Here is a 72089-nt window from a genome sequence, read left to right on the forward strand (position 1 = left end):
CACACAAGTGCATAACACCAAAGATGAACGGCACCATCTAGCTAGATAATTCTATACCAAAATATCACTTAGTGTACTATGTTCAACTGCTAGACATACATGGGTAAGTTTTAACACCAAACACCTCCGTTCATCAACTACCATTTTCAACAAAAGTAAATATCCATAGTTGTCCTAGATAAACAGCGACATCTAATATATAATAAGTACCAAAAGATCACTTAGTGTACTATGATAACTGCATTATAACCTAAGAGCTTGCATCCCTGGTCAACGGAGTACCATTATCATTGTCACTAGAAATGGTGGCACAAAGATCTCCTAAATTAATTTGTAAATTTGGATTTGCCTCGCTTAACTTTTTCAGAACCACAGCCAGCTTTGAATCTACTTCTTCCTGGACATCTTTTTTTACCTTGGCTTCAATTTCCACTTCGAGATTTTGCCTGATCTGAGATGTCAACTCCTGGATGTAAGTGTTCGTGGCAGTAGGGGTTGAAACATTGGCAGACTTGATTTTTCATCAAATAAGCCAAGACGGGCCATGTGTTTTACCATCAGTGACAAGATCATCAATGTTAGAACTACCCTCCCCTGTATTCACCGCTTTTTCAATTTTCTCCTGAAAATAACGCCATGATGAGATACTCACATTAGATACCAATTAAGTAACATGTTTTTACTGGATTGACTAATTAACAAATTAGTTACTTACAAGTCTGTAGTTCATCACAGCAGTATCAGACTTATACTCATTTTTGGGATTTCTCTTGCGAGTTTTTAAAAAAACTTCTGCATCTGATGCTTCGGGCTGCCAAATGTGATAATTTCAGCACACATTCAATTATAATTATTGAATTGAATTCCAAATAAGATAAGACATCTTTATTTAAAAATAATAAGACCATCTAGATCTGATGGGAACATATAATGACAAATAAAGGTATATAGTATGTGTACCAGTTTCTTCCGAATTTGGGCAAATGATACGGGACCAGCAGTGTGTGTGTCCGTATAGCATTTACAATTTTCCGTATTTGTCACAACCTTTTTCTACAAAAACAAGAAAGAAAAATCACGCCATTATCTCAAATAAATTCATACCATATAATGGACAAATTTATATCGTAAATTAAACAGTTGTTCATGTAGATCTGCCCAATGCACCAATAGCTGTTTTAATTCCTCCAATGGAATATCCTCTGGCCTATTTTCTAGCCTCTCCTCATCAGTCTCATATTTCTTATAATGATTCGTTTTAATGCGACTCTTGCACCCCCTCCAGGAATCACGAATTGACTCGAGACAATACTTTTTCAATTCGTCGGGAATAATGTATCGTTGCTTAAATGAACATCAAACAAAAAAAAGAATTAATATTCAGGATAGTGTACAAGAATTTTTATTTATTTAACTAAACTCTAGACTAAGTAATATAGTACCTGTACATAACTCCATAAATTAGTCTTCAAGCTTTTAGGAACACTACACCATATATGGTCTATCCCAACACCCAAAATTAGTTGTTAAAATGCAAGTTATGTTGCCATTGGGTTTTTGGCAACATTTTGTTCAAATTTGAGGGTGTTAAGAAAATAGATGAGGGCATAGAGGTTATGCCAACACGTTTTCCAATTTATGACAACACGATTTTTGATGTTGCCGTAAACCTTATGTCAACATTATTTTATCGTTAGCAACATGGTTGGTGTGTGTTGCTCTAAATCGTATGACAACATCTGTTTATAATGGTAACACCTTTTCTGTGTTGCCATATAATATATGGCAACATCATTTTTTACAATAGTGCAACAACATTTCGAGTAACATTTTATGGTTTTGCCAACATTTTTTCTGTCCATGGCAATATATTTATTATTTGCAAGATTTTGTTTGTATATATAATAATCATAACCAATCATCCATTCCGAAACCTAATTGCAAACGTTAAATATTAATATTAACTAAACCAACAAGCCATAACATAGTTAAATCCAAACTCCACAATACCAGTTCCACATAATTTTACTACAATTTACTAAAATTATGCAAATACTAAAATTCTACCAAAAAATACTATAGTTCTATCGATACTAAAATATTACCACAATACTAAAATTCCACAGATCAAATTTTATGAAGTAATGTCGTCATGGTGATCACCTACGGCTGAAGCATTCGGCACTGCAACAGTTAGCTCTACAATATTGAGCTTCAGTTCTGGAATTTTTTCTGCTAGTTTTGACATCAACAACTTGACATTATCTCGAACCTTCTTGTCCACTTTTTCTTCCATCTCTTGCGCAATTTGATCCCGAATCTTTTTAGTCAAAATAGTCACCATTTCGAAAGTAACGCGGAATTCGGATAATTTATTTTCTCATTATTTTTCCTTCAAGAAAAATGTATATGGTAGCCCCATTTCTTCAACGACCAACTGTGAAGTATGTTATACATTAGGAAAAATTAAAAGGTATATCTTATAGAAACTCTAATCTGAAATTGTAGAAATATTGATTCACCTGGTCGTTATTAATGATGGTCGTTATTAATGATGCATTGGTTGCCTAAGTCAAACGGGTGCATCACAATAGCTTGCATGATTCCTTCACAAATGATATTCCGATAATCGCCAAACATATATGCTAGTACCTTAAATATTTGGATGTTCTGTTGCCCATCAAAAGGCACCAGACAAGAGCAACCAGGAAGGATAGGTTCACGAAGATAATTTTCTTCAAATGATGTATGACATGCTAGTATTATTTAAGAGAAGAACCATGAGTTTTCTCTACCTGTAAAACAGGCATATTATGCTCTTAAGATTAAAAACTCTAATCAAATTCCACTTTGTGTATAGCGTGCAATTCGTGGATATGGCGAGGATACTGGTATTGATGCATGGGCGATACATATCAATCTGAAAATGTGAAACAGAGCAAGAATAAATCATTATAGTACCATCCACTTCCTTAAAGATACTTCACTAATATTTTTTCTTTCAGTGGCTCCTTCAAACAATCGAAGAACTTTTAGTATGTCTTCATCCTTCATGACCAAGAGAAGATAAGTCTCTTGTATATCCCTATTTAACAATAAAATTAAGTAAAATTTCAAGTTAATTATTAGAAAAAAAACAAAGAAAGGTTTGCTTGTGTGAAAATGAAGATATTAGTAATTACCTAAGCTCTTTGTTCATTAAATTCTTGTAGACCTTAAAAATAAGATATTCAGTCTGTTGCTTATCGTCAAAATTACCATTGTTAAGTGCACTACAAATTGTGTGTAACCTTGTGCAGAGAAGAAGCATATTAGAAAATATACTCTCAGAGTACAGTTGTATACGTACATGATGATAGTGGGAGCATTAGAGCATGATATCTTGTTTAGCATATTCATACACAATTAACACATCAATTTTAGCATATAAACTATTAACCCCATTCATATGTCAAGTAAAATTATGGAAGACACTTAAACTGAGACCTCTTTTTCTTCAGTTCTCCTAGGAAAGTCTCAAGTCGCCTATGATAATTTGTATAACCACAGATCAGAGTAGAACCTCTTGTCGCCATTTCATGTTCCTCTGCAGCCTAGAAAGAACAAATGGAAAATATCAGTGTGCAATGTTAAATATATTAGACATTCGATCAGATAATAATTGTAAAATTAGAAACTATTAAGCATACCTTTGCAGACGCCTTACCTAGTGAAGGATGTAAATTCAAATCCAAGTAATCATTTCTGGAGAATATAAGTAGCTTTCTAAACTTTTGAGGGGTTGCGTCCACTTCTCTATCAGCTCCTGTACCACGTGATACGTGGTAATCTCCTATCAAATACAGGCCCACATATAACAAACATATACGCAAAATCGCGCTCTAGCAAACTAGACAGATTCACCTAAACGGACTACAACCATAAGAAACACACACACAAATATTCAAAGCATCTGTTATAAATGAAAAATATTTAAAACATCTGTTATAATAAAAAATATTCAATATAATTATAGGATTATTTTACAATTCATTCAAGGAACATCAACATCAAAGTTCTGCAATAAGAGCAACCTTGTGAAAGAATTATTTGCAATTGAAACAAGAACAGAATCAAGCTATTAAGTGTCTTGGACATGTGACAAATGAACTAAAGGAAAATGATTTGCTTGTATCTACACTAACAAAATACAAACTCATAACACAGTTCTAAATAATCATAGGATGAGTTAATTAGTTAGCAACCCTAGCCCTTCTTCATCGATTTCTAGCATATAATCTAACATTTAACTTCCCGCAAAAATATACATCGAGAAAAGTTACTCACTGTTTGAATTAACAGCACCATTAGCAACACACGAACATATGATGCATTTGTACGGAAAATCTTGAATAAAACCTACTCACGGGCACTTAATCAAACAGATGGTGTGCAAACACGTATACGTGGTATCGTGAACATCGAATGATCTAACACTATTTATATTAGAACCCCCAAATTATGAATTTACAATTAGGGTTTTCAAACCCCCAAATTAACAAAATTAATTTAGAGAAATACCATATAATGTTATAGTCGGACCAAATTCAAGCTACGAGAAGAAAGTTACTGAGCTCCAAGACAAGAGCTAAAACACCGAGATAAGCTTCTTGTATTTAAATGTCGGACCCTTTCCTTGTATAAGCAGCGATATAAGCTCCGAGACAAGCTTCGAGAGATGAAAGAGTGAGATGAGAGAGATGAAAGGAATGAAAGAATGAGATGGGAGAGATGTGAAATGCGAGAGATGCGAGACAGATAGTGAGAGATGCGAGACAGATAGAGAGAGAGCGAGAGTGAGCCGAGAGAAAGAATTGGTTTTAGTTTTAATTTTATTGTTATGTTTTATCTGTGGGAGTGATGGGATGGGCGGTTGCTTAATTTATTTTTAAAAAATTCAGAGTTAAAAAGGCGTGTTGTTTCCCTCCTATTAATTTTAACACATCTCTAAGGTAACATCGCACAAAATGTTGGCATTGAGGGTTTGTTTTAGTTATGACAACATTTATCTTATTAATGGCAACAGGGAAAATGTGATGTTGGCATACACCTGCTTCAATCAAATTTTAAGCATCTAAGGCAACATTTTAGGTGGCAACATCAGTTTGTAATGTTAAGATAGACCAAATATGGTGTAGTGGAACTTGAGAGAGAGAGAGAGAGAGAGAGAGAGAGAGTAACAAATGCATACATACAAAATTAACAAATCTAGGAAGATATATACATACACAGGCAGAGAGAGAGAGAGTAACAAATCAAAATTAACAAATAAAGCAAGATATACACATACACAAGCATATACATATACACATACAAGATACAAAATCGAGTAAGATTGTACCTTAAATCAAAGATGAAGATTCAATTCAGCCCTAATTGAAGAACCCTAATTAGCTCTAACCCTCCCTTCGCTTTGAGTTTGAACAACCCTATTTGAAGAACCCTAATTGAAGATTCCCTTTCTCAACTTTCCCTTTGCAGCCTTCGAACAGCGCGGTAGTGATAGCCTTCGAACAGCGCGGTAGTTCACCTCTTACAAACTCTAGTTTTCAGCTCCACTTTGAGAAATGAGGGTCAGTGAGGTAGCTTCTTGGACTTGGAGCCACAATTTTTCAGACAGCGCGGGCATGTTAAAAACGAAAATTGTTAAAACTTGTCTTTTGTTTAACTAAAAATACGATATATGAATATATATAAGTTTTGTGAAAAAATAAACAACCACATCAGTGGTGTAGTGGTTGGAACCATTCACTCATATGTTGGAGGTCATGGATTCGACTCCCATGGCCTTCTAACATTTAAGAAAGTTTTTACATGTGCCTTATGGATGACTCATATGCCACATCAGCAGTAGTGGGTCCCCTATGGGTGACTCATATGCCACATTAGCAATAGTGAGTCCCCTATGGGTGACTCATATACCCCACATCAGTAGTAGTGGGTCCCATATGGGTGACTCATATGCCACATGAGCAGTAGTGGGACACCCATGTGGGACCCGCATATATAAAAAATACATTTCAAATAATTTGTATTTAAATATAATTTTTTTTGCTTATACAACTTTTTGGCAACAGTTTATTCATACCAATACTAACATAATTAAAAATCGTTGTAACATGCTCGATAAATAGATAGCTACGACAATAGCATCTACGGCAACGTTAGGGAAAATTGTTGCGGAAGGCTAGTTATGGTGCAGTGAAATTATTGAAAAAATTAATCTATTCGAATTGTGTGAGGTATAATTTTTGTTCTTCAGTTAGGGGCGAACAGAATTATATGTCTAAAAAACTGTTCGTCCCGTCTAGGGTTGAAATTCTATTTAGAAATTTTCAACCCTAATCTGATTTAGACCGATTAGTTTTTAAAAGTGAAAAAACCTGTTATTTTTGATAATTTTCTGTTTTTAGTTTCCAAAGGGAGCCAATTGTGTACACCCAGGTATTAATTAAATTATTAATAAAAAGTTTAGAAAAATTGTGAGTTTGCCGCGAAAGATAATAATTCTATAGTTTTGAGAAGGAAAAACAGTCTTCTTCTTCTCAAGCATGAAGCCATGAAGAAGCTAAAACAAGCTCTTTCAAACCCCCGAAAGCCCCAATTTTCACCACAACCCCACCTCACAACACACTTTTGCAACTCCATTATCAACCGTCACTCTTCCAAAGGGGCTCATGCATCTGTTCTTCACGCATACATCTCCCTGTTTCAACCCAACAATATATCTCCAGATGCCTATACATATCCAAGCCTACTCAAATCTTGCACGTTTTTCAACCTTTTTCCACATGGGGTTTTGTTTCATCAGCAGATTATAGTTAATGGCTTCTCCTCAGATGCTTATGTTGCCTCTTCTTTGATCAATTTCTATGCTAAGTTTGGGTACACGAATTATGCACGCTATATGTTTGATGGAATGTCTAACAAAAATGTGGTTCCGTGGACGGCTATGATTGGGTGTTACTCGAGAATTGGGGATGTGGGTACTGCATTTTCGATGTATAAGAGGATGGTTTGGGAGGGAGTTAGGCCTAGTTCGGTTACTATGTTGGCATTGTTGTCGGGTGTTTGTGAGGATGTTTTAAGTGTGGAGTGTTTGTGTGGTTGTGTTGTGAAGTTGGGGTTTGATTGTCATGTGGCTGTGGTGAATTCGATGGTGAGTTTGTTTGGGAAATATGGAAGAGTTGAGGATGCAAGAAAGTTGTTTGAGTCGATGGGTGGGAAAGATATTGTTTCGTGGAATTCTTTAGTTTCAGGTTATGCCTTGACCGGGAATGTCAGGGAAGTTATGTTTCTTATTAATAGAATGAGGTTTGAAGGCTTGGAACCTGATCATCAGACTTTTGGGGCATTGGTGTCTGCTACGGTAAGGCAGAATAATGTTAATACGGGAAAGTTGGTGCATGCTCATATTTTAAGTTCTGATTTTCAGTTAGATCTACCAGTTAAAACATTGCTTATTTCTATGTACTTAAAATTTGGGAATCATGATTATGCGTATACTATATTTAAACAAACATTAGACAAGGATACTATGCTGTGGACAACTATGATCTCCGGTCTTGTACAGAATGATTTTGCAGATAGGGCAGTTGTTTTGTTTCGAGAAATGTTGAGTTCTGGAGTGATGCCATCTTCTGTTACGGTAGCTTGTGCTCTTGCAGCTTGTGCTCATATAGGTGCCCTTGATTTGGGAACCTCAATTCATGGTTACATGGTAAGGCAACATATGTCTGTTGAAGTTGCTACCCAGAACTCCCTTGTGACAATGTATTCGAAGTGTGGTCATCTGGAGCGAAGTTGTAAAGTTTTTGATATGATGGACAAAAAGGATATTGTCTCCTGGAATGCTATTGTTTCTGCGCATGCACAGAATGGAGACTTATGTAAAGGTATGTGTTTATTAAAAGAAATGAGGTTAGCCTCTGAAATCCCGGACTCAATAACTGTTGTCTCACTTCTCCAAGCTTGTGCGTCCATTGGGGCATACCATCAGGGAAAATGGATTCATAGCTTTATCATTCGAAATGCCATTGAATCATGCATCTTGGTTGATACAACTTTAGTTGATATGTACTCCAAGTGTGGTAACTTAGAAAGTGCAAAAAGGTGTTTTGACCGAATGTTAAAGCATGATGCGGTTTCCTGGAGCACCATCATTTCTGGATATGGTAGTAATGGTAAAGGAGAAACAGCATTGGAGCTGTATGCGGAGTTCCTCAGAACAGGCCTAAGACCGAACCATGTAATTTTCTTATCTATTCTCTCTGCCTGTAGTCACAGTGGGCTCGTTGATTACGGTATAAGGTTGTTCCACACAATGACAAAGGATTTCCAGCTCGAACCAAAAGTAGAGCACTGTGCTTGCATTGTTGATCTCCTCTGTAGAGCACGTAGGGTTGAAGATGCCCATGACTTTTACAAGAAAATGTTTGCAGAACCAGTAGTTGATGTCTTAGGGATTCTGCTTGATGCTTGTCGTAGCAATGGCAAGGCAGAACTTGGTGAAACTATTGCTGAAGAGATATTAATGTTGCAGCCTGGTGATGCTGGAAAGTATATGCAACTGGCACACAACTATGCCTCCACAGCTAGATGGGACGATGTTGGCAAGGCTTTGATTCAGATGAGATCTCAAGGCCTGAAAAAACTTCCGGGCTGGAGTTTTTTTGAATCTCAAGGGACCATCACAACATTTTTCACTGATCACAGTTCACATCCACAGTATGAAGAAATTGTAGCAATTTTAATGTTTTTGAGCAAAGAAATTAGGAAGCCAGACATTATGACCCCCGAGAAGGAAAAAATAGATGGAGATTACAGAAATTTTGAAAACACTAGCTTCCTCATGCAAGAACTACTGCATGTGGAGTCTTGAAAACAATGTTATAGGTGTTTGCTTCAATGCAGTGATGAGTGGAGATGCAAAAATGGCTCTGGTTGTTGATACAGCTAATTGGCAACTACTGTATTGCCAGGAGGTCAACAAAATGCAGACACTAGAAGATATAGGAAGATGCAGCACTTGGTAATTGCAGCATTGCCCACAAAATGAAGATTTTTTGGATTCAACCAACAGTTATCAAGGACAGGGGAAAAAAGTATTTTCCTGTGTTAAATTCAATCTGGTAAACACTAGGTAAAGCTGACACTTGAAGGTAGATTTGGACTAAATCTGATGAAGCTAGCTTTGATTGCAAATTTACTAAGAAGGCTTTAAGTTTCGGTTGAGGGTAACTTTGCTTAGCTAAACAATTGTACTGGTTTGCAAAAGTTCTCAAACATTTCCTCTTACCAACCGTAGCAGTACAAAGAAATCTGCAAGGCTACAGGGTGTAAGGGTCTCAGATGCACCAAGTGAACCCCGTTAGCCTATTGTGTTACCTTTCAAGACCATTAAGATTATGAGCTGACCCTTACCCATTTAGAAGTTTATAGGGTTGCAGAATATGTAAGTAACCAAAAAGTAAGCATATACATGAAATGCACTAACAAAATGCAGAAAACACATATATCCATTTCCAACATGATTCCTGAGCCGACCTGATATAATATCTAAAGGACAACTTTTAACATTACACCCACAGTTAAAAGATACAAGTTCTATCCAAAGAAACATCGAAAAGATGATACATGGGGGAATGTAATGCAGCATCCAACACAAGTCGACTACAGAAAATCTGGTATGCATCTCCTAAAACGTAATAAATTAACAACTCAATAGTACCGGAACATCAGCTCCGAGCCCCCCCCCCCCCCCCCCCCCCCCCACCCCCCCAACTATCTCCACCTCTTTTCACAAACAAGGATTTTGCACCACAAGAAGAACAAAATTGCATGAATATCTTTTACTTCTCTCCAAGTCAACATTCTTTACATCTGACAATCCTACAAGAGATTTGCCTTCTTCATAAACCTGATTGTCCTGCAATAAGTGGGCCATATTGATTCAATGAAGTCCAAGTATTTTTCCACTAACCAGTTACTGAAGTCTTTCTTCAATTTTTCAGTAATATCTTTAAAATTCAAATTCTGGGTACCCAACATTTCACTCAGGGCTTCCTTAGGCTTCCCACGGGAAGTAAATCTACGTGCCACTGCATAGTAGGTAGGCACATCATTAATTATCTTCAGAGTTTTCTTAAAGGCAAACACATAGAGTGCACATATAGCCCGGAACATATTAACATAGACAGCAACTATTATAGGACCAATAACCCACAAAGGGGTCAACTCCTTCGATACTGCAGCTCCATGAACTACATTGATTCCCAGGAACAAAGGCACACTGCGACAAGAACAGATAACATGTCTAAGTATCAGTAAAATTATCCCGATAGTTCTATAATTATTAGAGGATGAAACCAAAATGCCAAATGTGTCCAAGTGCACATAATGATAAATGATACTACTATGCAACTTTAAACAAACGATATAAGAAGCCGCAGAAAAAAATGAGTTCCCAAATATATTTTAGCTCTAAAAAATACCATGGTTACAAGTTGTAAAATGACTAAACAATGGATCTACTAATACAATGTTTTATTCATTTACAAACTTTGGATCTAATATACTCATCTGATAAAATAAACTCTCGTCACTAAAAAAAATCATTAGAATGATTGATTTGAAAATACAATAAAATAGTATGATACAGAATGAAAATGTCAAGCAGATAAATAATAAGAATGATGAGAGTAGCAAACACGAAGACAAAGATCACGCAACATCACACAATAAAATAGTATTATACAGAATGAATATACTGCAAGCAGATAAATAATAAGAATGACGAGATTAGCGAACAATGAGGAGGGAGAGAGGGGAGGGGAGAGGGGGGGAGGAAAGGGGCCGGAGAGGGAGAGGGAGAGGGAGGGAGGAGAGAGAGAGAGAGAGAGAGAGAGGGAGGGAGGGAGAGGGAGGGAGAGGGAGAGGAGAGAGGGAGGGAGGGAGGGAATAAGAATGACAAGAGTAGCGAACAATATGGAGGGAGAGAGGAAGAGGGTGGAGGGGAGAGAGAGGGGGAGGGGGAGAGAGAGAGAGATTGAACTCATACTTACAATATCAGTAAGGGCATCTTTATCATTGCATCCAGACCCCAGAAGGAGTACCAAACAGCTTTTAGAATCTCACTCCTTCCATTATTTTGCATCTTGTCTTCACTTTCTTTCTTTTCCTCAGATGCTGGTTTCTCTATAGCTTCATCTACCACTTGATTTGGAGAGGGTGTTCTCAACAACGTCAACCAATTTCTAAACAAACTTTGTATCGCTTGTGATCCTTCTGTGGTCTTTGCAGAACTTGACGGGACTGGAACATCCTGCGAGAGTTCAGTTAGTGTTTCTTCACTTCCCTGCTGCACATAAGAAAGCTTGACAGAGTTCTTCTGATACTTTGAACCAAATGAACCACTGGAGTCCTCACTTTGCCCTGTGCCTTTAAAGCAAGTGATTTTCAATTCCTTTGCCTGTCCTGGGAAAAAAGGAGGTCCTACACTGAAAAGAAAATTGCTTTGAGCATAATTGTGGAAACACGCCGCAGCCTGAATTATAGACACACATATATACAAATGTATATACCCACTCACCTAGTGCTCTCACTCAACAGCACAAGGATGGTTCTCAAGAATATTCGACAATATTAGGATAATGCATCAAATATGGACATAGATTGTTAATGTATATAGTATACTATTATATAGTATCAAAGAAAGTAACTTTAGAGCTAGCTAGAATACAAATGTATCATAATTTCACATCTGACATAACTTTAAAGGTGCCGAGCTGCCAAAAGCAGAGTAATAAAGAATAGAACAAAATCGGAGATCAGAGTTGAAGAGATGAAGAGAGAAATTCTGACCAAATTGTGAATGATTGAAGGCATGAACCTTTATTGACAATCAAATACTTAAACCTGAAAATATTTTCTTTGTGAAGAAACCCAAATTGAAGATGTCGAAGTTAAAGAGATTTACCAATCATGAGACTAAGTTGCCAAAGCAAGGAACATCAAGTGATCAAACTTCAAAGTATTTTTCTTAATAAGCTTATACAAATAACAACTTGACAGCCAAGACTAAAATATTAAGTCAAAATTGGTCAAAATGCTTTGCTTCTTATAAGCACAATTTCGTGCGCTTCTTTAGTGCTTCATTAAAGGAGCTCCATTTTTTCCAAATTGTAGCAAAATATATGCTGAAAGCCGCTTTGGCCTTAGGCATGCATTCGATAAGTTTGTGTATGAGAGTGTAACAGGGGATGACTGCGATTTTAGTACATCGTGAAAAGCATGATAGTGAGTACGTGTGCGCACATATGTTAACATTGATACCGATAAAATGATGTTACCTGAGCATCATACAAAGATAGTAACACAGTATAAATGTATATCATTCAGATCATTTATGATAATATGTGTCTCTAATAGGCATTTAAGTTGTTATTTATAGATGCTTACTCCCTAGAACATGAATATAGGGAAGCAAACAAATTGGAACTTACCGAAGTAAGTTTGCAAAAATTTCTAGATTGAAGCAAAAACAAAATTTACTTTCTAAATAATATATATTTGTCTGGAAGCAAGCAGCCATGTAGAGCATAAAGATTAACAATTTATAGTGGTCTAGTTGTGAAGATCATCCAACAATTTGACAGTTTACCTTGAATATTAATTACTGTGTGCATGGACCAAGCAAGGTGCAAGGGTTGCCATTCATTTCAAACTCCCCATATTTAAGGAAAAAAAAAGTCTTTATTCCTTCACCTGTGCAATCAGCAGCCCTTAACAGACCAAATTACTAAAAATATTTTTATTAACCTAAAAGGCTGTGTTTTGTCAGAACTTCATTGCTCCTATCTATAATTAGGAGTTGTACGCACCTAGTACTAGCAACACTTGTCGCTTCTTTCTTATAGACTCTAACTTTATCATGTGAAAAAGTAATCCACAAAAACTAGAGGGGAAACGGCAACTTTCAACGAAGCAGGTATTTTCCTGCTCTACACTGCTCATCATTCGATACCATGGGCTGCTATGACTTCACCTGTGCAATCAGCAGCCCTTAACAGACCAAATTACTAAAAATATTTTTATTAACCTAAAAGGCTGTGTTTTGTCAGAACTTCATTGCTCCTATCTATAATTAGGAGTTGTACGCACCTAGTACTAGCAACACTTGTCGCTTCTTTCTTATAGACTCTAACATTATCATGTGAAAAAGTAATCCAAAAAAACTAGAGGGGAAATGGCAACTTTCAACGAAGCAGGTATTTTCCTGCTCTACACTGTTCATCATTCGATACCATGGGCTGCTATGACTTCTTACAACTTAAAATCTTTGAAGATGCCCAGAGTGCGAATTTGGTAGGTTTCCAACAATCTAATCGTCTTGATATTTATTTATCTTGGTAGGACCGACTAATTTATTCCCTCCTACTCCTCCAAACATTCTCACCGTACATTACATGAAGTACAAATGATAACAAATAACATCCAACAATATATAAACCACCATTAATCACAAAAAGGGTGACGTTGGAGAAACTTCTTACCGCAGAAAAGGTATGTACTTGCATTGCAAGGATATAAAGTTATCCCTTCCCCGAACCACCGACACGATCCTTCCTATTTGTCTTGATTCACAAATTTTGTTCCTTTGTATAAACTGTGTATGAAATGTTGCACAAGAACCCTGATTGCGAAGGGGAAAAAGAAGCAGCAAAACTCAATCAATTACTTGAGCTTCGCAAATACAATATCACAACAATGAACAGGAATTCTCATTCTAGAGATACAGTTTCAATACGATAAACACCTATGCATACATAAGAGGGTGAAGGGGTCGGTTGACATATCAACAGCTCAACGAAGATTAAAAAACGAATATACAGACTTAAAACGAACATACAAGACATACATAAAGGGAGGGGAAGCTCTATATATCAGCAACCTGACAAATAAAGCAGATAAATTCTAATTACCTGCATCTGATGGGTCACCAAAGCTGCCATTATATCGCAACCTCAAACACCCAGTAGTCCACTTTGCAGCATTCTAAATTACACCCCCTATCCAAAAACAAATCACACCCAAAAATTAAAATTCAATTGCAAGTCATAAACACCCAACATCCAAAAAATCACAACATACATACAAATTCACAAACAAAAACTCCCCTAGCCTAGTGTGTGCACATATATATACACCAATATAAAAAATGGGTACTCACATATCATGTATATAAAGCTTACCCAGATCAAAATTTCTTGATTCTTAGCTTATTTTACCTTGTCCCAAACAAATTCACATATAAAATACATAAAACTATACAAAGAAAAATAAACAAAAATGGAGAAAAGGGAAAGGGGTATTCGAGAACAAGGAGAAAAGAGGTCACCGGAAAAATAGAAAGCGCCACCGTGGTGTAAACTCTTTTGCCGACTTTATCTATATATCTATCTATCTGTTTGTTTTAGAGAAAATGAAATAAGATGATTGTATGTATTGTATTTGTATGTATATTTTTTTCCTTGTACAGAAAGGAAAATAAAAGGGGGATTTGGATAGGAAGGGGGAGTTTTGTGTGTGTGCGCGGTAAATTTTAGGGTTTTTGGAATTTACAGTAAACTTGGTCTGTGAAAATTTACTTTGGGTGGGCAATTTCTGAGATGTTCATGTCATTCTTCAATTCTTCATGTACAATATTAAGGCTTCTTTCTCATTAGGCAGGGGCCAGTAGAGGTGGTCATTCGGGCGGGTCGGGGCGGTTCGGGCCGGTTCAAGCGGTTTCCGAACCGTCACCGAGGGAACTGTAACCGGCACGTCTAGACTGACGGTCCGGTTCGTGCCAGGTCGGCCTAAAGAAATTGGAAACCGTAACCGTGGAATACGGTTCACACGGTTTCGCCGGTTCAGACAGTTCGGCGGGCTCAGGGGGTAGCGGGCAGGCGGTTCAGTGACCGCGGTTCAATCGCATCATGACCAGCTTGGCACTTGGCAGACTACAACTTAAGATTCGCAGCGTGTGTGTTTTTTTTTTAAAGTTTATTTTGTTTTAGAGTAACATGTTTAAATTTTAATAATTTTTAAATTTTAAAAATTTTATAATAAAGTTTTATATGATATTAGTTTTGAAAATTATTTTCGTTAGTATTATTATGTAACTAATTATTAATAAATTGTAAACTAATAAATAATTTTTATATTGAAAAAAGATTTACAAATTAAAAACACGCATTAATTATATTCTAATTCAAAATCAAATTAAAACAAAATGAGATTAAATCTGAAAAATAAAACGGAAAAGAACAGCTAGATTTAAAATTTTAACGAAATAAAATTAACTAACTTTAAAATCTTAAACGAAATAAAATTAAGTAAATCGTTTTTTAAACAAAATCAATTCGAACTAAAAAATTTAACTAAACTAAATACAAAATCAAAACTATACAAGTTAAACTATAAACTTTCAAGCACAGGCGCATAGCAGGTGGCAGGCATTGCAAGCTTTCAAATCGCGGTTCCACGGTTCAAACCGCGGTTCCATGGTTCGCGGTTCAACCCACAGTTCAGCGGTTCCAACCGGACCGGTTCCGCGGGTTCCAGCGGTTTCGAGCCGATTACGGTTCGGTTCTTCAATTCTAAACCCGTATTCGGCACGTACTCAGTATCGGTTCATGCGGTTTTTGAACCGGCCTGTGTTTATACAGTTTCGGGCGGTTAAAAACACGGTTCAGGGTGTGCCGGTTCAGTCGGTTCGGCCCGTTTGGCCACCTCTAGGGGCCAGGGCAGGGCAACAACTCCACTTTCGGTCGAATTCAATTAAATCCAAATTCGACGCTAGTATTAAAACTAAATCTAAGAAATTCAGTTGAGATTTTTTTTAAAAAAATATTTATAAAATTCGAGAATATTTAACTTGTATTTCGAAAATGTATCTGTTGGGATTTATGGGTGATCGATAGCAGTCAACTTAACTTGATATTATTAGTTATTTTTTTTTTTGACAAATGCAAGAAGATTTCGTTAACTTGAATATAATCTCTAGCCGGGACAAACCCCCAACTGTCGATACAATCAGGTGGTAAAACAAATAACATACTAAAATCAATTAGATGATTTGTTTCCTGATCGTTTAACACAATGAATTTAAAAATTCTTGAAGCTAAAAACGAAATCAAAGACATCCCAAGTTATCCAAATTGCAACAACATCTCTGGAAATAGTAACATCACAATTGACCATATCACATAAAAACCATTGCTAACCCGATTTTCAGAAACACCAATCGCATAAATTGAGATTGGAGAAGCGGCACTACAGCTATCTACATGTCAGACACCATCTATAAACCTGCCGAAGGCCCCCTAACTATCTACATGCCGGATACCAGCTATAGACATGCCGAAAGTGTAAACCAATGATGGATGAACAATCTTTGATCGTGAAAGGTGAGCTCTTGCAATAATCACCACCGTCTCAGCTTCGATACAATTTTTGCAGATCACCAAAAATATCAATAAACTCGTTCTCAACAGATCCAATACGAAATAAACGCAACTAAACAAAAATATAACAAAACACTTCAAAAGGAGAGACAAAACACACACTCCAAAAGGAGAGACACACAAACACCCAAAAAATTGGGTTTTATTGAAAGAAAATTATCGAGAGCAAAAGATAATGAAGGAGTTGGGGCTTTCCACCGGAGAAAACCAGTGGAAGCCCCTCGATTTACTTGAAAATGGACAACCCTAGTAGATGAGTGGAGAGGAGGAGGCGGTTTCTTTAGGTTAAATGTAGTGTCTTTTTTGCAGCCTTTGATATTACTAATTAGTTTATTCTAAGTAGAACATACTGTCACAGTAAAGAGAAGTCATTGTCAACTGTTTGACAGGTAAAATTACAGAAGCCAACGAGTTGTAGGTCAAGACAGATAGTTTACATCTGACAGCAACAATGACAGAAGCTCTAAAGACAACAAGTTCATTTTGCATGACAACAAAGCTTGGATTCCTGACAGAAATATTGATAAGTGTGCAGTTTATCTTAATATTGTCTCTGTATTTTAGTTATCTTGTATTTAATTGGATTTTTATTTAATAAATATTAATGTTTTATTGCAGGATGTAAGGAATACTAATTAGATATGGATTGGAGTTTAAATAGAAAGAATTGGAGTTTAATTCGAATAAAATTCGAGTTTTGAAGCTAGCTGCGCAGCATTCACTGTTTGGACCATATCTGGAATTCTAGAAATCCAAATATGGCGGTTGAAGAGCCCACGCGAATCTTAGATCAAGGCCTTTAATTCAGAGGTGGACTTGCATTTTTATCCCAGTCTAATCAGCTCAGAATCAGAGTCAAAAAGTCAACAGCGAATTTCCTCTTTTGGGAATTCTATTTAGATTCGGAAATCTCCTTGTATTTTCATTAATTCATTAAAAATACTTTTAATATAGATATTAGGATTTAGTATTCAGACCTAATTAGAGAGACACAGTTCAATATAGAGAAGGGAGGCACAAGCGTAGAGAGAAAGAAGAAGCGAGACGGAAGAGATTTCAGCCATTGAAGACATTCAGTGGATTTGTTTCTTCATCTCTTTGTTTAGAATTCTCTCCTTAACTCTTGTTATCATGAACATGTGTTTCTTATTCTTGGTTGATTTTGAGATTTTGAGTATGAACAAATTTTATAAAGCTGGGATTTTTATGGAACCCTAGCATGAGGAGTTTGGTGTTTTGTTAAGAATTTTGTATGCAATTTTGCGGTTTACTCATTCAAGTGTTTTTCATGTTAATACTTGCTATTGCCTGATCAACTCTAGTAGGTTATCGAGTTAATCATAATACTGAGAGGGTTATTATCAATTGACACAAGACTTGAGTGGTGCATGATTATATCTTTTGATTATAATCTTAGTTGCGGTATAGATATATATTGTGACCATGCATGCATAGCTTTGGGAATTGATGCTTAATTGGAATCCGAATATTAAATTGGCATAGACATATGTTAGTTTATTTTTAGGAATTATACCATAGTGATTTCGAGAGAAGCCTATGATCATTGAATTCTGGCTAGTAAATTGTGATTTGCTGCAATATTTCGCGACTCTTTTACCGATATTCTTGTGTTAGGGGGAAGTAATTATCCTGACTTATCTTCTCATATTTGAAACCCCTTAAGCTCTTTAGTATAATTTTAGTTGGTTAATTTAGTTTTAGTATAAAAACCATCACCAATTTATTGTGTGTTCGATAACTAGACTGTTAGATTTTATTTGTGATTGATACGTTTAAATAGTCCTTGAGGAACGATATCTGGTATTTATTACTATATTACTTGTTTGCGATTGTGTACACTTGCAATTAGTATTTTACGCAACAATTTTTGGCGCCGTAGCCGGGGACTATTTTAGTTATTAATTGTGAATTTGATATTCTTACAGTTTGATTTTTTTTACTTCTGTTCTAACGGGAATAATTTTTTGTGTTCATCAGGTCTCTTTGTGCATGAGCGAAAAACACCCAGTGATATTTGGCTTTTATCCTGAAATTGAGAGAACATTCAATAGAAGAAGAAAAGCGCAACGCAAGATCAAGCAAACACAAGTAGCTCTGGGTGACAACGTTAATGATGGAGACATTCCTCTTGTTCCGACGGGTGCATTTATTGTGGATGATAAAGATCGTGCTATTCGGCAATATGCGGCACCCCGTTTCGAAGAATTAAATTCGGGGTCATAAGACCCAATATTCAAGCAACACAGTTTGAGTTGAAGCCGGTCATGTTCCAAATGCTTCAGACTATTGGTCAATCCAGTGGGATGCCTACCGAGGATCCTCACCTTCATCTTCGTCTATTCATGGAGATCAGTGATTCTTTCAAATTTCAAGGAGTAACTGAAAATGCTTTGCGCTTGAAATTATTCCCTTATTCTGTGCGAGACAGAGCTAGAACTGGCTAAATTCTTTACCGACAGGATCAGTCACAACATGGAATGATTTGACAGAAAAGTTCTTGAGCAAGTATTTTCCTCCCAATATGAATGCAAAGCTCCGGAATGAGATCAATTCTTTTCAACAGCAGGATGATGAATCTTTGTATGATGCATGGGAGAGATTCAAAGAATTACTCAGAAAGTGTCCTCATCATGGTATTCTTCATTGTATTCAGATGAAGACTTTTTATAATGGTCTCAATGCTGAAATCCAACTTGCATCCGAATGACCTTCAATAACCGAAGGAAATCCAGTATATGTCAAACCATAATCCATGGTTCCTTTCAAGTACTTGAATACTCGGTTTAAGGCTTGCCAATGATGTGAACTTGGTTTGCTAGTGTACCTACTAAGCTTTCCAACAGCATAGGCAATATCTGGCCTAGTGCTTATCATGGCATACATAAGACTACCAATAGCCCTTGAGTATTCAAGTTGAGATACTGAAACACCTTTATTTGGTAGGTAAAATGTAAGGTTCTCTTGTGAAGGTGATTTAGTATCTGAATGTGGTGATCTAAGGTCGACTCCAATCAAGATAATTTTTTCCCAAATCAATAAACAAATGATGTGAAAATCCATGAAGTTGCACCTAAAGAGGTATATAAACATAAACATATTACTAATTGATTACAAAATATTTATATATATATATATATATATATATATATATATATATTATAATATATAATATAATCGGGTCGGGGATCGGGCCGACAATCGGGGAAAATCGGGCCACGGGTCGGGGATCGGGCCGGGGGAATGGTGTCGATTCCTCAGCTCATTAGCTAGTTGCCCAACCTGATTCTCTAAGTTTCTTAAGGATGTCGCTTGACTTTGGACCAGAGCTTCAGTCTGAGATCTACTAGCTTCAATCTTGATGATGTACTCCTTCAACATATTTTCAAGTGAATTAGACTGAGGTGCTTGTTGAGAAAATCCGGGTGGATAATTGGACTTTACGTTGCTATTTGAAGTTCCAGAATTTGCCCCTTGATTGCTCTAAGAAAAATTAGGATGTTGCCTCCATGACTGATTGTAAGTATATGAGTAAGGGCCACCCTTATTTTGATTTCCCATGTAAAAGACAGATTTTGGATTTGAAGGACAACTATCATAAGTATGAGCCTCACCGCAAAATACACAATAAACATTCTTGGTTTGATTAATCTGTGAATTGAGAGATTGCTCGTTCGATTGATTACCGCCCATGCTCAGATTCTTGAGCATATGCTCCATAGATGCTAGTTGAGCCTTCATCGAAGTTATAGAATCCACATCATAGATTCCAGCTACCTTTTTCCCTGTTTGAGCTCTAGAAGATGACCATTGATAGTTTTTTGGTTGCAATTGTCTCAAGAATTTCATAAGCCTGATTATAGGACTTAGAGAGAAGAGCCTCATTTGCTGATGCATCCACCACAATCTTTGTTTGGGATTGACCTATTGCAAAAAAACTACTCTCATACTAAAAAAATCAGTAAACAAATAAATCATCATTTTCCAGGAACTTATAACCCAAAGAAAGCATAAAATAAAATTAACATGTCATCATCGGTGATAAATTATCCTCGGATAAAATGCAAAGGAGACGTGCTCAAGGGCTGTGTTTTAATTGTAATGAAAAATTTGTTGTATGGCATACATGTCGTGGATCAAAACCACAACTAATGCTACTCAACTCCTTCACTAATCGAGGATGGCCCTGGAAGCAGCAAATGTGAGGAGTTTAAGCATCGATCTTGAGGACAAGAATCAAGTGAAGGGGGGCATTCATAGACCGTTAGATGACAGTTATTATTTTTATTAGTAACTAATATTAATTAGTGTTAGAGTTATTATCTATAGTTAATTATAATAGTAATTGTGCTAGATTTAGTGGGGTTGCAAGTGTAGTAGTGGTTAAAGGGAGTTAGTTTCCGGTAGTTTTCAGCTATGCCTATATAAAGCAATCCATATTGTAGGTAGGAGCAAGGGAGAAAAATTATTGTTTAAACTTGTGGTTCATTCACACCCCAAGAGAATACTTATCCTCGCGACCTATCACTTAGATTAAAAATTATATCTGTTGAAGATTGAAGATTGTAACTATAACACCCAAGCCCGCAACCGAATGCATACCGGACCCTACAACCCACCACAGGTTGGCCCAAAAGAGCTAGCAATTTGGTATACATTGGTTATTGACTTGTCAATATAAAGGACCCAAACACTCCTTTTCTTTTCGATGTGGGATGTTACAAACACCCCACCTTATAGGGTCGACGTCCTCGTCGAGCCCACAGAAACACATACAGAACCCGGGCAATGCCTTGGCACTTCTGGCCGGGTAGAGCTCTGATACCATTTATAACACCCAAGCCCGCAACCGAATGCATACCGGACCCTACAACCCACCACAGGTTGGCCCAAAAGAGCTAGCAATTTGGTATACATTGGTTATTGACTTGTCAATATAAAGGACCCAAACAATCCTTTTCTTTTCGATGTGGGATGTTACAGTAACCCTCCGTATTTAGAAGAATTCCTAGATTCACTCAATTGAGCCATAGATTCATAAAGACAAACAAGATATGATCCCAACGAAATGAATTTTGGATAAGCCTTTGTGAAAGTGAAAGAAGATATGGGAGAGGGGAGGAGAAGAAGATGATGGGCGAGAGATGGATGAAGAGGGCGTTAAGGAATGGGCATGGAAGTTGAAACGATGGATTGAGAGGAGTGGGCATAAAAGAAGGAAGAAATTAGAGATTTTTTTTAGGATATTCGACTATCATTTTTTTAGTGATATATGCACACTCTAAAATTAATTATGCATACCATGCATCCTCTTTTATACCAAATTACCATTGTCTTTTTATATTTCAACAAAGTAGCTTATCAATTCAAAAGGGTAATTTAGTACAAAATAAATAGAAGATTGTGGTAAATATATGCTTTAGGACTGAAAAATATATTAAATAATGTGTTAAACTGATGTTATTATAGTTTTAGAATAGTTAGGGAAGTTTATATATGAGAGTTATGTAGTTGTCACTTATAGCCATGCATGTTATCACGAGAAGTTATATTCTCTGAAGTGTAAATATTGAGGTTTGTCCATTAATAAATAAAACTTAGTGTTTCTTGTGAAAAATAACTTACAATTGGTATCAGAGCTCTCTTCTTAAGGGATCTGTGTTTGAATGTATTTGACAAATAATGTGTAAAGCATAATGTAACGTAACTGTAATTACGATAACTCAACACAACAAAAGACAGGAAACAATACGTAAGTATAATACAGGAATCTACAGGTTGGAGATTCGATACGAATAGACAAAGTCAATCAAGATATCTGAGACGAGCATCCGTCCACTGGAAGAAGTTCATTAACATGTTCAAGCCTCAGTGAAGAATAAAGTTCTATATGTTTCTGCTATCAAGATTGCCTGAAGATCAAGTATCAAAGACCAGAAGATTCCAGTATATTTAATTTGATTATTTATAATCAAATTTATCGAAGCAACATCTAACCCGGAATGACTGATCAAGTATATTATCAAGCAAAGGATTCAAAGAATCATTTCAGTTCGAGTCGTTCGTGAACCAGACCAGTGCACAGGACGTCAGGACGTACGAAAGAATTCAGTGGATTTAATCAAAGGATTAATTGATCAAGTCAATTAAACAGTTCAGAAGAAGACAATGGATTTAATTGACATATATATATATATATATATATATATATATATATATATATTCTTAATTGTGAATTACTTGAATACAATTAAATTCAAGTAATTAAATAAAAACAATTAACTATATATATATATATACATATATATGAGTGTAAATGGAAGGCTTGTAATTTCTGTCTAAGTCATAGACAGTGTGCATGTGACAGTCCAGGAATCCGGGGGTCTGGATTCTGACGTCACCACACAAAACCCATTTTTAAAACACTTTAAACACCTGTAAATTTTTTTTATTTCTTTTGGAAAGATAATAAAAATCAGAGAATTTAAAACCTGAAATTCAAAACTTGAAAACCATAATAAAAGATTTTGAAAGAGAACATAAATCGAATGATTTCAAAAACTGAATTTCAAACTTGAAAGCCATAATAGGAGAATTTCAAGAGAACATTTAAACTTTAATAAATGATTCGAAAGAGAACATTTAAACCCCCTAAAAGCAACAGGATCGCATCCAGGTTACAGTATTGAAATTAGAATCTACCACTATTATTACACAACATCTCTTACCAAATCAGATCATCTTCGATAAGAAGAATCACTGTCAACTATTCCAGCTTGCACCAACCTCATCAACTTTCCTGAACACTCCTCGACCACTGGATCCTCAACTCTGTCTCCTCGCCTAGCATTAGCCTTACTCACAATCTCAATCAATCATCTCATCTTTAAGCCTTTCTGAAATGGTTAGAAAGGAATAGCAAGGGTGAGCAACAATGCTCAGCAAGTAATAATAAACAATGATAGTTCTGAAATGATATAATAGAAGTTCACGAGTTCAAGATATAAGAGAATTCAACCTGAGTTCATGAGTTCATGGTATTGTATAGAATGATTTACAATACCTTGCAGCATTTAAACTAAGAAATTCAATCTTTCCAAAGAATTATTGAATTGGACTATCACATTTTAATTAAAACCAAGGTTAGGCAGCTGATCAGTTCCGCACTAACCCCGAGCAGGCCCCGCCATGCTCTATCACTGGATCCAAGGCACTCATTGGCCTAACATGACCACGAATCTGGTCCACAGGTTTATATAAAAACAATAATCCAATTCTCTAATTCAATTCAAGAAGCCAATGTAAATTAACAGAACATCATCATAAATATCATCAACAACAGAATAATTCCAATTCAAACTTTGATAATAATCTATTCATAAATCATGATCCATCATTTCATAAATCACAGTTCAGGAAATCCTCAACTATTCAGTATCCTCCATTATCGGCTAAGCAACTGAATTTAGCCTGCTAAACCAGCATGACAATGGCGGGTTGAATAATCAAGAAGATCCCAATTCATTCAAAGCTCTAACTATCACTGAGCAACACATGCTTCAATGACAATCTGAACTTCGAATTAATTTGTAAAACGGAAATTCTTTAGAAACTTGAAGATTAGAAAGAATGGGTCAGAATACTCGCACTTTCGAACATTGAAAAGAAAGGTATGAATACTTGAAACATATACCAAAGGAATGGATCAGATTATTTGCAATATATCCAAGAGAAAGGTTTAGGATACTTGCAACACATATAGAAAAGAATGGATCAGAATATGCAATATATCCAAAAGCAGGGTGTAGGATACTTGCCTTAAATCTGACTCCAGTCTCACATCTCTATCTCATCTCTCCACTTTCACAATCTATGCATCTCGTAATCTCTAGACCATCTCTAGCTATACTCTATTCGCCACTTCGCTTCGCTTACTCAATCATCCCTTATTCGCTTTGCAATACCATTCCGACTTTCTGACGTCTTCGAGCGTACACGTCTCGTCCAAATCCTTTACGAGAATAAGATAATACTATAGTCACTAAACAATATATCGCATATACATATCACGTATATCGATACCCACTTATATACCCCTTTAAACTTATCACATATCACTTAACACGTAATCATGCTTTGACTCTACCATATAGTCAAGTCATATTCCACATAACATATTATCAATCACTTATCATATAAATCCTTATCGAAAATCCGACATCGTCTCGTCTATGTATAAGACTATCCACCTATTATCCTATCTCAATCATTAATCAACCAACAAAATCCAATAGCTATAATCCATATATTCTTATCCAATATCAATCGTACGAATCATTTATCACTTCATAATATCAAAACTAACACGTACTTCACATAATCATCACTTGGTAGCACTTAGATCACATATTATCACATTATGCATACTTATCAACAATTATTCACCTTATAGACTCAGCCATATAATCACATCATATTAAAATAGACGTTATAAACTTCTGTCTCTCTTTCGTTTCACTTGATTCCGACTTACGGATCAAAAGTTATGCTCAAAACAGTTTTCTAGCTCTTCTATCGGCACATAACACATCAAACAGATAGCAAACAACACACAACACATAAGGTTTCCCATCCCAATTGATATTAAATCAAGTCTTGGGTTAAAATGATTTTTCGGGAATTTTCTGGAATTTTTAAACATTTTTCGGAATTAAAATCGATAAAAGAATCACTTTTCGGATAAATAATCAAGTCCCAAATACTTGAAGTTGGACTTGAAATCATTCATAAACAATTATCGAGCCTTGAAAATAATTTAGAAAAATATTTTAAAGCTCGAAACTATTTTTCGGAATTTTTAAATCAAAAAGGATACTTAAATCCAATTAATTAATCAATTAAAATCAATTAATAATTAATTAGAATAATTGATCAATTAATATTTAAATTAATTGATCAATTAAAATAATTAATTACTGATTAAATTTAATTAATAAACTAATTTAGATTTATTTTTGAATAAAGAAATAATTAAAAACTAATTTTAAAATTAAAATAAATAATTAAAAACATTTCCAGAAAAATCAAAATAAAAAGGTTTGTTTTGTACAATTTTGAAAATATTGCCGCAAGGTTAAAAGTGCAGCTTTTTGAAAAGTCAGGGGCTAAACTGTTAAATCCAAAACCCCAGTATCACCATTTCATCATCCTCAAAAGTTGGGGTACCAAACTGCAAGTTTTGCAGCGGCACCCCCCCTTTCGCCGGACATCACCGGAATCTCACACCACTGCTCAGATTTCTTACCAAAAACTCAACCACACATCTATACAACTGCAGAAACACTTTCGTGGCTTTAGATTTCACATACACGAAGCCAATCGTCCGGAAATCCGAGCCAAAGTTGAGCCGCCGTCGAGCTTCGCGGCTCTGGCGAGCTCGACTCGAGGCTCCTCCACCCAATCCGACACCACCATACAATTCCTCTCCTCATGATCTTTCTAATGGTACCATTTATGCTCACCCAGAATTAACCAATCAAAAACCCGGCCAAAAATCATAACTTTCCGGCGAAAGCTCAAGAACACTCAAGAACATTCAAGTCAATAATTAAACCACTGTTTCTATATGATTCTGAACCCCAAATTCAACATATAATATACCAAAACGACGAGAAAAGCACGTACTACAACATGGTATCATCAAAATCATCAAACAATCACGTTTGCAAAAATTCATATTTCAAATCAATATAACTCGAATTTTCAACAATTAATAGTAATTTACCTGTTGAATCTGCACACAAACGAATGATTAAACTATAATCTACACGTCGATAGCTTCGTTTTGACTATTCATACACCTCCATCGGATTCCAATAACGCCTTCAAATCTTCGTTTGATTATGAAGAACACGAAGAACATACTTCGGTTTCTCTCGGTATTCGTGAGAAGAAACTGGTGAAATGATTTCTACGGTGAAAATAAGCTCTAGAAAGGTCTATTTATATTTACAAATAATTGGTACCCCTTTGGATCGTTTATGACATGAAAATACGTATTTAATAGCTTTATATTAATAAAACGGGGTCCAATCGGTACTGGTTTTCAAGATAATCATCAAAACGGGGCTTTTTAATCAGTCATTAGTATGCGGGTCCCACTGCAATTATTACAAGATAAGGATGAATCAAAATATCTAGTTTCACGTTTATCGAGACAACCAGATAATTATCAACAATTAAAATACCCGAAAAACTCCGCCGGACCGACTACGGGGAAAACCGTACTCCGGATCGAAAAAGTCAAAACACGAAAAATATCCGGAATATTGAAATTAGGCTAAAGGTGAGTTTTGTTGAAACTTCCGGGAAGAAAATTTGCTACCCCGTTACGAGTGGACGGTTTTACGGAAGTCAAATAATTAATATATAAATATAAATATACGCAATTAAATCCGTAAATCGATTATAAAATCATCTAACATTCCATAAATCGATATGAAAATATCCAAATAAATTATATTTTATCCTGATCATATAGAAATTGAAATATCTCAAATCCGAACACATATGAGCAGTTAACGCAATAAACCAGATAATATATAAAATTCACAAAAATTCATATATTAATCATATAATACTCATAATTAACCATAATTAATTAACCAACAAATCCACCAATACCACTTACTCACATCACACATATATTCACATAATAACCATCTAGAATTTTCGAAACAATATATGAAAATCAGTTTTAAAAATATAATCATTTATCAATAACACAATAACCCGGGGTTTAATATAAAATTTTGAAAACTCCTTAAACTGGAATAAAATATTAAATCTTATTCCTTTCTTTTTAAGAAAATCATTTATAATATTAATAAAAATATTTTTAAAGTCCGGGTTATTACAATCTACCCTCCTTATAGGGATTCCGTCCTCGGAATCAGAGAAAGAAAGAGGACGCAAAATCTGTAAAATCCATACTAATCCACAACACAAGTATAATCACATACAACTATTCACATAATCATATCAATATTCACTAGAGCCAACAATAATATCTAGACAAATAGATTTATAATAATCAAATCTAAATTTAATAATATGGGATATTACATTCTACCCCCCTTATAAGGATTCCGCCCTCGGAATCCGCGAAGAAAACTAAAACGTATCATTTGTAAAATCATTGTACACGCTACATACTATCACATGCTCATCCGCCCTTAATCAACCTTGGCATACCTTCAAAGTTAAAGAAATAGGAGAATCAAAACCTTCACAATTGCAAACTTCATTTCCCAAGAATCAATCTTTGGGAATTTCAGAGGAACAAGATATTTTCAAAATAGGTCACATTGGAATACAAGAGTGACTGGGAGATCAATACGATCAAATGAACTTAATGTTGCGTGTCCATATTAGACACTACTAAAGGTTGTTAACCTTCTTGTAATCACAACACACACAAGTGATGGCGTCCCATCCAACTCCTATCACACAGACAGGTATACCTTGTGTCCCCTATACATAGGGTTGTTCATCCCAATCAGATGGAAAGATCCCAAGAAATCTCAAGGAGCATCAAGGAATGTTAAGGATTATCGAGGAATATAGATATCAAGGAGTATCAAAGAGTGTCAAAGAATATCAACGAATATTAAGGGATATCAAAGAATATGGAAGAATATCAAGGGATATCAAATAATATCAAGGAATTCCACTGTCTCTTCATAAACACGCCTTTATCATACACCGATTCAATACTAACTCACACCAATAATCAATATCATTATCATCTTAGAATTTGAGAAATTAAGATCTCATTTATCAAAACTTTTGTAGAAAAGATATCATGATAATATCTCACTGATGAGAAAACAATCAAAAGAATCTTTAGTTGAAGAGAGGTATTGCCAAGGTCTTCTCAGATTTTCGCTCTGCTTCAATAAATCATTGTCCGTCGTATGTCTTCTTTTCAACGTTCTTGATAATCAATCGATTTGACTCGTAATAGCCTCGTAAGATGTCATCGTAGACGTTATCGTTCGTAATAAGTCTGGCCCAAGTAGTTCACGTTCTTCTACTTTATCCCAGTTGCCTTTGAAATCCATAGCACAAACACGTAACGTATCTTCGATTGTCTGGATCATCAACCTGTGGGTTATGGGCCCACCTTGATGCCATTTGAAATCCCGATTAGCTCGAAGCGTTGTCGTCGAGGACTAACGTTCTAACTTACTCGTAGACATCATCTCTAATAACTGGACTCAATTCCACGTACTCTCTATCATTCACTTCTCACCTATCAACCTCTATCTCCCAATCTCTCCTTCTAATCCAATACAACTCATACTCTACACTTACTCTTCATATCTTCACTCAAAACAATATACATCTTCCAAATATCTGACATGGTCAACATACTATGAACCATGCATTTGTATCATCCTTAAATCAATACAATAATCCAATTTCAAATATGCAGTATAGTCAGAATACTCTGAACTCTGCATTTTCACCATTCTCAATTCAATCATTCACTATCAAACTCTTCTATATAGGTCTAATACTGACCTTTTCCACAATTCACCATCTCAATTAATCAACATACTAGAAATCATATGTCTAAACTTAAGAATCCTAATCTCTTTAAATGTCCACACTTAACTTGATCATCTAACTAGACTCTATGCTTCACTCACCTCTCTAGACTATGTCCAAATAGTCTCACAATACCTCGATATGAGGTCACACAACGTCTATCCTATATAAAACTTAAAACTATAATCTATATTCAAATTCCAATAACTTGTAACCTGTTGCTCTGATACCAACTGTGACAGTCCAGGAATCCGGGGGTCTGGATTCTGACGTCACCACACAAAACCCATTTTTAAAACACTTTAAAAACCTGTAAATTTTTTTTATTTCTTTTGGAAAGATAATAAAAATCAGAGAATTTAAAACCTGAAATTCAAAACTTGAAAACCATAATAAAAGATTTTGAAAGAGAACATAAATTGAATGATTTCAAAAACTGAATTTCAAACTTGAAAGCCATAATAGGAGAATTTCAAGAGAACATTTAAACTTTAATAAATGATTCGAAAGAGAACATTTAAACCCCCTAAAAGCAACAGGATCGCATCCAGGTTACAGTATTGAAATTAGAATCTACCACTATTATTACACAACATCTCTTACCAAATCAGATCATCTTCGATAAGAAGAATCACTGTCAACTATTCCAGCTTGCACCAACCTCATCAACTTTCCTGAACACTCCTCGACCACTGGATCCTCAACTCTGTCTCCTCGCCTAGCATTAGCCTTACTCACAATCTCAATCAATCATCTCATCTTTAAGCCTTTCTGAAATGGTTAGAAAGGAATAGCAAGGGTGAGCAACAATGCTCAGCAAGTAATAATAAACAATGATAGTTCTGAAATGATATAATAGAAGTTCACGAGTTCAAGATATAAGAGAATTCAACCTGAGTTCATGAGTTCATGGTATTGTATAGAATAATTTACAATACCTTGCAGCATTTAAACTAAGAAATTCAATCTTTCCAAAGAATTATTGAATTGGACTATCACATTTTAATTAAAACCAAGGTTAGGCAGCTGATCAGTTCCGCACTAACCCCGAGCAGGCCCCGCCATGCTCTATCACTGGATCCAAGGCACTCATTGGCCTAACATGACCACGAATCTGGTCCACAGGTTTATATAAAAACAATAATCCAATTCTCTAATTCAATTCAAGAAGCCAATGTAAATTAACAGAACATCATCATAAATATCATCAACAACAGAATAATTCCAATTCAAACTTTGATAATAATCTATTCATAAATCATGATCCATCATTTCATAAATCACAGTTCAGGAAATCCTCAACTATTCAGTATCCTCCATTATCGGCTAAGCAACTGAATTTAGCCTGCTAAACCAGCATGACAATGGCGGGTTGAATAATCAAGAAGATCCCAATTCATTCAAAGCTCTAACTATCACTGAGCAACACATGCTTCAATGACAATCTGAACTTCGAATTAATTTGTAAAACGGAAATTCTTTAGAAACTTGAAGATTAGAAAGAATGGGTCAGAATACTCGCACTTTCGAACATTGAAAAGAAAGGTATGAATACTTGAAACATATACCAAAGGAATGGATCAGATTATTTGCAATATATCCAAGAGAAAGGTTTAGGATACTTGCAACACATATAGAAAAGAATGGATCAGAATATGCAATATATCCAAAAGCAGGGTGTAGGATACTTGCCTTAAATCTGACTCCAGTCTCACATCTCTATCTCATCTCTCCACTTTCACAATCTATGCATCTCGTAATCTCTAGACCATCTCTAGCTATACTCTATTCGCCACTTCGCTTCGCTTACTCAATCATCCCTTATTCGCTTTGCAATACCATTCCGACTTTCTGACGTCTTCGAGCGTACACGTCTCGTCCAAATCCTTTACGAGAATAAGATAATACTATAGTCACTAAACAATATATCGCATATACATATCACGTATATCGATACCCACTTATATACCCCTTTAAACTTATCACATATCACTTAACACGTAATCATGCTTTGACTCTACCATATAGTCAAGTCATATTCCACATAACATATTATCAATCACTTATCATATAAATCCTTATCGAAAATCCGACATCGTCTCGTCTATGTATAAGACTATCCACCTATTATCCTATCTCAATCATTAATCAACCAACAAAATCCAATAGCTATAATCCATATATTCTTATCCAATATCAATCGTACGAATCATTTATCACTTCATAATATCAAAACTAACACGTACTTCACATAATCATCACTTGGTAGCACTTAGATCACATATTATCACATTATGCATACTTATCAACAATTATTCACCTTATAGACTCAGCCATATAATCACATCATATTAAAATAGACGTTATAAACTTCTGTCTCTCTTTCGTTTCACTTGATTCCGACTTACGGATCAAAAGTTATGCTCAAAACAGTTTTCTAGCTCTTCTATCGGCACATAACACATCAAACAGATAGCAAACAACACACAACACATAAGGTTTCCCATCCCAATTGATATTAAATCAAGTCTTGGGTTAAAATGATTTTTCGGGAATTTTCTGGAATTTTTAAACATTTTTCGGAATTAAAATCGATAAAAGAATCACTTTTCGGATAAATAATCAAGTCCCAAATACTTGAAGTTGGACTTGAAATCATTCATAAACAATTATCGAGCCTTGAAAATAATTTAGAAAAATATTTTAAAGCTCGAAACTATTTTTCGGAATTTTTAAATCAAAAAGGATACTTAAATCCAATTAATTAATCAATTAAAATCAATTAATAATTAATTAGAATAATTGATCAATTAATATTTAAATTAATTGATCAATTAAAATAATTAATTACTGATTAAATTTAATTAATAAACTAATTTAGATTTATTTTTGAATAAAGAAATAATTAAAAACTAATTTTAAAATTAAAATAAATAATTAAAAACATTTCCAGAAAAATCAAAATAAAAAGGTTTGTTTTGTACAATTTTGAAAATATTGCCGCAAGGTTAAAAGTGCAGCTTTTTGAAAAGTCAGGGGCTAAACTGTTAAATCCAAAACCCCAGTATCACCATTTCATCATCCTCAAAAGTTGGGGTACCAAACTGCAAGTTTTGCAGCGGCACCCCCCCTTTCGCCGGACATCACCGGAATCTCACACCACTGCTCAGATTTCTTACCAAAAACTCAACCACACATCTATACAACTGCAGAAACACTTTCGTGGCTTTAGATTTCACATACACGAAGCCAATCGTCCGGAAATCCGAGCCAAAGTTGAGCCGCCGTCGAGCTTCGCGGCTCTGGCGAGCTCGACTCGAGGCTCCTCCACCCAATCCGACACCACCATACAATTCCTCTCCTCATGATCTTTCTAATGGTACCATTTATGCTCACCCAGAATTAACCAATCAAAAACCCGGCCAAAAATCATAACTTTCCGGCGAAAGCTCAAGAACACTCAAGAACATTCAAGTCAATAATTAAACCACTGTTTCTATATGATTCTGAACCCCAAATTCAACATATAATATACCAAAACGACGAGAAAAGCACGTACTACAACATGGTATCATCAAAATCATCAAACAATCACGTTTGCAAAAATTCATATTTCAAATCAATATAACTCGAATTTTCAACAATTAATAGTAATTTACCTGTTGAATCTGCACACAAACGAATGATTAAACTATAATCTACACGTCGATAGCTTCGTTTTGACTATTCATACACCTCCATCGGATTCCAATAACGCCTTCAAATCTTCGTTTGATTATGAAGAACACGAAGAACATACTTCGGTTTCTCTCGGTATTCGTGAGAAGAAACTGGTGAAATGATTTCTACGGTGAAAATAAGCTCTAGAAAGGTCTATTTATATTTACAAATAATTGGTACCCCTTTGGATCGTTTATGACATGAAAATACGTATTTAATAGCTTTATATTAATAAAACGGGGTCCAATCGGTACTGGTTTTCAAGATAATCATCAAAACGGGGCTTTTTAATCAGTCATTAGTATGCGGGTCCCACTGCAATTATTACAAGATAAGGATGAATCAAAATATCTAGTTTCACGTTTATCGAGACAACCAGATAATTATCAACAATTAAAATACCCGAAAAACTCCGCCGGACCGACTACGGGGAAAACCGTACTCCGGATCGAAAAAGTCAAAACACGAAAAATATCCGGAATATTGAAATTAGGCTAAAGGTGAGTTTTGTTGAAACTTCCGGGAAGAAAATTTGCTACCCCGTTACGAGTGGACGGTTTTACGGAAGTCAAATAATTAATATATAAATATAAATATACGCAATTAAATCCGTAAATCGATTATAAAATCATCTAACATTCCATAAATCGATATGAAAATATCCAAATAAATTATATTTTATCCTGATCATATAGAAATTGAAATATCTCAAATCCGAACACATATGAGCAGTTAACGCAATAAACCAGATAATATATAAAATTCACAAAAATTCATATATTAATCATATAATACTCATAATTAACCATAATTAATTAACCAACAAATCCACCAATACCACTTACTCACATCACACATATATTCACATAATAACCGTCTAGAATTTTCGAAACAATATATGAAAATCAGTTTTAAAAATATAATCATTTATCAATAACACAATAACCCGGGGTTTAATATAAAATTTTGAAAACTCCTTAAACTGGAATAAAATATTAAATCTTATTCCTTTCTTTTTAAGAAAATCATTTATAATATTAATAAAAATATTTTTAAAGTCCGGGTTATTACAGTGCATGCTCTGTGTGGCGCAAGGTTTGACCATAAGTCAAAACCTGCGCTAACATTGCCATTTGCACTATGGGAGGAATGAGGCGCCAGGTTTGACTGAAGTCAAAACCTGCGCTTCCCTTCTTCATAGTGCAACTAAGTTGAAGATTTGTCTAAGGCATTACTCTCAGGGATACAGTGGGAGTTCAAGTGAGGCGCAACGTTTGACTCAAGGTCAAAGTTGGCGCCACACACACTCTCCATGGTGTCAAGCGCAAGTTTGGTTGATTAAAAAGAGTCTAAGTCACAGGTGAATAACAAGAATGCACTGTGAGGCGCAACTGTTGACTAAGGAGGCGCCAAGTTTGACTTCTGTGAAGAATGAATGTATTTGGGGCGCAACTTTGCTTTACATATATATATATATATAAATATGTGTATATGAAAGTTGCGCCACCACCAATATATTCTGAGTTAGATTTATTTTCATAAATCGAATCCATCCAGGACGAACTCAAGTCGTCCAGGACGAACTCGTTAACCATGGTTAGTTGTTGGAAAGCCTATAAATAGAGGTTAATGTTTTCATTTGAAAACAACTACACACTTTGTAAGTGCACACACTATACACATTCTCGAGAGTTAAATTAGAAGATCATATTTATCGAGAGTTTGTAATAGAGTGATTGTAGTCTCTGCAGCCGACACTTGTGTTGGAATTTGTAGCACCCGAGGATTATTTCTAATACAAGAATATTCCCCGACTTGCTGGAGTTATTTATTTTACGATTGATTTAACATGGACTGAAACAAGATTATCCGCAATTAAATTAAATCGAAGAAATTGGTACGACGTATTCAACCCCCCCCCCTTCTACGTCTGATTGGACCTAACAATTGGTATCAGAGCATAGCTGATCGATATACAGATCTGAGATCCGTAACCAATCTGAAAAGCTAGCTGTCCGTACAATCGTAATTTTATCTGATAACAATGTCGACACACAAGTTAGGAATCAAAGTACCTCCATTTGACAAGGATGACTACAACAACTGGAAGATGAAGATGTTGCTGTACATCAGAGTTGCTAATCCCATGTTCATTGGGATTCTGGAAAATGGTCCATTTGTGCCTATGAAGATTATTCCTGAATCTGTTGAAAATGGTGTTCGTATTCCACAGAAGTCTGTTCCCAAAGAGAAAAGTGAATACACTGACACTGATAAGGAATATGTTGCACAAGATCATAATCTGCAACTCATAATTGTTGAATGAATGACCAAGACAATGACACATCTGATACTAAGTCTGAAAACTTCAAAGCAGATGTGGGACACTATTGAGGCATTGATGGAGGGATCTGAAGAAGTCAGGGAAAACAGATACGATATGCTAATTGCCAGATATGAAGCATTTCAGGCAATACCTGGAGAGAACATTTCTCAAATCTACGAGAGGTTCATGTTGTTACTGAATGAACTCACCCTGCATGGAAAGACTTATCCACAGAAAGAGATAAACAGAAAGTTCTCATTTGTGATGCCACCCCATCTAGTTGTTAAGACAGAGACCATCCGGGAAAGAAGCGACTTCAGGACTATGACTTTGGAAAAGCTGTTTGGAAAACTGAAGACGTTTGAGATGGAACTTGAACAGAGAAAGATCATATATGGTGGTGGATCAACAGAATCCAAGAGTATGGCCTTACAGAAGACCACTGCACTTATTGCTGATCAACCATACTTTGGTTATCAACAATTAGTTGAATATGGCATCAATGATCACACTGTTGCTCAGAGTGATTGTTCATCCATCAAAGCTGACTATCCTTCTACCATTACTGAGATTGTAGAAGCTGAAGTTGATGAAGCTTCTGATGAACCGGAGGATGAGTTTTACACTCAAGAAGAGCTGGAGCAGCTGGAAGATAAGTCAATGGCTTATATGGCTGCAAGGTTTAAGCATATCAAGTTCAGAAAGAACCCCCGGTACAAGAAAGCTTCAGGGAACAAGTTTCAGGGTAAAGGAGGATACTCAGGCTCAGGGTCAAAGAGTACTGGCAGTTTCAAACCAAACATGTATGAAAAGAGCAAGGTCAGATGCTACAACTGCAATGACTTAGGGCACTTTGCTACAGAGTGCAGGAAACCCAAAGCAGCTCCTGTCAGAAGCAACTCATATGATAAGAAGAATTCTTATGAGGATCTGAAGAAAGAAAATGAGAAGCTAAAAGCTAAGTTGGAAGCAATGGTGGCCAAGCACAAAGGAAGGGCTTACATTGCTGAGGGAAAAAGCTGGGATGACACAGATTCTGATGATGAACCTGTCCAGAGCAATTATGCATTTGCATTAATGGCTGACACTGTCGAGGAATCTCCATCTCAGGTATCTCCTGAAATTTCTGTTGATGACATGACTACTGCTGATTATAAAAAGACTATAAATGAACTAGGTCAAGAGATGTACAACTTGCACACTAGTTTATTAGCTTCAGAATCAGATAACAGTAGTCTTTCTCTAAAGATAGCTAAACTTGAAGAAAGAGTAGATGAATTAGCTTTAGAGAAACTCATAAACACTAACCTTAAAGATAGAATTGAATATCTAGAGAATAAGGAGAAGTGTAGTGCAGAAATTGAGGAGTCCCTTAGGTCTCAGATTGCTGACCTAGAAACTAAGCTTAGGGCCTATCAGAATTCTGCCTTTCTACAGAAAGAGATCTTGGATAGTCAAAGGGTTGATAAGAAGGTTGCTATTGGCCTTGACTATAGTTCTTTGGAAAGAGCCTAAAGAAAGAAGAGAAAAGAGAATGAAGGCATATTTGTTTCAGCAGGAACTGAGAATGCTCCTGAAGGAACAAATATACCTAAAGTTCTGAAGAACACCAAGACCCCTATCTTTAGAATGGCACAAACAGAACCTCTGATAGAAGAAGACCTTGTCATCAAGGAAGAGTTGAAAAATGAGGAAGTTGTTAAGCCTCAAGTAAAACAGGAATCACAAGAAGTACCTTCTAATTCCCATGTCAGAGATGACTCAGATAAAACTGGATTAGGAAGTACTAGTCCCAACAAAAAGAAGAACAACAGGAATGGCAAGTTAGATCCTAAGAACACCAATTCTAGGAATTCTAATGCTAGAAAGGTTTGTAATAATTGCAATTCTACTAATCATCTTACTCATGCATGTAAAGTGATTAAAGTAGATAATTCTGTTTCTAGCATGCCTAATACTGTTAACATGAATGCTGTTCATTTGCCATGTGGTAGAGTAGGTTGCATGCTATGTGCTATGAATATGATGTCTGCATGCTTTACCATGTTGAATGCATCTTTTTCTGCACCATCTACCATGAATATGAATATGCCTGCACCTTCTGTTGCCCCTGTGGCAAAGACTGCTAGTCCTTCTAAGAAGAAGGAAACTCCCAACTCCAAGTCTAAAAGCACTTCTGCTAAGACTAAAAAGGAGAAGAGTCCAGTCACCCCTGAACAAGCACATGTTAAACCAGTTTCTGTTGATAATCCTGTTTCTACTAAATCACCTGGACCCAAGAACGTCTGGGTACCAAAGAAAGTTTAATCCATTTGTGAATGCAGGGCACAGGAAGGAAAAGTAAAGTTGTGTGGGTTCTTGATAGTGGTTGTTCAAGACACATGACTGGAGAAAAGTCCCTGCTCACAGATGTGGTGATGAGAACCGGCCCAATTGTAATCTTTGGAGATGACAACAAAGGTTTTACAACGGGATATGGTAAGCTGAAAGTTGGAAATGTCATCATTGAAGATATCTCTCTGGTGGAAGGACTTAAGCACAACTTACTGAGTATCAGTCAGTTCTGTGACAAAGGATACGACGTAATCTTTCAGAAGGAAGTTTGCTTAATCCAGAACCGGAAGAACAAGGATCTTACACTTCGTGGTGTAAGAAAATCAAGTTTGTTTATAGCCGACATAGACTCAGCAAGTAAGGGGGAGGTCAAGTGTTTCTACACCAAGGCCTCTGCTGATGATAGTTGGTTATGGCATCGGAAGCTCTCACACTTGAACTTTAAGACTATGAACTCTTTAGTCAAAAGGGAACTTGTGAGAGGATTGCCACAGAAAGAATTCTGTCAAGAAGGACTCTGTGATGCATGTGAAAAAGGGAAGTCAAAGAAAGCATCACACAGGAGCAAAGGCATGCCTGATATTGGTTCACCCCTTCAACTGATTCATATGGATCTGTTTGGACCAGTCAACATTCCTTCTATATCAAGGAAAAGATATGCTCTTGTGATCGTCGATGACTACTCAAAATACACATGGGTATTATTCTTACATTCAAAGGATGAAGCAGCACTCGTCATCATTGATCATATCAAGAAGATTGAAAAGGAAGCAGATCTGCCAGTAAGGGCAATCAGATCAGATAATGGAACAGAATTTCGTAATGCTGTTCTTAATGACTTCTGTACTGATAAGGGCATCTCTCGTCAGTATTCAGCTCCAAGGACTCCACAACAAAATGGTGTCGTAGAAAGGAAGAACAGAACCTTGATTGAAGCAGCAAGGACTATGATTAGTCAATCAAGACTTCCAATCTATTTCTGGGCTGAAGCTGTAAGCACTGCTTGCTACACTCAAAATCGTACCCTGATCAACAAGGATTTGGATAAGACTCCTTATGAAGTAATGGCCAACAGAAAACCATCACTGAGTTGCTTTCATGTGTTTGGTGCAAAATGCTTTGTGTTAAAAGAAGAGCATTTGGGAAAGTTTGATGCCAAAGCTGAAGAAGGCATATTTCTGGGTTATTCTTTGGAGTCTAAGGCCTACAGGGTTTATCTGATCAATGACGACAAACTGATTGAAAGCATCAATGTAAGATTTGATGATACCAAACTCCCAAGTCTCCAAAAAGAAAATGAATCAGATTCTCTGGAATTTGAGAATTTAGAAGACATTTATTTAGGAGAAGAGCAACCTGAAGCTGATGCAAGAGAAACTAATGCAAATGAAGAAAATGCTGATCCTGAACCATCTGGAGGAAGTATTGGCAACAATACAAATGATCATCATGGTCACAGTGGTCAAAGTGGAGGATCATCAAATAGGATCTACATCAGCTCAGGGGGAGTAAGTCAAAGTGGATCCACTAGTCACCACACTCAACACAACTATGATTTTGGTGAATCATCAAGATTGAATCTGCCAAGACAAAGGGTATGGAGTAGAGACCATCCTGTTGAACAAATCATTGGTGATCCAGACACAGGAGTGCAGACTAGAAGAGCAACTCAGAATGAATGCAACTTTGCTGGATTCTTGTCTCAAATAGTTACAAAGAAAGTTGAAGAAGCTCTAAGTGATCCAGATTGGGTATCTGCAATGCAGGAAGAACTCAATCAATTCGAAAGGCAGAAAGTTTGGAAGCTGGTGCCAAGACCTAAAGGAAAATCTATAGTTGGCACTAGATGGGTTTTTAGAAACAAACTGGATGAAGATGGTATTGTTACGAGGAATAAGGCAAGACTGGTTGCAAAGGGTTATTCACAAGAAGAAGGAATTGATTATGATGAAACCTATGCTCCAGTTGCTAGGCTTGAAGCAATCAGGATGTTCTTAGCATTTGCTGCACACTCCAACTTCAAAGTTTATCAGATGGATGTGAAAAGTGCATTCCTGAATGGTGATCTGGAAGAGGAAGTCTATGTTGAACAACCCCCTGGGTTTGAAGACAAAGAATTTGAAGACTTCGTATACTTTCTCTTCAAAGCACTCTATGGCCTGAAGCAAGCCCCTCGAACCTGGTATGACACTCTTTCCAAGTTCTTGCTTGAAAATGGTGTCACCAGAGGTATCATCGATAAAACTCTTTTCCATAAAAAGCATAAGGATGATATAATTCTTGTACAAGTATATGTCGATGACATTATATTTGGTTCTACTAATGATCTTTTGTGCGAGAGATTTGCTAAGTTAATGCAGAGCAAGTATGAGATGAGCATGATGGGAGAATTGTCCTTCTTCCTAGGACTTCAAGTCATTCAGAAGCCTGACGGTATTTTTATCTGCCAATCTAAATACATCAAGGATCTTTTGAAGAAATATGGAATGGAAGAAGCATCTCCTGCCAAAACCCCTATGCCAACTGCTGTCAAACTTGATCAGGACAAATCTGGTAAGTCAGTTGACATCACGAAGTATCGAGGTATGATTGGCTCTCTCTTATACTTAACTGCTAGTAGACCAGATATCATGTTCGCAACTTGTTTATGTGCTAGATTCCAGGCTGATCCTAAAGAGTCACATCTTATAGCTGTTAAGCGTATTTTTAGGTATCTTAAGGGAACCCCCAATCTAGGGATTTGGTACCCTAAAGATACAGGTTTTAATCTAGTTGGCTATACAGATTCTGACTTTGCAGGATGTAAGATTGATAGGAAAAGTACTTCAGGAAGCTGTCAGTTTCTTGGACGAAGGTTGGTGTCATGGTATAGCAAGAAGCAACACTCCGTGTCTACGTCTACAGCAGAAGCTGAATACATAGCTGCTGGAAGTTGCTGTGCTCAAATCTTGTGGATGAGGAATCAACTACAAGATTATGGACTCATGTTGGATAAAATTCCGATTCTGTGTGATAACACGAGTGCCATTGCCATTGCCAACAATCCTGTTCAACACTCCAGGACAAAGCATATTGATATCAGGTATCATTTCCTTCGCGAGCATGTCATGAATGGAACAGTAGAGTTACACTTCGTACCTACTGATCAACAAATTGCAGACATCTTTACTAAACCACTAGACGAATCCACTTTCTCTAGACTGGTTGGTGAACTTGGGATGTTAAATATGTCTAATTAATTAGACAAGAAATAACTGCAATTTGTTCGTAAGTTCACAAGTTTTAAAATGTCCATATTTTCAGGACTTATGAATTTACAAAGTGCATCCAGTATTTTACATAATTATCTGATAATTAATTTTAATTATTTGCCATGATTTATATGATTTGCATGATTTTATGTGATTAATTGCTAAGTGGTAGGTATTTAGAATTAATTTTCTTGAATTATTTAAGTGCTTATATTCAATTAATGAATATTAGTATTTATTTAATTCATATTTTAATTATATTTGATTAATGGATTTGAAGCAATTCAAATTATTTTAAGTTGTCCATTAATTAAAATTTAATTAAAATACTTGCAGCATAATTAATTAAATAGCAGTTGACTAATTTTAATTTAGTCTAACTTCATTTAGATTAATTGTGATTAACTCTAACAATTTATTAAGTTATTTTGTCTCAATCAAAATAAATTCAATAAAATTGTTAAAGTCATTTCTCTGTATTGAACCCAAGCGCAAGGTTTGACTAGTCAAAACTTGCGCCCAGGATTCAATACATATGGGTGTGTTATGCGTTGTTCAGCGCAACATTTGACTTTTCCTGGTCAAATGTTGCGCCAAATGAGTTCCCCTGTATACACTGAGAAGATTGACTTGGTTTTTCTCCAAGTCCACACGAACTTGCGCCTCCACAGTGCTAACTATGGAGGGCAAAATCGTCAATTCAAACCTTGCGCCTACCCCATATACTGTGTCTAGTATAAGGGGTATTATAGTCTTTATACATGTTGCGCCTCACTTGTTTAATTGTATAAGTACACGACTTGTGTTTTTCTTTTCTTATTTCTCAGCCGTATACACAGTGATACATACACCCACGAACACACCTCCTCTGCCATATTCAAACTCGTGTTTTTGAGTTTTCAAATTCACTAAACACAAACGATCTCTTGCCCATTTTGATATTTGAAACCAGTTTTGGAATCCTTGAGTCCAGATCTTTCGATACATACCAGATTCACAACGATCTGTGATCGTTCTTAGTAAGGGTTTTTCGAGACTTTACGACTTCTAGGCTAGTTTTGATCGAGATTTTAGTGTCCATAATTTGCGAAGCCGATCCCGTAATCCTTAGAATTTCGAGAGGAACAACATACTGTAATTTCATCAAAATCTAAAATTCTTGGATTTAGGGTTTTTCGGAGCGTTATTAATTAATTATTTTCGTGACATAAGTTGATATTTGTTCGTGCCTTTTCGTGAAACGAAATTTATAATCATTTTTAATTCTAATTAAAAATGGCTGCAAATTTTGATATTCCGAAAACAAATTTCACTATTGTTGAAAATAATAATTTAATTACGCAAGCGAATTATCGACGCTGGGTTCGTTACTTGTCAGAATTTTCATTTGCTAGATTTGCTATGACAGAATCAGTTTATCTTAACAAATCTCTACTTCGAGATTTTCTGTCTTCTATTTCTGTTGTAAATGAAGAACAGGTATTTGGACTCAAGTGCGTCATTCAGGGACGAACACTGATGATTACTGAACAAACCCTGAACACTGCACTCCAATTGCCAACTGACAACTTTGAGGCTGTTCCAGACAAGGCTGAACGAACAAATTTCTTCTTTGCTATCCATTGCCAGAGGGAGAATGGTGATCTTCCAAGCAAAATGTACGTCAAGCATTTACCTCGAGAATGGAATTTCTTCTTTAATTCCATTTCTCATGTATTTGCACCAAAGACTGGAGGGTTTCATGGCATCACAACCTTCAACCAGGAGATTGGAATTGCAATAGCTCAGAATACAAGGATAAATCTGGGACACATGATCATGGGAGCTTTTCAGGACTCCCTAAGGAAAAACAGAACCATACTCCTCTATCCTAGGTTCTTCCAGATTGTGCTGAATCAACTACTGACTCCTGCTGAAAGAGCTGTCTATCCCAATATAGACAATGTTATATGCTCTTTCATGACTACCAGGGTCATCTCTATGCTGGAAAACCATCAGAACTACACCAACAATGAAGATGTGGTTCTTCCGGAGGCAATGCAAGAATTCCTGAACAATCCAAATGTACCTCCACCCCACATTCAAAATGTTGCTGATCCAGTGGTTCAGGAAGAGGAGGCCCCTGCAACTCAAAGTACTGAAGTCCCTGAGTCATCTCATCAAGCTGATATCCCTGAGACTCAAACTTCACAAATGGAAGAAGAGGTGATAGTGGAAGATGCACAGACATCCTCAGATGACAATGCTCAATCTGACGGAGAGGATTCCTTACAAGACAACTCCACTGATTCTGAAGATGAAGTGGGTAGTCCTGCTCAAACTACTGCAGCTGCACCTACTGATGATGTGATGGTGGACATTGATGAACTCTTCACCAACACCTATAATCCTTTGCTGCAGTCAGGTATCCCTTCTGATTCTGACAACTTGTCTTTTAGTGCACCTGATTGGGTTCAGAATCTTTTGGATTCCAATCAGCTTTCACCACCTATCACAAGTGCCAATGAATTTGAAATCCCCCAAGTTCATAACCAAGGCACCACTTCACAAACACAACAAACATCTGAAGCAGAAACTACTCTACCCCTCAGCCAACCACTCACTATTTCTGAGAGAGAGGGAGAAAGTGCCTTAAGTGCACCACATAAGGAGTTTGTTTCTGAATCTGCAGCTCTGTCTCCTAGTCAGGAAAGGAGAATAGAACCTGAGACAACTGCAGAACTGTCTTTTTCTTCACCACCTCAGCCAAATATTCCTTCAATGCACAGTGAGGTTGCACACACGATAGAAGAATTGACGGTTGCTAACACTTTGTCGTCCATGTCAGGGATAGACACTGTTGTTACTGATCCTATTCAGGGTCAAGTGCCTTCACAGGCTTCTGGGGGAAACTTGGATGAAATGCCACATTCTACATCCTTGTCTACCCCCCTGGGAGGAACATTCCCAGATCCTTCAAAGGACTCTTCACCTCTCGAAGGTGAACGGCAATCTATTTCTGAGCCCTTCATATCAGGAAGTGTGCCAGTTACTGAGGACTTGTCACAAAGTCATTCGCCGTCAAAGGCAGTTGTGGGAAACCAGGGTGCTTCGCCTATTCAAGGATCACATCCTTCGAGCCCTGTGTCTACCCACCCTGAGATTCCAACTCAGGATCCATCAAAGGACTCACCACTTTCAAGTGGTCGGCAACTTGTTTCTTATGACTCAGATTCATCTGACGAGGAAACCGAGGACGAAGGCTTACGAACCTTCATTGCACCTTCTGTGACCTCTCTAGAAGAGGCTAAGAAGATTTCTCTTGCAGGTACATCCACAAAAGCTGGAGCTTCTTTGAGTGAGAGGGAAACACTTACAGAACCAGTTATACAGAAACCCTCTGCCCCACTGAGTGCTCTAGTGTTGAGTGAAATGAGAGAAACACCTGCAGAACGAACTAGTGAGAACCCATCAACCCAACCTTCAATTGAATCTGCTATTCCAACTGTATCTGTGACAGAATTTGAAGCTCTGAAGTTCAAAGTTCAACATCTAGAAGCTGAGAATCTTGTTCTACGGGAAGAGTTAGTGGAAATAAAATCAACTATGGAACAAAGGTTGGCTGCACTTGAAGCTAAATTGCTGGCATCTCAAACTTCCAGAGAGGATTACTCAACTGAGGGGGAGAGAGCAGCAGAAAAAGCAAAAGGGAAAAGGGTGATCACAGGGGTGTCTGAAGAACTGATTGATTCTGCTCTTAAACATCAATTCAGTTACAGTCATGATGAATACATCCCTGAGTTTGTGGATGACAGGGTGATAAGGATGGTTGGTGCTGAAAATGATGATCTGGAAGAAGGAGAAATCCCAGACAATGAAGTCTTTGCTGATGAACTTGCATATCATAATGACATCTTCCCTCCTCAAGAATTTGAAATTGCAAATCCACAAGACATTGCTGAAGTTTCTAAGGATTATGCTGAGCAAAGGAGAGCAAGGGAGAAGTTAGAAAATCAAAGACGGATTCGAAGGGAAAGGAGACTTGCCAATCTACACAAGGAAGGAGATGAGTGGGATGCTGCTAGATCAGTGTTTGACTTTCCAGAGGTCACTCAAGATAATGATGATGACGAAGTGAAAGATATCTTTGACTCCTTCAGGAACAATTACAAGGACTTACATGATTATCATGAGGTGTTAAATGATATCATTTCTACTGTGTCTGTTGCTGTGCTTCCCAGAAGAGGATGGATGGTAAACATGTCATTTGAGCTACAAAGAGAAGGCCATGGACTCAAGCATGTGTCAAGTCAGTTTCTCAGAGATCTATCTTTAACTGAGTTGTTTGTGGTAAGAAATAAGATCATCTCAACCGGCAGAAAGCATAATGAAGTATTCAGAGATATGGTGGAAGAATGGATCACTGATATTGGAGTTGAAATTCATGACAAACCTTCAGTTATCAAGTATTTCAAGGATGGTATGATTCAGAGTATTGGACTCACTGATGAAGCATTGTCAACATACAATCCTCGTATACTGAAATATCTGGAAACTCAAGTCAGGGAGAAGTGCTCAAGGACTAGCAAGGGAAGACTAACTGCAGAACTGCTATATGCCTATCGTCTAAACTTTGCTGCTCTGAGAGACTTAGACTTATCAGCAATCAATCGTCAACCACCATATCCACTGCCTTCACTCAATCCTGAAATTCCTGAAAATCCAAAAGCACCTGTTGTAACCTACAATCCTACCTCTGTGATATTCAAGAAGAAGAAAGACTCTGAGCCCACTGCTATACCTCTGACAGAAATTGGAAAGTTCTCTTCCAAAAGAATCATTCGTGATGTTGCTGCTGTCAAGTTATCAGTTGTGAAAGAAGATAAGAGTGTGCTCAAAGATTTAATTGATCTTCTGGAGATAAGAAAGGCTGTAGAGACTGTCCATAACACTTCAAGGGTTCGTGCTCATCCATCAAGAATCATCATGAAAATTGAAGGAATGGAGATGAATGTCACCTTTAAGAAGTTGAAGAAAATGGTTCATGTCCAGACATTAGAGAAGATGAAGAAGAATCTAGAGCAACCTCCACCTGAGAACACACTGGAGCAAGTGGCACTGAGTACCATCACTGCTAGGATTGAAGAAATTGAGAGCAAGCTCACTCAGAAGAAAGAGGAGGAAGCTGCAAAGAGAAAAGCAGAGCAGAAGCTGATTAATGCAAGAGCCAAGAAACCAAGGAAAGATTAGTTCAGGCTACAGGAACAAATGGCTGCTTGTATTTACTTTTGAATTCTGGAAAATGTAAAATATAATCCAGACTGTACTTAGTATTATTTCCTGTTTAAATTAGTATGCTTTTTCATTGTGTCAGTTGAGTTATCCTCTTAAAGGATTTGCTTGTCGAACTCTAACAATCAAATAGGGGGAGATTGTAAAGCATAATGTAACGTAACTGTAATTACGATAACTCAACACAACAAAAGACAGGAAACAATACGTAAGTATAATACAGGAATCTACAGGTTGGAGATTCGATACGAATAGACAAAGTCAATCAAGATATCTGAGACGAGCATCCGTCCACTGGAAGAAGTTCATTAACATGTTCAAGCCTCAGTGAAGAATAAAGTTCTATATGTTTCTGCTATCAAGATTGCCTGAAGATCAAGTATCAAAGACCAGAAGATTCCAGTATATTTAATTTGATTATTTATAATCAAATTTATCGAAGCAACATCTAACCCGGAATGACTGATCAAGTATATTATCAAGCAAAGGATTCAAAGAATCATTTCAGTTCGAGTCGTTCGTGAACCAGACCAGTGCACAGGACGTCAGGACGTACGAAAGAATTCAGTGGATTTAATCAAAGGATTAATTGATCAAGTCAATTAAACAGTTCAGAAGAAGACAATGGATTTAATTGACATATATATATATATATATATATATATATATATATATATATTCTTAATTGTGAATTACTTGAATACAATTAAATTCAAGTAATTAAATAAAAACAATTAACTATATATATATATATACATATATATGAGTGTAAATGGAAGGCTTGTAATTTCTGTCTAAGTCATAGACAGTGTGCATGCTCTGTGTGGCGCAAGGTTTGACCATAAGTCAAAACCTGCGCTAACATTGCCATTTGCACTATGGGAGGAATGAGGCGCCAGGTTTGACTGAAGTCAAAACCTGCGCTTCCCTTCTTCACAGTGCAACTAAGTTGAAGATTTGTCTAAGGCATTACTCTCAGGGATACAGTGGGAGTTCAAGTGAGGCGCAACGTTTGACTCAAGGTCAAAGTTGGCGCCACACACACTCTCCATGGTGTCAAGCGCAAGTTTGGTTGATTAAAAAGAGTCTAAGTCACAGGTGAATAACAAGAATGCACTGTGAGGCGCAACTGTTGACTGAGGAGGCGCCAAGTTTGACTTCTGTGAAGAATGAATGTATTTGGGGCGCAACTTTGCTTTACATATATATATATATATAAATATGTGTATATGAAAGTTGCGCCACCACCAATATATTCTGAGTTAGATTTATTTTCATAAATCGAATCCGTCCAGGACGAACTCAAGTCGTCCAGGACGAACTCGTTAACCATGGTTAGTTGTTGGAAAGCCTATAAATAGAGGTTAATGTTTTCATTTGAAAACAACTACACACTTTGTAAGTGCACACACTATACACATTCTCGAGAGTTAAATTAGAAGATCATATTTATCGAGAGTTTGTAATAGAGTGATTGTAGTCTCTGCAGCCGACACTTGTGTTGGAATTTGTAGCACCCGAGGATTATTTCTAATACAAGAATATTCCCCGACTTGCTGGAGTTATTTATTTTACGATTGATTTAACATGGACTGAAACAAGATTATCCGCAATTAAATTAAATCGAAGAAATTGGTACGACGTATTCAACCCCCCCCCCCCTTCTACATCTGATTGGACCTAACATAATGGAAGCCGAATCTGGATTCTTTTTTATCGTTCCACGGGTTGTTGATGGAAATAACTACTAGCAGATTTGGGAATGGAGGCTTATTTGGATGCTTTATATCTTTGGGAAGCAGTAGTGGAAGATTATGAAATCCATGAACTTCCTAAAAATTCTACGATGGCTCATTTCAAATCACAGAACGAGAAAAAAACAAAGAAATCAAAGGCTAAAGCCTGTTTGTTTGCTTCAGTTTCAGCATCCATTTTTACTCGAATTATGTCTCTTAAGTCAGTGAAGAAAATATGGGATTTCCTCAAGTCTGAGTACAATGGAAATGACAGAATTCGTGGGATGCAAGTATTAAATTTGGTTCATGATTTTAAGTTGTAAAAGACGAAGGAAACAAAGGCAATTAACAAGTATGGTGACAGGCTTCTTAACATTGGGAATCAAGTCAGTTTTTTAGGTTCTTCCGTAGCAGATTCCAGGATTATTGAAAAGATCCTTGTCACGGTGCCAGAAAGGTTTGAAGCCACAATTACTACTCTTGAAAATACCAAGGATCTGTCAAAGATTACACTTACGGAACTTTTAAGTGCCTTGCAAGCACAAGAACAAACACGTGCAATGAGACAAGAAGGATCTATTGAAGGAGCACTACCAATGAAGCATTAAGACGATGGGGAAAATAAAAGGTCTACATAGAAAAAGTATCATGCTTGGAGTCAAGAAATTTGTATAGCAGGCAACGGGATTAGATTCGAAAAGAAAAGACCATGATTTAGAAAAGATTATCCCCTTGTCAACATTGTAAAGTTTCATTTCAATGAGAATCTATATGATGTTCAAAATTTAGAGGAATGGCCATTTTTATATACAACTGACATACAATTATTATCTTCCAACATATACTCAAGGCCGTCCAATTAATTAATATCACAAAACAATAGCACAAAATATTTATATATAGAGAGAGAGAGGGGGGGGGAAGTTATATGGAGACCACTTTTCATTAGAGACCACTTATGTTTTGCAATTAAAATACTGCATAAAAATATTGCAAAACACATTTTTTTGCGAAGTATATTCAATAAGTATCACTATATTATTAAAATATTAAAATTCAATTACATTTAACAAGCAAATCATGAATGTTCTGTCAGATCTCTCTCCCATGTAGCATCAACTTTTGATTTACCTTTCCCATGCACCAAATAGCCAGCCCTTTTATTTTGCCTACTCATCCTCATAGTCCTATGATCAAGAATTTTATCAATCATTTGGTCAAACTGCTTTTAAATAGTAGGAGGCGCACGCTTTAGCTGCTGCCTTTAACCCAACAGATTCTCATGAAAAGGCTAAAAAACTCACATGGAAGGTTGGATGAATCTTCACCCTAGCTAGTAGATCCAACGTATAAGCCACAACCTTAACTTTATTGATGAATTCAAATGGTATCATATTTCGGAATCAAACCACGATGTACTGATTTTGAGCTAATTATCTTTCAAATATGAGGTGTTAATTTCAGCAGCACCGTGTCCCCAAACTGAAATTCCAAAGGCATACGCTTCTTATTATCATATTTCTCATTTTGTTTTGTGTTTTACCAAGGCTATCATGAGCATCCTCAAATAATACTATATTTAGAATTTGGTTCCCAATATGTTAAATTTGAATATCACGTCCAACCAAAGTTGGGACTTATATATAATGTGTTTTAATGTTACAATATAAAAATCTATTTTACCTATTACTCCCTCTGTCCCACCCAATTGTTATCATTGGGGGACGGGAACTCGGCACGCATTCTAAGACACATTTTACGTATATTTTCATAAATTATTTTAATTATATTTTTTCTTTCAAATAAAAATAAGTTGCTTGCAGAATCGCAGAAAATGCACCTCCCGGACAGGAACTAATGGCGATAGGACTTGTAGTTCAACGTGCATCTACAAAATGAATAGAGAAAATAAAATTATCGGACTGGAAAATGTAATTCAAGAAGTTTTACGAGCTTTTAGGTTCTTACCAATTGAAGTGCGCCATTTCTGGTACCACCCATACCATTTGAAATAACATCGGTTGTAGAAGTTCTGGCAATCATACAAGGAAACATTTCTGCCCATTTGTTCTATTCAAATCAAATCAATTGTAAGAATCAGAAGTATATTCAGACATGACACACATTAATAAACTGAACATAAGAAGATTCTGAGGCCAAAACTTATGCAAACTCACCGAATCCATCAGTGTTTCGACAAGAGCCAAGCTGTTAATAATTACCATTCCACTCTCTCGAGAAGCCTCCGTAACTAAACCATTAGGCCTTGGACCATTACAAGGATTATTAAATATTCTCAAGTACTCATCATAATTCAACATCTCTCTTCCACCTTCCCAATTCCTTATCCATAAAGGCTCATCAGTCTGTGCCATTTTCACCAATTCATCCATAGACGCCAACGCGAGCTCAAGGTACATCGATCTCTCCATCCCCGTCGGACCCGAATTTGATCTATTTTGAGGAATCACAGACAAAGAACTAGAAATCCCATTACCATAATCAGGAGGCCCTAAAGGCATAGCTGTTGAAACTGAACTCAAACCACCAAAACCATTTCCTCCAACACCAAGTTCCAAACTTGTTGGACTAGCCAAAGAAGACATGGGCCGTCCTAGAAATTTGCCAGTTAATGCACAAACTTTATCTAATTCATCTTTTAATCGCGCATTCTCCATCCGAAGATGTTGTTCTTCTAAAGAAATGTCTCCAATCATAGCTGGACCTCCACAATTTGTACAAATTGGATTCCTCATAGCTTCTCTAATCGACATATTTTCAGCTCGCAGCTTATCATTCTCCTGCCTAAGTAATGAATTCTCATGCCGCTCGAGTTGAGTCTATAGAAAACAAAAACATAAATCAACAACAAAAACCACAAAAAGTATCCATAATCCTAATAATTCAGTGACTATTAGCCCTTCATACCTTCATTTGAGTTCGTCGATTTTGAAACCAAAACTTAACTTGCCTTGTCTCCAGAGAAAGCCTTCTACTAAGCTCTAGCCTTTGCTTCTCATCAGGATGAGGACACTCTTTAAAAAGCCTGAAAAAAAATCCAAAAAAATAAAATCTTGAATCAAAGAAGCACAATATATAAAATTTTAAGCCAAGAATACTAAAATTCATACGATTCAAGTTCTTGGATTTGTTGCGGTGTGTGTCGGTGGTATCTTTTCTTTCTTGGTGGCTTCATGTCATCGGCATCTTGATCATCACCCGAACCTCCATCCATATTATCACTACCAGATCTACTTTCATGTTCTTCATCTCTACTTCTTCTACCACCAACATTAGTATTCGTCTCGTAATTATTTTCACCCATTCTTGTCACCTTGCCCCTCCATACTCGTCTGCTGTTTTTCACGAAACACGAAAGTACACGAACTGTCAGTAAAAACTACATAAATTTGAACTTATATAGAATAAAGAAGAGAGTAAACATACAAGGGCAAGAGAGAGGCCAGGAGAGTTGATCATAGACTTAACAAAAGACTGAGTTACAAGTCGTGGTTGAGAAATTGCACCAGAGGGCATGTTGTTACTATAACCTAAACTATTATTCTCCCCAGCAATTCTCCCTCCACTAGAAGTACTATTATCAAGAAAACCCGCAAAACTCATCAAATATACTTAAGCTAATCAGCTAAATCATGGACTAATCACAATGTTATTAAAATTGTAAGAGAAAATCAAGAAAAACTTGAGAGGCTGAGGAGACACAAGGACTAATCCAAATGTCTCAAACTTCCTCTCTAAATAATAATTTACTCAAGAAGAAAGAAACCCTAGTCTAGACTTGATGTACATCTGTTGTTGCAGTGCATGCTTTCCTTACAAAAAGGAAGAGTTGATGAAAAAGGTTAACTAAGAAAAGCAGGAAACATGTATAAAACAAAAATATAGAAGAGAGTGAAATATAAAGGTTTGAGTTTTGAAATGAGCTTAGAAAGATTGAAGAGATAATATAGATATACAAATATGTGGACTCCTGAAAGCCTTGCATATACTTACATATACGTACAAGTCCCCATCTCTAACAATCGATTGATACCTACATTCAACTATCTGCTATAATTTTTTTGCTAATAAATTTAATATAAAAAAATTTAGTCAATATTGTATCATGTTCTAAAAATTGTCTAGTTTTTCAAGAATTGCAGAGTAATCGCTCAAAAATCGGTCCAAAATATGTAATTGATTTGTTTAATCGCTGATTTTTCAAAAATCGAACAATAAATGATAAATTAGTACCTCAATCTCAATCTAATGGTTCCAATTTTTAAATCTGTAACATTAATATGTAGCGATCAATAGTTGTAGACTCGTTTTTTACAATCAATAGTTGTAGACTCGTTTTTTACGATAATTATATAAAAACAAAAGGAGTAAGGAAAAGGGTGGTTGACTCTCTCAAGCTTTCTCTCTCTTACTTATCTGAGGTGAGGACAGTGGAAAAATGTGACCTTCTTTTAACCTTTTTCTCACATGATTTGAGAATAGAAAAAAACAAGGGAGGTTTGTAGAAAAACAAAAGTTTATTTACTAGTGATTGAGAAGAAGATAGAGAAACGACAGCTCAAATGCTTCATCAGATCTTCTGTCTTTTATTTTTACCTAAACTTGGGGATCCGTGTTTTTCTTTTTTACAGAAACTGTTGTAAATCTCTTTAATTATAATAGTATAGATAGTATACTCGGGACACAACTCGAAGAGTTTTAGAAGTAGATTTTCACTGCACATATTATCTGAACTATCAACTCCATTTTATAGTGGTAGGAGCCGTGTATCGAGAAGTACAAAAATTTAATGCATACAAATGTTTACAATCTAAACATTAGACTTAGGTGACTACTACTCCGTGTATAAGTATCTGTGCCATCCAGAAGCTGCAGCAATTCACTTTGACAATCACAAACCTGTTCATATTATAACACTCCCCCTTGATTGTTAATGTGAGTTATTACAAAGATTGATTGCCTCGTTAAAACCTTGCAAGGAAAAACCCAATGGGATAAAAACCTTGTCGAAGGAAAAAGAGTACAATCTCCCCCTGAATAAAATGTCTCACATTTTGATATTTTGATGTAGCAAGCCTTTTAATCTCCGCATACCCATATTATTTCTCAGCTTCTCAAATGTTGATGTCGGTAGTGACTTTGTAAGTATATCCGCCAGATTATCGCATGAGCGAACTTGTTGTACATCAATATCACCATTTTCTTGAAGTTCATGAGTGTAGAAGAATTTTGGCAATATGTGTTTTGTTCGATCCCCTTTAATATATCCTTCCTTAAGTTGTTTGATGCAGGCCGAGTTATCTTCGAATAAAACTGTAGGTTTGTCTGAAACATTTGATAATCCACATGATTCTCGAATATGTTGGATGACAGACCTTAGCCAAATACATTCTCTGCTTGCTTCATGAATTGCTAGTAACTCTGCGTGGTTTGATGAAGTTGCAGCCATAGTCTGTTTTGTAGACTTCCACAAAATAGCAGTACCACAATATGTAAACAAATAACCAGTCTGTGATCGTCCAAAGTGAGGATCTGACATGTATCCAGCATCTGCATATCCAGTTAGTTGCGAACTTGAACTGCTTGGAAAGAATAACCCAAGATCAATTGTACCCCGTAGATATCTGAATATATGTTTGATTCCATCCCAATGCCTTTTAGTAGGGTCAGAACTAAATCTCGCCAATAGGTTCACTGCAAATGCAATATCCGGTCTTGTGTTGTTTGCGAGATACATGAGGGCGCCAATTGCACTGAGATATGGAGTCTCAGGTCCAAGAGCCTCTTCATCTTTCTTTCTGGGACGGAAAGGATCCTTTTCAACCTCAAGTGATCGAACAACCATTGGTGTGGTTAGTGGATGAGCTTTGTCCATGTAGAACCGATCAAGAATCTTCTCAGTGTAGTTTGATTGATGAACAAATATGCCTGAAGATAAGTGCTCCACATGTATACCTAAACAAAATCTCGTCTTTCCAAGATCTTTCATTTCAAACGCATTTTTCAAATAATTAGTAGCATTAGTAATATCTTCAGAAGTACCAACAATATTCAAATCATCCACATATACAGCGATAATAACAAAACCAGTCAGCGAACGTTTAATGAAAACGCAAGGACATACTTGGTTATTAATATATCCATCATTCAATAAGTATTCACTAAGCCTGTTGTACCACATACGACCAGATTGTTTCAAACCATACAATGATCGTTGTAATTTAACAGAATATAAATGTCGAGGCTTAGTGTCCTCTATATTTAGTCCTTCAGGGATTTTCATATAAATATCACTATCGAGTGATCCATATAGGTATGCTGTCACGACGTCTAGGGTATTTTCTGAAACTTCAGGGGCTTGAACCTCTTCAGGAGGCAATACCACTTCTAGGGTATTTTCTGAAACTTTTGCCACTTCTGGGGCAATTCCAATCAATTTCCGCTTTCGTGGTACAATATCTTTTGCACCAATAGGTCTACCACGCTTTTGGCGTGGCTTCGAATCACCAATCAATTCTTCTGAAATTGATTTATTACCAGGGATTTCAATCCTGGCTGGAGCATTAACAGCAGGTATATATGATTTCACAATATTTCTAGAATCATTAAAAGCATCTGGCATTTGATTAGCAATATTTTGCATATGTATAATTCTTTGAACCTCAAGTTCACATTGTTTAGTACGTGGATCAATAGCATTTAATCCTGAGGCATTCCATGATATTTCTGAATTTAATTTATGCAAAATTTTGTCTCCCCCTAATGTAGGGAACATAGATTCATCAAAGTGACAATCAGCATATCGAGCAGTAAAAACATCACCAGTTAATGGTTCTAGATATCTTATAATAGACGGAGAATCAAAACCAACATATATACCAATTCTTCTCTGAGGTCCCATTTTAGTTCTTTGTGGTGGTGATATAGGAACATACACAGCACAACCAAATACTTTTAAATGAGAGATATTAGGTACTTGACCAAGAACTAATTCTTGAGGGGATTGTTTGTGGTAAGCAGAAGGCCTTATTCTAATTATATTTGCAGCATGAAGTATTGCATGACCCCAAACAGATATAGGTAACTTTGCTCTTAGGAGTAAAGGACGGACAATAAGTTGAAGTCTTTTGATTAAGGATTCTGCTAAACCATTTTGTGTATGTACATGAGCTACCAGGTGTTCGACTGAGATTCCTACTGACATACAATAATCATTAAAAGTTGCAGATGTAAATTCAGCAGCATTATCTAGTCGGATTGATTTAATGGGATGATCAGGAAATTGAGCTCGGAGTTTAATTATCTGGGCAAGTAATTTGGCAAAGGCTGTATTTCGGGTTGTAAGGAGACACACATGGGACCATCGATTTGACGCATCAATTAATACCATAAAGTACCTAAACGGGCCAGAAGATGGATGGATAGGACCACAAATGTCACCTTGAATTCCTTCTAAGAATTTCGGGGACTCGGTTTGAAGCTTAACTGGGGATGGTCGGACAATCAGTTTTCCTAAGGAACATGCTGAACAATGAAGTTCATCTTGGGGCATTATCTTTTGTGTTTTAAGAGGATGTCCTACAGAATTTTCAACGATACGACGCATCATAGATACTCCTGGATGACCAAGTCTTTCGTGCCAAAGGGAAAGTAGTTTTGGGTCTGTGACTTTGGGGATGTTGACACTATGAGATTCAATAACTCGTATACTCGTAACATATAATCCAGAAGAAACCGAGTAGAATTTTTCTAGGACCTTTTTATTGTCAACGGTGTTTGAGGTGATGAGAATGTATTCTTTTTCATTCTCATTAGTAGTTTCAACGTGAAACCCATTAAGACGAATATCTTTAAAACTCAGTAGGTTTCTAGTTGACTTGCTAGAGTATAGAGCCTCTTGTATGTGTATGTGTGTCTTATTTGGTAAAATAAAACTAGCTTTCCCAAAACCTTCTATTATATTTGATGTACCCGATACCGTCCAGACATGTGAGTTGGTTCTGACTCTGTAAAATAGTGTGTGTGGTTGCGCAGTCAACAATGCATATATCTTCCATCTCTATACACATATATAAACGAAAAACATCTTTATTAAAAACACACCGAGTACATTGAACAACAACATGAAACAAGTACATAAAACGAGTACATAATGGAAACACATAAAACACAGAGAAAATAAGTAAAGTAAGACAATACATATGAAGCCTAGTCGTCTAAACCATAATAAAGATTAGCACCACTGTCTTTTTCATTTGAGGCCTTATTGACTGGTTCATTAACTAAATTATAATTAGCAAAGTTTGTTTCCACTCTCTTTCCAGTATTCCTTTTGAACGACTCGTAGAGATCAACAAGATGTTTGGGTGTGCGACAAGTACGTTGCCAGTGTCCCTCAGTTCCACACCTATGACATATGTCTCGTTTCTCTCCTTCTTGAGGTGCCTTTCTTTTGTTTGACACTTCACGTTGGCACTTGTTGTAATTATCACGTTGCCACTTCTGATGGCCAGAGTTGTAACCATCACGTTGCCACTTCAGGTGGCCAGAATGATATTGATTGCGAGACCGACCACGGAAATTTCCACGTCCACGGTTTCGTCCATAACCTTGTCCTCCTCTATGCCCTTTCCCACGTTCATTCTTCTGGAATGACGTGTTATGTACTTCAGGTAACTGGGCAGAGCCTGTGGGACGTATCTGATGGTTTTTCAATAACAACTCATTATTCTTTTCAGCCACAAGAAGGAGAGATATCAGCTCGCCATATTTCTGAAAATTCCGCTCCCTATATTGTTGAGCCAGGATCATAGTGTTGGGGTGAAAGGTTGAGAGGGTCTTTTCAATCATTTCAGCATCAGTGATATTTTCACCACATAAAATTAATTTTGAGCTTATCTTAAAAAGAGCAGAATTATATTCAGCTACGGATTTGAAATCCTGTAGCCTCAAATTAATCCAGTCATATCGGGCAGATGGCAAGTGAACAAGTTTCTGGTGATCAAATCTATCCTTGAGATTGTTCCTGAGTGGATTTTTGATAGTGAGGTATTCAGATCTTAGGTCTTCGTGGATGTGATGCCTAAGAAAGATTATTGCTTTTGCATTTTGTTCAACAGTTGGGATTTTTTCTGGGTCAATAGTATCTTTTAGGCCATTAGCACTAAGGTGTAATTCCGCATCAAGGACCCATGACAAATAATTATTTCCCGAAACATCCAAGGCAACGAACTCTAATTTTGCAAGATTCGCCATTCTGAATTTAAAAGACGACACAATAATGTAACATGTTGGTGAACAAATAATTAATCATGTGTCACATAATAAAATTTATAATATAAAACAATAAATATTATAATCATGCAACATGAATTTTTAATTTAAATAAATATATAAACAAATTCAAAAATTATAATAACAATGAGGATGTTGATAATAAAATAAAATGAATAAGTTAAAGTGTACCTTCTTTGTTGAAATAAAACCCAGATAAAATCTTGTATTCCTTTATCGAAATAAAACTCGGGCAAGGACTCGTGCTTCTTCCTTGAAATAAAATCCGGATAAAATCTTGTACTTCTTTATCGAAATAAAACTCGGGCAGAGACTCGTGCTGATAACGTGTTGTAAATCTCTTTAATTATAATAGTATAGATAGTATACTCGGGACACAACTCGAAGAGTTTTAGAAGTAGATTTTCACTGCACATATTATCTGAACTATCAACTCCATTTTATAGTGGTAGGAGCCGTGTATCGAGAAGTACAAAAATTTAATGCATACAAATGTTTACAATCTAAACATTAGACTTAGGTGACTACTACTCCGTGTATAAGTATCTGTGCCATCCAGAAGCTGCAGCAATTCACTTTGACAATCACAAACCTGTTCATATTATAACAGAAACGATATTATTATCGGTGTGTAACACACACCATGGATGGGTTTCGCAAATAGAGGCCAGTCAAATTTCAAACTTAATTAGCTTTTGTTGAAAAATATAAAATTTTCCTTTGATTATACTTTCATCAAAAAGTATTCTACTATATAGTACTTATTTATAAAAATATTAATTAATGAACTCAAGTAAATTTTCAATTTAATATCGAATCTTAATCAAATTGGATAAATATTTGAGTTTGACATGTTATTAACAAATTTAAAATGTGTTAAAAATTTAAACTTGCATATGCGAATTTAATTTGCACCAACATACCTAAATAAGTTTCAGCAAACTAACTCTTCCACAAAGTTTGACTTGTTATTAAACAAGTTTAAATATGTGTTAGAAACTCGAACTTGTATATGCGAATTTTATCTAAGATGAACGTAGCTATTAAACAAGTTTCATCAAAGAAGTTCCGAAGAAACTCTATTTAAAGAAAAAGAGTAATTAGAGCATCTTCAACCATTATTTCATATCAAGTATATCATGTCAATTTCAATTTTTTCAATGAGACGATATGTCAAGAAAATTTTAGATAACATTAGAAAATATAGATTTGGATAACCATTATCTGAATTGCCGCATTACCTTATGTCAAATTAAAATATTAAAATTCTATGCTTCTCGACTAGATTAAATGTTTGAAATCATCCACATGGTCATAATATTTTAAAATAATATATAAATTATTATTTTAAAAAATAGCTAATTATTATAGGTAATACAGCATAGGTAATTTACCTTTTTTATCATCTAAATTTTATAGATTGAACATGACAAAGAGACATTCGCAACTTAAAATGCTAAAATGTACTAATGAAGAAAGTTGCCGACGCGAATATTTAACAGTCCTTTAAACTGAATGGGAACAAACATGCTGCATGCAATGTATGGAATGAACGTACCAGACGAGAAACAAATTAATTCATTCGAATAGTAACAAGTAATTTAAATTGTGCAGACTGAATATAAAGAACTTGGAACAAAATAATTCATTTGAAAACTGACAAGTAAATCAATAATTGTACAGAGTGAAAGAATCTGGTATAAAAGAATAGTTCTTGGCTTCTGGTATATTTTGTTTCATATGGCATAAATTTTAAAAATTAGTAATTAACAACCATGACTATACAAATTTTCTAAATGAAATATTCATGAAACCGAAAAATTTTATTCATTTATCGAGAGTCTCATGTTCAATTCTAATCTCAAATTTAAGTAGCGAGTAACGATGTGTTAACCCTCTCCAGATTTAATCGAGGTGCGCATCTATCCGGACATGTTAGTTGGTTTTGTTTTTAATCTGGTTTTATTTTTAATCTGACAAAAAGTCAATTCGGTCAATTTATAGCTCCAGCTTCTCGTTGGTCAGTTTTGATCGGTTGAAATAACCTCTGTTTTTTGTATTGCACCGGACTAATTAAGCTTAATTTTTTTCAAGTTAGAAAGTAGTACAAGGGGTGAGGAAAAGTGGGCATGGGCATGAGGTAGGGAAAACAAGTATTAATGGGAAAAAAAGTGAGACCTACCATCATCTTCATGTAATTCAAGCTCAAAAGTTCACCATCCTTCTCAGTCTTTACATACATGAATCTACCCATTATTCTTCAAAGAAATTTACAACATTAATTGGTTAACGAAGAATTATAGCTAGCAGCCACAAGAAGGGAATAGACAGAGGGGTCTGGTATTTACATTCAATTGCTAGATTTGCTTAGTAGATAGTTTCATTATCTTATTATTATTAGTTTTGTAGTCAAGTATACTTCCCCTGGTTCTATACTTTTTCAAATTTAATAATACACTTCCTAGCTAGTTCAAGATATTTAATCGTTCTACTTTTTCAAATTTAATAAATACCATGAGTAGAGCAGGTATGAGGGTTGACGAGTAGTCAACATTTGATAAACGAAAGGTGAATATTAACCCGCACTGTTAATGTAATGTTCATTACACTTCCACTCGGATGCCCGAAAATAAGTAAACTATCTGCTCGGTGAGTACGAGTGTGTTAGTAGCACTTCCACTCGGATGCACGAAAATAGTAAAATATCTGCTCGGTGAGGTGAGTACGAATGTGTTAGTAGTTCTGCGGATCAGTTAAGATGGACGAAAGCTTATCCAGATACTGGATCATGAAAAAATGTTTCATTACTCTGAAAATATTTTATAATGATAGACGAATACTAGCCATTGAGATCTAATTAACAAATTAACTAACATCTACCTTGAAAGTGATTCGTAACCCGTAAGCACCGGTGAACGCCGATAATGTTTCATTACGATCACCCATAACCCATTCATTGTCAATTGGGATCAAATTCTTATTATAATATAATATTTGACTTAATATTTAATTTTATAAAATTAGTCATTCATAGTAGAAAAGGATGATGATTGCTTATTTGCTTGTACGTGTCTCTTTCGCAAAATTACAGGACAAAATAAACTTCCAAAAACTTCTCCAAAATGATGTGTCAAAACAGGTGTTAAATTTTAATTGGGTTGTTGGTGTGCATATAGGTGTCCCATATCATTTAAAATTTCAACAACCAATTAGAATCAACAACTTGTCATTTTGGGAAAGTTTTTTGGTTCCCCGCCAATATTCAAGAGAGATTGTAGGTCCATACTCCATAGTTCCATGCATGATGCATGGTTTCATAAAAATATAATATTAACATAGGTATATGCTTCTTAAATACAACAAATCTAAATGATGCCATATCTCTCTCAATGAGATCCATGAAAGTATATATCTATGTAAATTTAGGAATCACATCTGCATGCGATACTATACACAGGAAGGATGAAAGCAAGAAGTGAAATGATATGACAACAGTATAAAGGAGCCTAGTTGCTTGGATTTCCTCGTGAATGCCTTTTGTGTAGCTAGGTAGGCTAGGCTAGTTATAAGCTATGTCAATAACTCAATAGTCAATATTCATATGCAGCGATAGTGAATCTAAACAGTGATAGTATTCATATCCAGCATCCTCGACAAAATTTGAAATAATTTATTCTATAGACTATAATAGGTTAAGAAAAATAAAATCGTAAATGTGCTTGAGTTGGTGTGGTGGTTCAAACTCATAGCTCTTATACAGCTTTTTTATAAGGAAGGTCATGAGTTCAAATTGCTAAAATCCCAGGTACCTAGCCATAATTAAACGAATTTGTTTGAAATGGTTGTCAAAATATTTGTTCTAGTTGATCGATATTTATAATAGTGATTTAAAATATGCTTAATATATGAGTGGAACAATTGCGATAGAAATTTTTCCGTCACAATTGGCTCTGCAACGGAATCAGTGTAAAATATCTATCATAAATAATCAATTTTCTTGTAGTGTGGACAGTGGCGGATCCAGAATTTCTTGAAGAGGGGGGCGAACTTAAAATAAAAATCAATAACATTAAGATTCATAACACCGTACATAGCATTTAACACGTCTAATCTCCAGAAGATGACAACTGAATCCTACGAATCGCCATATTTTGAAAATGACGTAAATAACATCCTTTTCAATCTTACGAAATACTTCCTTTTCAATATATACCACTAAACTATCGTTCATCCATTCATCCCCTATTTGATTTCTCAAATCTGTCTTCACAATATTCATTGCTACTAAACTTTTCAATATAACTATCCGTATGACTTAGTAGGAATAGTAGGAGTTTTAATTATTGGAGGAGGACAACTGTTACTGTTAAAATTTTAAGAGTAAAAAAAAATTGTTTTTTTTCGCTTGCGGGGGCGACTGCCCCCCTCGCCCCCCTTCTGCATCCGCCCCTGAGTGTGGATCGATATTTATAACACTGGTTTAAAACATGCTTAATAATTATTGTATATGTCCATTAAACGAGCATAATAAACACCAAACCTAATTCATCACAACATAACATTTTAATTCAATAAAAAAATAATATATAATGATCATACCATAAAATTGAAGCTCTGGTCATTAAAATGTTATTCGGGTTTAAGTTCAGCCGTGACATTATCGTATAGTTTCAATATTCATATTTCCTGCAGCAAGATTTAATCCTAAATCCCAACAAGATGTTCCTGCATGCATGCAAGCACAGAGCTCAAAGAACCACCTGGTACAGTGTCATGTCACGTAACAGATAATCTAATCCACTAGCTAGCTCTGCAACTACACCCCAAGATCCGTTCTTTGACATTACACTACAGATTTAGCTTTTTGCTTTTAGTGTTCTTGAATAGTTCCCATTTAATTCTTTAATTGCGATACTGATACATCTAATTTGTACTACCCCGTCCTACATAAATAAATGTGTAATCAATTTTATTTGGACTTTAAAATACTTATTTACTACTTCTTGTTTTCTAGCATGAATATTAAATTCAATCATCTAACTAACAGCAAACTTAGGTTGTCTCTGTTGAGAATGATGGTATGGGGTGAGGTCGATTCTTCTGATTTTTGTATCTCTCGTTTGCTTTTATTACTCCCTCTGTCCCACAATACATGTCACTTTGACTTTTTTCACGTAATTTGAGGTGCAAATAAAACATATGTCTATATATTATTTTTCAAATTTTCTTTTTCTGAATAAAAATATGGATGTTATACTTTTATTTAGAAAAAGAAAATTTGAAAAATAATTCATAGAAGTATGTTTTATTTGCACATCAAATTACGTGCAAAAAGTCAAAGTGACATGTATTTTGGGACGGAGGGAGTACATTGTTTCTTGTTAGGTGTTTGATCGAATTTACCCCCGGTACTCCCTCTGGTCCTTTTTATAGGACGTTTGACTTTTTGCACGTAGGTTTATGTGCTTTGACCACATAGCTAGATTTAATATTTTTTAATTTTTCTTTTTCTGAATAAAAATATAGAGTCTAAACTTTTATTTAGAAAAAAAAAAATTAAAAAATTAATTTTAACTATGTGTTCAAAGCACATAGAGGTGTGTGCAAATAGTCAAACATCCTCTAAAAAGGACCAGAGGGAGTATGTGCCAGTGTTTCCATCATAAAAATTTATCGTATGCTTTCGTGTTTTGTGTACGAGGACTTCAAATGTATTCTCGTAATTTGTGTGTGATTTTTTCGTGTCTTGCATCATTTATCGATTAATTATTGAATGAGTGTTAGGAAAGTGAGAGCGATGCAAATATAGAGCTAAGAAATTCCACCGTATTAATTCATCGTATACTTTCATATTTCGTAGACGTGAACTCAAAATGCGTTTCTTATAATTTTCGTATGGTATTATCGTGTCATGTACAAGTTATTGAGTTGACGTTAAAAGAGTAATAATAGTGTGGATAAAGCTAGGTATGTGATTCCATCGTATAAATTTATCGTATAATTTCATATTTCGTGGACGTGAACTCAAACTGTAATTTTAATTTTCGTATGATATTTTTGTGTCGTGTACGAGTTACGGATTTGAGGTTAAGAGAGTGAGAGTGATGGGTATAGGGCCAAGCGGTGTGAAACGAAATAAATGTGGGCATGGGCATAGGCAATGAGCTGGGAAACAGCGGCAAAAGAGACATTAATTGATAACAAGACGGTTGTATGCTAAAAGGCAAAAATCATGAATCAGATTGATCAACTGCCAATCCCCCTTAGCCTACCTCTCATCCAAACTGAATATTCCTCTACTCCCCTCCTCTCGTCGGTTCTCTCCGTCTGAATATGCATTACACGAAGAAACGCTTCTTAACCCGAAAGAGTTATAAAATTATTAACATTATTAACAGAATGATGTAACGTAATATATGAAATTGTTTAATTTGTGAACGCATATGTATAGTTGAGCGGTTCCATCATTTTATTAATAAAACTGTCAATTATATACTTATTTTGTGAAATTTTTTGTGAAATTTTTGGGGTCTCTGGCGTTTCTCCATTACATGCAGACATTTCGTGATAATAATATCTCGCTACTAAACAAGATAACTAATATGAAACCAAGAAAATAACTTCAACAAATGAATACATCATATTTTTCAAGGTCTAGCATGAAACTTGAATTTCTAAAGTCAACATTGAAAAACTATTATTTTCTTCACAATACGTGGTAGAGGTACAATCATACAAGATATTTGGTTATTTAGAATTTAGATTAGATTCAGTTAAATTGCATATACACAAGCAAAAGTTTATATCCATAATGTAAACTAAATTTATCCGTTAACGTTGAGAAGGATATTGAGACAATCGCCTCTTATTACAAGAATAATACTCCCTCTGGTCCTTTTTATAGGACGTTTGACTTTTTACACGTAGGTTTATGTGCTTCGACCACATAGCTAGATTTAATATTTTTTAATTTTTCTTTTTCTAGAATAAAAGTATAAAGTCTAAACTTTTATTTAGAAAAAGAAAATTTTAAAAATATTAATTTTAACCATGTGTTCAAAGCACATAGAGGTGTGTGCAAATAGTCAAACGTCCTATAAAAAGGACCAGAGGGAGTATCTTAGTACTCCATGTTGTTTGATTTTTTAGCTTCATTTTAATATCCTTTGCCTACAAGTTGTTTGATTTATTTTCTTCACAATATGTGGTAGAATATGTGGTAGAAGGATAATTCTTTGAGATATTTTGCAACTTTTTTCAACCTTAGAAAAGCGTCGAACCGATTTAATTGGATTGGGTATGATTTTCGGTTTTTTTTTTATTACCAATCCAACCTAATCTGATCAAAAAAATAAAATAATAAATAGACATGCATAGTCGAAACTCGTTATGTTTAAACCTAGTCTATATTAATTTGTAACCTATACAAGTTTTATAACTTGGAATGGTGTATTTAAGTAGCTAACGAACATATTGCATTCATTCATGAATTAAATCATCCATGTGTTGTCTATTTGCATTGCGACTTGTTTTTTTATAAACGTTGCTACTTGATCTATTTGCATTCCTACTTATTTTTTTCAATAAAACGTTGCTACCTGTTTTTTGTAAATTAAATTTAGTTTTGCATCTTTGACCGGATTGTTAAAGCACTTTTTAATGCCAAAAATTGGATGGTTAAGACGTATTTTGATATAATTGTAATATTTTGTTGAACTTTTTTAAATTTATTTAGGCTACAAGACTTTCCATTATAGTTTTATTATTTATCAATAACTTGACTAAACCTGTATCAAAATGTTACGAATTAGTTTGGGTTATAAATTTCAAAATTGCTAGGGAACCCAAAATATCTTCCCAAAAACTTTCCCAAAAGTCATGTGTTTGTCTCTGATTAGTTGTTAAATTTTAAAATAAAGTGGACTCACTGTATACACATTAAAAACCCAATCATAACTTGCCATTTTGTGTGCCACATCATTTTGGGAAAAAAAATTAGGACAATATTTTGATCCCATAGCATTACTCTATAAATTTATCCTATTTGGGTTGGGATAGCTAAATCCCGTTAAAACGTTCACCCGAACTGTATACATATATCATATCTATACTATACTATTAAAGCCGAAAGATTAAAAGTTTGGTCGGTCGGTACTTGGGCCAAAATACGGGCCTATCTATATAACTAATTATTCTTTTTAATTTGGACCAAATTACGGGCCTATCTATATAACCAATTAATAATTCTTTTAAAATCGTCAGTACTTGGGTCAAAATACGGGCCTATCTATATAACTAATTATTCTTTTTAATTTGGGCCAAATTACGGGCCTATCTATATAACCAATTAACAATTCTTTTAAAATCGAAACAATAAAAGTTTGGTAGGTCAGTACTTGGGCCAAAATACGGGCCTATCTATATAACCAATTATTCTGGACCTATCTATATAACCAATTATCTTTTTTAATTTGGGCTAAAGTACGGGCCTATCGATATAACCAATTAATCCTTTTAATTGAAATATATTACCTTTTTTATATTTTTGACTAAAAAACTTAATCTTCTAAAATAACATTAAGAAACATGGTAATTACTTTTTTTAACTAAAATATATTATCTTTTCATAAATTTTCTAACTAAAAAATTAATCTTTTACAATTAATACGAACATGGGCGACATATTTATACGTAAAGATGTGAGCCAAAAGTCTAAACGTCAAATAATAAAAAATAGAGAGAGTATTATTATATTGTCGGACGGTCGGTACTTGCACCGAAGTACGGGCCTATCTATATATAAAACCAATTATTCTTTTTAACTAAAATAAATTATCTTTATATATTTATTAGCTAAAAGAACTCAATCTTCTAAAATAATATCGAGCAACATAGTAATTGTCTTTTTAATCAAAACGGGTTATCATTTTTAGATTTTCTAACTAAAAAATCAAGTTTTTACAATTAACACGGACGTCATATATATTAAAAATATAATTATTAATAAATAACATGTGATATTATTAAACCAAAAATACATTAATAACATTATTTTTAAATACTCTAATGATCTCACATTAAAAAAAATATTACAAATCTATCATATACTATATATTATTACAATATTAATAAAGCCGAAATAAAAAGTTCACTTGGTCGGTCAGTTAGTAAAGTTGGTGAATGGGTTGGTATTCGACCCACGGAGCTCTTGAATTTATAACATGTTATACTATATTTTTTTTATCATTTATTAAACCAAAACATTAAATTCAAATTAGTATGATGGGTCGGACGGTCGGTATTTGGTTTCATGCGTCTCTTTAAACTATAATATGTTTTATACCATATTATGAATTATTAATAACGAAATAATAAAAAGGTTGATTGGTTAGTTTATATATGAGTTTATAGGCCTTCTTAAATTATAACATGCAAAAAAAATATTTTAACATTCTCATTAAAATATATATGTTCGACCTAATATTTAATTAGCCATTTGACGGACTTAACTATGAAGAATTTATCCAACTCCTAAATAAAATATTTATTTAACCACATTATTCTATCATAATTTTATTTTTACAATAAAATTAGATAAATTTAAGATATATAAAATAAAATAACAAATATGTTAACCGCCCGTGCATTGCACGGGTTATAAGCTAGTATGTACCTTAAACACCTTCTACCAAAAGTGCGTAAAAAAGTAAACAAAAAAAGAAGAAAAAACTGGGTCCACGTGGATCAACGTGATCTTGTCTTTCTCTTCCCATGCACGAGCAACACATTGAAGCAAAAGCCCAATGGGCCGCCTCCCCGTTATCTTCTATTTCACTTTCACGGTCCATTGGCACCCATAACGGCGAAGGCAACGGTGTAAATTCATTAATATATATTTTTTTCATATTATATATATCGAGGTTCAATTATAATATCAATCTTCGCAGAAAAAAGAATAAGTAACGTAAAAAAGTGATATTTTTTTATATTTGGTTGTTTTAGTTTTTTTTTAAATTTAGGTTGTAGATTGTAGTACCATACAAAAGTAGTAGAGGCGGAACAAAATAGCATTTGATAAAAAAAGAACTATATCGAAAATTATATATGAAAAATTTTATGGGCTTATTGATCTTTGTTCATCATACTTTCGTGTACCGGAGGCCCAACTTTGCCAGGTACATTTATGAATTCTAGAATTTATTTGCTGAATTTAAAGCGGTCAAACTCCTGTTAACCTTGATTACTTCAACTCCTGTTAACCATTACTCCCTCTGTTTTTTTTATATGACGCTTTGACTTTTGGCACACAGTTTTAAGTGCTTTGATCGGGTACTTAAAAATATTATTTTTTAAATTTTCTTTTTCTGAATAAAAATTTTGATTATATATTATTATTCAGAAAAAGAAGATTCAAAAAATAATATTTTTAACTACCCGGTCAAAGCACTTAAAAGTGTGTGCCAAAAGTCAAAGCGTCATATAAAAAAAACAGAGGGAGTACTACTTTTTAATTCTTTTTTTTACATTATTTAATAAAGTTCATTGATTATTTTACAAACTAAAAATAATATTGATTACTTTACATGATTTAATAAAGTTCATCGGGTTATTTTACAAACTAAAAACGATACTCCCTCCGTCCCACAATACATGTCTCTTTTGAAAGAAATTTTTGTCCCACAATACATGTCTACTTTTAGTTTCCAATGCAAATATATTGCAAATATTCCAAAATTACCCTTCTTGAAAGTTGTATAACAATTAATGGAGGTTGAATAAAAGTCTACATTCATGCATTTATTAGGGGTAGAAGTGAGAAAATTTTATCTAATCAATCAATGCTTTCTTAATATGCGTAATTTTTCCAAAAGAGACATGTATTGTGGGACGGAGGGAGTATTCGCTATTTTGTAAACTAAACAAAAGGTTATTAATTTTTTTGGCACTAAACTCAAAACTAAATAAAAGTGAGTCCATGGAATCAAAGCTCATCTTGTCTTTCTTCCCATGCACAAGCAACACACTGAAGCAAAGCCCAATGGGCTCGCCTCCTCATTATCGCGGTCCATTTCTTCAAACATGGCACCAACGGCGAAGGGAACGCCGTAAATTTATCAATCAAAAAATTTCATTTATCAAAATATAAAATATACTATTCTATTGTATTAGAATATAAAAATTATTCTTGTCAAAAAAAAAAGAATAAAAAAATTATTTATTTGACAAAGTTATTCATTTATTGGATACTAATCCAACCAAATATCAATCTACGAAGAAGAAAGAATAAGTAAAGTAAAAAAGTGATATTTTTTCATATTTGGTTGTTTTATTTTTTTTATTTAGGTTGTAGTACCATAAAAAAGTAGTAGAGTCGGAACAAAATAGCATTTGATAAAAAAACTATATCGAAAATTTTATATGAAAAATTTTATGGGCTTATTGATCTTTGTTCATCATACTTTCGTGTACCGGAGGCCCAACTTCTTCCAGATCCATCAACCTATTTTCTGTAATTTTCTTGGTACATGATTTACCAAGGAGTATATTGCATTTGATATTTTTAAATTATGCTTGAAAAAATATTATGATTCATAATTTCAATTCAAGTTTCTCAAAATTCTTCAAGAAAATGCAAACCTTCAGGTTAAAATGACCCATTAAAATTTGATCACTAGAATTACAAACATTTTATATTAATAGCAAGATATTGAACATAATAATTTTGAAATCCGACTAAAATTAAACCAACTTTTAAAGAATTAAACATTACTAGAAAGTTTAGAAGTATATTTATAGTTAATTATATAAAAAAAATTAAACATTCCAACTAAAAACTATATAATCATAAATATAAATTAAGTACAAACTTGAACATGTTAAAAATAATTTACTATAAATCCGGTTTTCATCGTCAATATCAAAATTTATCTGACAGTTCTAATATCAAAATTTTGAACAAGATTCCAGTTATGTTTAATATATATATAAATATAATGAAAAGATCAAAAAATTGATTTTAAACTGAATTTCGAAGGTCCCTCGAGATATGTGCAAATTATCATTGTCTTGAATTTTTTTTTTTGAGTAACCATGCTTTTTTTTATTTATCACATATGACAATTTAAATACCATCATATATGTGAATTCTTGATCTCTAAGCAGAAATTCATCTATTTAAGCTTAATTGTATAATACAGGTATTACTTTGATTTGTGAGTATTTTCTTCCAATAGTATGAATTTGTGGCTATAAATTTCAGAAACAAAATAGGAAAAAGGAATTTGAAAAATATCAAAAAAAATTAGAATATCAAATACATGAAATAAATGTTATGAGTTATAACCCGTAACAAAAGGGAAAAGAGTTTTAAAAAATAAAAATCTAAACAAAGAGATGGATTTAAGTAGCACGTAACAAATGAAAATTAAAAAAAAAAAGAAGAATATTTTGGAATTTTTTTTGTCAGGTGGATTCTAAAATTTTAGGTTCAAAGATGAGAATAAACTAATTTTTTTTTTTTACGGAAGCTTACCTCCCTAATTTGAGTATATTTTATTTATATTCTTAGTAATTCTCTGGTGATGTACGGTAATTATTTCACTTTCCTCGAACAAGTAATTATACATTTGAATTATATAATATATACTTTATCATAATATTAATATATTTCAAAATAAATCTAGAAATATATTTTTTTGTCAGGGTTCCAGAAGTATTAGTAAGGCGTAAATTAAGGTATCAATGATTTTCCTTATTACTAAAATTCATTTTTTATAAACAAGATATTTTTTAAACCAAGATGTATAATGCACTAAGAAGACATAACTAGCAGATAATTACTGATAACTCCAAACTCCGATCCCGGTCCTTCCTCCGCCGTGACTGGTGGTTCCGTGGTGTAGCTGCTGGATGGGAGCCTACAAAACAACGCCGGCGGGGGGTTTTGCCCCAAAGCGCCTCCGGCGTGAGAGTAAGCGCGGGTTTCGGAAGGATAAAGATTAGAGAAGGTGTTATCTATGTGTGGTGGGAGAAGATGTATGTATGGTGGTTGCTGGTGACTGGTGGCTGAGAGTGTTTGAATATATGCTGAGTGTGAGTGTGTGTGTAAAATGTGTGTAAAGAGAGAGTTCCCCTTAAGCTCCTGATCCTTGGTCTATTTATAGGCCAAGGATTAGGGTTTAAGGGTGCGTACCTGGATCCTGGTCCTACACGTGTAGGGGTTTGATCCCCTACACGTGTCCAGGTGTCAGCGGAGGAGTAGTATTTTGGAATGTTCCCTGGCTTGTCTCTATCGCCAGTAGTTGACCGTTATGCTTGTCTTTATCGTGTCAGTCTGTGCTTTGTGCAGTAATTGTCGGCTGGTACGTGTTGGGACCCCGGTCGAGAGGTGTGTTTAGGGGGTACCCGGGTCCATTTCCTATCCAGGGTGATGTACTCAAGTAGGGTCTGGGATGCTGTGCTCTCTCCGAGGACCATGGTCCGCGGTTGGGTCCGGGTCCATGTTAACCGGGTTACTCCATATCATTTGCCCCCCACTCCCTTATATAGATCTTCTATGTGAGGGAGTAGAGTGGGATTCCTGCTTTTGTTGCTTTGGCCGAGTGGATCCGGGTAGATATAGAGGTTTGTGTTTGCCCCCCTGCCCGGGTAGATCCGGGTAGAGATAGTGGTTGAGTTCGCCCTCCTGCCCGGGTAGACCCGGGTATAGGTTGTGCTTTGCTCTGGACTCGGGTATCGGTGGTGATCTTTTCTCCTGCCCTGCTTGGCAAGTGGGCCTGGGTAAGGTGATGATACCCGGGTCTGGAGTAAGTGAATCGGCAGCTCTCCCCGACGAATTCCAAGGGGTTTTTGTCTTAACAGTTTCTTTATTTTGAAACTTGAAAAGGCACGTCTTTTGAGGGGTTTGTAATAATTACGGCCGTAATTACCAATTTTGTCGAATGGGAAATTGCCACGTGTCACGAGATGTGACTATAAGTACGGGCTCCCTTCATACTTTTCATTTTCCACTTTTGCTTCTCTGATTTTCTCTGTTCTTTTCCGTCAATATCTATTTTTCGAGCGCTTCGCCGTGGTTTACCGGAGTTCAGGGACCGCCGTTTCTTTGCTTTTCCTGCTTCCTCGTCGACTCTTGTAAGTCTCCCCCTTTTCGTTTTTTCCATTTCCAGTGTATTGTGTTCTTGTTCTTTGCATGAGATTTTTCTTTCGAAATGTTTGTGTTTTGTCGTGGTTGTGTTCCGATCCTTTGTGCTTATTGCCGCGTAAGTAGTTTGTATCAACTGTGTTGTTTGCAATGCATGATTGGGCTTGATGTGGTTTTTATGTTTTGGGGTTGAAGCTTTAATCTGGGTTTTTGTGGGATGTTCTTGGGTGTTTTTGTGAAGTTAGATTTCGGTTTTTGAATGTGGATTTTCTGGGTTTTGGTTTTGTGTTCTTGCCTGTAAATGTGTATGTATATGTGTATAACTTAGTGGGTTTGTGCTTTGATCTTTGTTTTGTTCCGAAACACTTTAGAAATTGTTTGTGGCTTCTGGGTTTTCGGGGGCTTGAACTGAACCCGGGTCATGTAGTTGTGCCCGGGTTGGGTAGATTTAGGACACGGCTGCTTTAGGTGTTCGTAGGCTGTGATCGTGTTTGTCTTGAACTGAACCCGGGTCGTATGGTTGTGCCCGGGTTGGGTAGATTTAGGACACGGCTGCTTTATTTTCGTACTTGGGGGGATTTTGTTGTGCTGTAGTGTGTATGTGGGACCCGGATAGCTGTCTCCTGGATAGCTGTCTCGTATGTAGTATTCTTCTCGTTACGAAAATTTGGGGAAAGGAGAGGACCCGGGTAGAGTCGGGTGAGTTACTGTAGTTGGTATCCGGGTAGCGTTGCTTGTACTTGGTCGTTTCTTTTTTCTTGATGCTTTTCTACATAGGATTAGGATGGGATCCGGACCCAACTAAAATCTGTAAAC

General features: G+C 35.5%; 3 protein-coding genes, 3 long non-coding RNA genes, 1 other non-coding gene and 1 pseudogene across 8 annotated transcripts; 1 reads left to right on the top strand and 7 right to left on the bottom strand.

Annotated features, from left to right (window-relative positions):
- Positions 1 to 2565: 2565 nt before the first annotated feature.
- Positions 2566 to 5071, bottom strand: LOC135151962 (uncharacterized). The gene is made up of 3 exons (XR_010290961.1): positions 4561 to 5071; positions 3690 to 3832; positions 2566 to 3593 (listed from the first exon to the last, which is right to left on the bottom strand). It is a non-coding gene; the product is annotated as an uncharacterized LOC135151962 (long non-coding RNA).
- Positions 5072 to 6507: 1436 nt separating this feature from the next.
- LOC108216593 (pentatricopeptide repeat-containing protein At4g04370) lies at positions 6508 to 9390 on the top strand. The gene has a single exon (XM_017389396.2). It carries the CDS (start codon positions 6599 to 6601, stop codon positions 8918 to 8920), a length of 2322 nt encoding a protein of 773 aa, XP_017244885.1. The 5' UTR covers positions 6508 to 6598; the 3' UTR covers positions 8921 to 9390.
- A 149-nt stretch (positions 9391 to 9539) lies between these two features.
- LOC108215814 (uncharacterized) lies at positions 9540 to 14593 on the bottom strand. 2 transcript variants are annotated; one of them, XM_017388395.2, is made up of 5 exons: positions 14438 to 14593; positions 14022 to 14108; positions 13593 to 13732; positions 11103 to 11537; positions 9540 to 10330 (listed from the first exon to the last, which is right to left on the bottom strand). In XM_017388395.2, exons 2-5 carry the CDS (start codon positions 14049 to 14051, stop codon positions 9931 to 9933), a joined length of 1005 nt encoding a protein of 334 aa, XP_017243884.1. In that variant the 5' UTR covers positions 14052 to 14108; positions 14438 to 14593; the 3' UTR covers positions 9540 to 9930. The 2 variants fall into 2 exon arrangements, with proteins under 2 accessions (XP_017243884.1, XP_063947835.1); XM_064091765.1 differs by lacking the exon at positions 14438 to 14593 and adding an exon at positions 14292 to 14316.
- Positions 14594 to 19098: 4505 nt separating this feature from the next.
- On the bottom strand, positions 19099 to 19205 carry LOC135152487 (small nucleolar RNA R71). Its single transcript, XR_010291663.1, has one exon. It is a non-coding gene; the product is annotated as a small nucleolar RNA R71 (small nucleolar RNA).
- Positions 19206 to 23160: 3955 nt separating this feature from the next.
- LOC135151940 (uncharacterized) lies at positions 23161 to 27051 on the bottom strand. The gene is made up of 3 exons (XR_010290921.1): positions 26350 to 27051; positions 24383 to 24576; positions 23161 to 23461 (listed from the first exon to the last, which is right to left on the bottom strand). It is a non-coding gene; the product is annotated as an uncharacterized LOC135151940 (long non-coding RNA).
- A 2596-nt stretch (positions 27052 to 29647) lies between these two features.
- On the bottom strand, positions 29648 to 33538 carry LOC135151946 (uncharacterized). The gene is made up of 3 exons (XR_010290928.1): positions 32837 to 33538; positions 30870 to 31063; positions 29648 to 29948 (listed from the first exon to the last, which is right to left on the bottom strand). It is a non-coding gene; the product is annotated as an uncharacterized LOC135151946 (long non-coding RNA).
- Positions 33539 to 49613: 16075 nt separating this feature from the next.
- Positions 49614 to 51439, bottom strand: LOC108216930 (homeobox-leucine zipper protein ANTHOCYANINLESS 2-like; annotated as a pseudogene).
- Positions 51440 to 56044: 4605 nt separating this feature from the next.
- Positions 56045 to 57091, bottom strand: LOC108216933 (uncharacterized). Its single transcript, XM_017389793.2, has one exon. The coding sequence runs from the start codon at positions 57089 to 57091 to the stop codon at positions 56045 to 56047; it is 1047 nt and encodes a 348-aa protein (XP_017245282.2).
- Between the last annotated feature and the right edge of the window lie 14998 nt (positions 57092 to 72089).

This window comes from Daucus carota, chromosome 4 (genome assembly GCF_001625215.2).
Source record: "Daucus carota subsp. sativus chromosome 4, DH1 v3.0, whole genome shotgun sequence".
In the NCBI taxonomy this organism is placed as follows: Eukaryota; Viridiplantae; Streptophyta; class Magnoliopsida; order Apiales; family Apiaceae; genus Daucus; species Daucus carota.

Coding starts and splice junctions, on each gene's coding strand:
- LOC108216593 (XM_017389396.2), top strand. CDS start 6,599: ATGAAGAAGCTAAAACAAGCTCTTTCAAACCCCCGAAAGCCCCAATTT.
- LOC108215814 (XM_017388395.2), bottom strand. CDS start 14,051: ATGGCAGCTTTGGTGACCCATCAGATGCAG. Junction 11,538..13,592: donor AAGTACATACCTTTTCTGCG/GTAAGAAGTTTC, acceptor TTTTCTTTTCAG/TGTAGGACCTCCTTTTTTCC. Junction 10,331..11,102: donor AAGATGCCCTTACTGATATT/GTAAGTATGAGT, acceptor TTCTTGTCGCAG/TGTGCCTTTGTTCCTGGGAA.
- LOC108216933 (XM_017389793.2), bottom strand. CDS start 57,091: ATGGCGAATCTTGCAAAATTAGAGTTCGTTGCCTTGGATGTTTCGGGA.